General features: G+C 44.8%; 2 protein-coding genes across 2 annotated transcripts; one reads left to right on the forward strand and one right to left on the reverse strand.

Moving 5' to 3' along the window:
* Nucleotides 1-1,074: 1,074 nt before the first annotated feature.
* On the forward strand, nt 1,075-4,178 carry igfbp1a (insulin-like growth factor binding protein 1a). The gene is made up of 4 exons (XM_018760294.2): nt 1,075-1,645; nt 1,902-2,074; nt 2,800-2,928; nt 3,403-4,178. The coding sequence occupies exons 1-4, from the start codon at nt 1,279-1,281 to the stop codon at nt 3,526-3,528; spliced, it is 795 nt and encodes a 264-aa protein (XP_018615810.2). The 5' UTR covers nt 1,075-1,278; the 3' UTR covers nt 3,529-4,178.
* Nucleotides 4,179-5,915: 1,737 nt separating this feature from the next.
* On the reverse strand, nt 5,916-19,474 carry igfbp3 (insulin-like growth factor binding protein 3). Its single transcript, XM_029246421.1, has 4 exons — nt 18,924-19,474; nt 15,114-15,346; nt 13,091-13,210; nt 5,916-7,618 (listed from the first exon to the last, which is right to left on the reverse strand). Exons 1-4 carry the CDS (start codon nt 19,288-19,290, stop codon nt 7,493-7,495), a joined length of 846 nt encoding a protein of 281 aa, XP_029102254.1. The 5' UTR covers nt 19,291-19,474; the 3' UTR covers nt 5,916-7,492.
* Between the last annotated feature and the right edge of the window lie 33,918 nt (nt 19,475-53,392).

Here is a 53,392-nt window from a genome sequence, read left to right on the forward strand (position 1 = left end):
GGGGCAAAATGCAATGTATGTCAAAATGGCTTTAAGGGCGACAGCTCATTCCCCGCCTACTGGTCCCTGGGTCACTGCCAGGCGGGTTGGGCAAGTCTTGGGTCGGATCCACAGAGCTCTTCCCGCTCCGGGGATTTGGACGGATTGGGGCATTTCAATGAGAGGACGTGTCTCTCCCCATGCCAGTGTTTGCACTCAAGAAAAAAGTGTGAGTGACTAACAGCACACCAGGAAATGGGTAATTACAATAGGATTCCTTCAGAACTAATCCCCGGTTGGCTTTAGTCTCCTGAGAAAGGTCACGTAATGTGGGCGTCTGTGCGATGATAAAGTGCCATATGAGGGACCCCTTAGCCCCCCGCCATCCGTGCAGCCGTGCCAACGCCAGGTTCGTTCTCCAACAATGCAAATCTAAGAGGCTTTGAAACTGTAAATCAGTGGTTGCACTATATTAGAAACATACTTAGAGGGTGTACTTTGGTATCTTTAATTGGCTTCACTGAGTCTAAGTGGTTTAAGAAAAAAACTGCAGTGAATAGGGGACATTGTCCCATTATTCCGGGATAGATCATCTATTGTGCACAACCAAACGGCTTCATTTCAGCACCACTAGGCAAGCACTTTATTCCCTTCTCACGTTCATTGTATAAATTGTTGACATTCATACGTGAGCTATACTTACGCTGCTGCTGCAGGAAAATGCTGCACACGACGCACTTGGGCGAACAGGTTATAACAGGTATAAGACACGGTGGAGACGATCATTTCTAAAGCTTATGGGAAAACTGCACTTATTTGTCGCCCCCCCTCGCCTCCCTCCCTCTGTCCCCCCCTCCCGTCCACGCTCTCTCTCTTTCTCTCTCTCTTCCCCTCCCTCTCTTTTTGAGGCGTCTCTCGCCGGTATTGTGTTTCCCCGCCGAGCGCCGTGCGGGTACTGCGCGTTCCAGTGTAAATATTGACGCCTCCCTGCGTGTTTGAATGGGAAGGAGCCCCCCGGAGCGGATCTACGCAAACCAATCAGAGCACGTGGGCTCATTACACCTCTTCTTCTTAAGAGATCATTAATGTCACGGATGCGTCAAACATTAACGTCCCGCGGAGGTCAAGACACCGCATAAATAGGGCGGCGCGGTGGTCGCGCTCCATAGAGACAAACTGAGCGACACACTCTGAGATACACACTGACACACACTTCTCACTTGGTTTCATTTTTAATTTTGATTTTTTTAAAAATATACACATTTTTTTTTTCCTTTTCTCTCTTCTCCATCCGCTGTGATGAGTGGATTATTGCTGAGGTACCCCTGGGTGGGGGTGGCGCTGTGCTCTGCGCTCCTGCCCCCGGCGCTCGCCTCGCCCCTGCTGCCCCAGGAGCCGGTCCGCTGCGCTCCCTGCACGCCGGAGAAGACGCTCGATTGCCCGGCAGTGGCCCCGGGCTGCGCCGAGGTGCTGCGGGAGCCGGGCTGCGGGTGCTGCCTCGCCTGCGCGCTCGCCAAGGGCGACTCGTGCGGGATCTACACGGCGCACTGTGGCTCCGGGTTACGGTGCATGCCGAGACCCGGGGACCCGAGACCCCTGCATTCTCTTACGCGGGGCCAAGGCGTGTGCGTGGAGATCTCCGAGGTGGAGCAAAGCCAGACCCCGGGTACGTGTCATACTGCAGCTCTCTCCTCCCAAGTGAACAAGTCTCAGCAGCATTGAATCTGCACGGATTTTAGGTGCACCTTTAATTGCGTTCAGTCAACTTGTCCGCGCTCTGGACACCGGGTGCGCGCGGCCGGACTGGGGCAGCGATCAAACCTTTTTCTTTTAAAAAATAAAATAAAATAATAAATGCACAGTGGTTTGTTTTCGCATCTGCAGCTCTACTCGAACTGTCCTGTCCGTCCTCCCCACTGCAGATCAGGATGACACGGAGACGGACGCGCGGAACAGCGCGGCCGCGGCGCACGATCACGCGCCGGCCCCGCACTACCCCCCGCACGGCAAGCCGTTCGATCCGCGCGCGGCCGCGGACGCCCAGGAGAGCATGAAAGCCAAGGTCAACGCGATCCGCAAGAAGCTGACAGAGCTGGTGAGCCCACGGCGCGCGACATTTCAGCACCACGGCACGCGCGCGCCCTGTCCGCGCCCCGTCGCTGTGACATTGCGGATCGTTGGAGAACATCATGAGAGCATTAAAAGAACGCGAATGTGTTGCAGCTCCTGTGTGAGTGTTTGAAATTAACCACAAGGGGGAACTCCTGTGCTGCACAGTAGAGTAGACTCAGAAGTGCAGGGAGGTATTTAATTTAATTAGTTCAATATTTAAAAAAAAAAAAAATGTTGTGTGTATGAGCATCACTCAAGATTTCGCTTGACTTTTCATTGTAAAGTGTCACGGGGAAGCAGTACTGTTGAGGCCTGTGTGCAATGAATGTGTGTGTGCTGCTGCCACTGGCATCCTCCCTTGGGTCTGTCCAGATAGTTACCCTGAACCGATGCAGTAAGAATACTCCCCTGCATAAATGGTAAATCAGAGTAAAGTTGCTAACCTGCCTCTCCGAGTTGCTGTCGACACAGGCGTAAGCTCAGTCCAGGTTAACATGTCATCAGGTATGATGCGCTTGATCTCTGCAAGGTAGTTCTTGGCAAACCCCCTTTCATAAGAAACGCGGTAAGGCGGGGTTCGGATACGGTAATCTCAGCAGCTGTCTGGGCAGGCTGCTCAGCCTTGCAGTGTGGACCATCTTGGCTGCATGTACCATCAAGTCCCCCCTGCAATTCAACGCCTGTGTGTGTGTTTGTGTGTGTCGACAGGGTCCTTGCCACATGGAGTTGCACAGGGCCCTTGAGAAGATCGCCAAATCCCAGCAGAACCTGGGTGACAAGCTCACCAAGTTTTACCTGCCCAACTGTGACAAGCATGGCTTCTACAAGGCAAAGCAGGTAGGAATCCCGCCCCGGACCCTGTGACTACTTAGAACAACGGCAGGGAGTAAGTCCCCTGGGCGAGACTCTCTGTTTTCACCTTGGATACCTTGGTCTTGTTTCACTGTGATGTCACTGAGCCTCGCATGAGGCAAGACGGCACATGCGTCTGACTGGCAAGGTGTGCTGCGTGGGCAACAGAACACAGCACACAACTCTGGGGCTGGTGTGGAGGGTGAGGAATGGGACAGGTGAGGGTGGAGGTTGGTTACAGAGGAAACATTGAGGGTGAGATCAGCTCATGTACAGACTGGAGACCATGAATCTAAAGACACCCCTCAGCCGGTCTCACAAATGTAAATTTGGCCAAACTTTGCTAGCCGGACACACGATCACGTACATGGAAGCTTCTGGTCTGCCGAACCTTGTTTGTTTATGGAGAAGAAGGGAGTAAAATAATGGCGATCACCTTTGTTCTTTTCTCCCTTGCAGTGCGAGACATCTCTGGAGGGCCAGAGTGGAAGGTGCTGGTGCGTCTCCTCCTGGAACGGGAAGCGCATCCTTGGCTCCAGTGACCTCCTCGGAGACTCCGAGTGCCAGCAGGAGCTCACTCACTGACAGCACATAGGACCACGCCCCCCCAGTCCTTTTTTGATACCTATTATTTATTTGATGTTTTCTTTTTGATTCAGGTACATTGTCTGTGATTGTTAACTGTGGTCCCCCCCCACCTTCCTGGGTGATAAATCTATTTTTTTTCTCAGAGGTAAATGGGAAAAAATGAATCTGTTTATTTACAATATATCTATTTATTTAAACTTCCTGTATGCATATTGGTATTAAATATTTGTAATTATTGTAAGAATATTTATATAAATATGTTGCCTTATTTTTTGTATTAATGTACATAGGAGTGTGTAAATCTGCATTCTAAGCAACTCCATCACAGGGCTTACCTCACCCAACCTTTTCTCAAGGACTAATGGTATTTGAGTTTGTTCTCGTTTTGAAGGAACAGAGACAGTTATTATAACCTGTTTCACTGAACGGCTGTGTTCTTGTGTGCCGTTTGGAAAATTTACTAAGGGTGTCTTTGGGCTGTTGTTTCTGTCAATTATTTTAACATGTTTTAAATGTGCTTCTCTTGTGAGTCTGGTGCTTTAATAAGCTTTCTGTCTTTTACTACACCTGTGGCATTACAAAAAGTTGTCGGTAATACCAGCTACTTGCGTTACCTTCTGAAAGGGTATTAAACGGGTATGAACCTACCTCTGCTTTGCATTGTGATCCTTTCTTAGTTGTACTTTTGCTCCCTAATGCCCCCAAAGCTCTTTCTGCTTTCAGTGTATTTTGCATCCTGTTGGACCGTTCCACGTGTCTCAATGAAAGAAAGAAGCAACGGTGCTCTCTGTGGAGCCCCTTCATGAACATTGATATCTCTGAAATGTTCCTCTCATTTTCTTACTGATTGCTCTGACCATGTATTCTGTCTAAAGCAACTGTTCTTATGAGGTGTGTGTATACTTTTGTAATTTTCTTTTATGTAAATGTGTATAGTTAAAATGCATATATAAACTAAATAAAACTTATCTTCAATATTGCATTTGAATTTGAGTGTTTCTGCAAAATACTTTCTGGGTAACCTCTTAAAAGGTATCATACTAAATTACAAATCATTCAATACTTTTCAGTTAACAATCAAAAATAAATTAATGGCTGATGGCTTTGTCCAAAGCGACTTACAATGGCAAGGATCAATATAATACATAGCTGCAGTTTTTGAAGTAGATACATAATTATTTGCAATGGCATGGACATACCATCTGACCCTTTTTTAGGCTCTTGTTTGCTTTGGTTGGGAACTGGCATCTGCCAAGACCCCAGTCTGTACCGGCTTCCTCCTCTCCTATATACTTAGCCATCCACACTCACCGTATTTACCAGTTTGCACCAATAAATCACAACTTTTTATTTTGTGGATTTGGTTTTTTTCCCTCAGTTTCACCAGTTCCTTTCATAAAATGTTGTTTCAGATTTCCACCCCAAAACCATTTGGCTTTTTAGTCCCACACAGTGAATTTTAAGTCTTCACTACCTCACTAACTATATACTTCAGTCATTGAATGCAGACCTAGCTATAAACTGCTTCCACTATGTCATTTTATTTCTCTTAATTTTCATCCTGAATTGTTTTTTTTTTTTTTTTTGGGGCTGCATTGTGTATATTAATACAGTTCTCAGTTGGCCCAAAGCTTAAGCGCACCACTGTCAGGTGGGTCAAGCGTTAATCCAGCAGTATCTTGCAAATAATTTTTTTCATACAAACACAACTGCTTGTTAGAACTGGGCATGGATCTAATCAACAAGCTACAACAGTAAATTAAAATAGTGTTTATTTAAAAAAAGACATTAAATACAAATTATATTTCAATAGAATCATTTTCTTTTTCAAAGAAAAGAATAGCTGTGATTTTTTGTCTAGTTTAGTAACAGGAAATCTTTAAGAATCAAATTCCTTAAAATTATACCTTAAAGAAAAACAACACAATTACCCGTGAAAGGAGAAATCCTTACCAGACCAGCAGAAAAAAAGTGACTCGTTATCATTGGTTAGACTCACTGCTACAGTACAGGTAGAGAGTGACCGCACAACAGGATCACGGCTAGCATGTTTTTACAAAGACGGATCTATAGTAACAGAAGAGTGCAAGCTACATTATTGTATAAATGAAAAAAGACCACCTGAATACTGGTGAACTGACTTTTGAACTGTTAACTGCTGAAAAGCAAAAAACAAGACAAATATTATTTAGTGATTATATTCCCAAAATATGGTGTTTTTTCTGTTGTGCAATCTGTAAGTCACTGAATCATTTTTAAGGAAATGTATAGTTTGGATCAGCTTATATATCCTTTTACATAAATATGCTTAAGTACTCTGTGTGTGTGTGTGTGTGTGTGTGTGTGTGTGTGTGTAGATATATATATATATATATATATATATATATAATCCAGACACACAGCTGGCAAAGGAAAAAAAACACTGAGGAGGGTCAGAACCACCAAACAGATATATAATGATGCCCCCCCAAATCAAGTCAACATATTTAACCAGAAAGATAATAGCACCAGCATTTTTTTTCTTTTTTTAGCATAAGCATTTGGCCAATTATGTGCTACTGAGCTACTGGGAAGACGATCCACATTGGCACCTTCCACTTTTCAAGTCTTTACACAGGATGTGATGGAACAGAACTGGACCATGAATTGCTACTGGCAAAGTTCTTTTGTTTCTAGTTTCTTGTTGCTGATGTCACTTTTGACGTTATTTGGTGGATCCCTGACTTTGTTTCCTTAGCATGATGTGTTGGAATTGGATGTCTGAAGCACCTTGGGAAATGGATCAATTTGGAGCATCGTTTGTGAATTGTACCCTGTTGCCTCTCCCTTGGAATTTGCTGGGGACGAGGGTGGAGTAGGGGCTGGGTTTCCTGGGGAGGATGGGGCAGTTTGGCTGCAACAAAGACTCATAGAAGAGAGGCCTGACTGGAAGAGAGGCAGTGCAGTCCCTACCCAGCTGGTCAGACCACCCACATCACACATACACACACATTCCTATACACACTTGTGGCTGCAGGATCAGACATTGGCTGTATCAGCAAACAGGAGCCAAAGAAACTTTGCAGTTGGGCACACTGACTGGTGAAAGCCAAGCGGGTGCAGGAGAACAGACAGAGATAAGGCACAGTTTGGGAGAAACTCCTCTCTCACCTCAGCTGCAAGGAGCTGCAGAAAGTTTTTTTATTGATGAGAAAGTGCTGTCATTAACAGGCATGTGGGGTGAGCATGCAAGGCCCATTGACCACATATAATGTGTGTCTGTGTGTGTACGGGTGAGCGAATGCGGAAATGTGAAGTCATTCATGTGTGTTTGGGCTTGTGTGCTAATGTGTATGCTGCGTGTGACAGAGTACTCAGCATGAAATACCACCGCTGTGAGGAGACAAGGTGGGGTGGCAGCCGGGTGGGGAGGGGCTCCTTCATCTCCTTTAAAACCCTGAGCAAAGATGGACAGCAGGACAGGGGGCACCTCCGACCCAGAAACCTCTCCGGTCTTGTCCGTTAACAGACGTGCACACATCAGGGCAATCGCTGGCAGAAAGCCATCTGCATCAGCATGGATTTTCATGCCAGACGTTAGAGCTGGGTTGGCTTCATGAAGTTCTTAGTGAGTGGAAAACCCCTCTTAGCTTTACAGAAGTGCCTCCTCTCTCTAAAAAAAAAAAATAGTGCACATTGCATATTTACTTAAACATATATATTTCTCTCTCTCTCACACTTTATCACACAGATTTTTAAGGACTCGATGCTCCCTATGCACACTATAGAAAGCTGTAAGAAGTGAAATGTCATGGCCCAGCTGTAGTCTCCAGTCCTTGCAGGCTCCCCGCTCTCCTCCCTTGGGGTCACATGATTGCCGTGCCAGGCCAGCTCCTTCAAAGTCTTTGTACAGTTCTTGTGCGCACGACGCCCTTGGAGCAGAGTGGGCTCTCTCTCTTCTCTCTCTGTCCCTCCCTCACCCTCACTTGCTCTCCAGGTTGTAGCACTGCGCCTCGCCTTTCTCCTTCCCGTCATAGCCAGGTAGGGGCTGCCCATACTTGTCCACGCACCAGCAGTACCCTCTCTTCCTGCCCTTGGATGGACGACACTGAATAGAGAAGGAAATGGAGGAGAGGCATGCTTTAATATGAATTGCAGAGATAATTTCAGAACACAGAAAGGTAACTGGTATCAGAAGAGGAGCGATCCACAGCACTTTGAGCCGAGTTCTGGTTTCAATGCAGGGGCCAGCAAAAGCAAGAGACAGGACACTCCCCAGTCTCAGTCTCAAACATGGAGAGCAGAGTTAACTCTGGGGAGCTTTACAAATCTCTCCCTTTGGATGTGCTTCAAAAACTTGAGCAAAGTTAAACATGACGTTCGCTGGCAAGAACACCGTCCTGTAATCCATATGATGTCCAGATGGGAGACATTGCCGCTCCGTTAAACCCAACACGGGAATAAAACAAAAAGGACAAGTTTCCCTTGAATCATCTAATTTGCATTGTTTAATTATTATAATGTAATTCTCTTAGTGACTTATGCCATTCTTTTTTAGCCACGTACGCAGCCTAGTCGCTTCAGATGAAAAGCAGAACTTCTTTCTCAGGTATTCAGATGCAAGTGTTCTGCTCCCAAATGTTGTTATAGTGGCCTTAGTCCATATAGAATGGTACAAAACTCACTGACTTGCATCTACAATGTCCTTTCACCAGAGGTTGGGGATCCTCAAAGTAGATATTTTCCCATCTTCTACAACAAATACAAATGCAGACAAGAAACAAGTCTTACTCACGTCCTATCACCCCCAAAAGCACAACCCCCGTTATATTGTCCTTGCTAGATCAACACACTAGCAAGTTGTTCACCAGGTGGACTGTTACAACTTTAATGGGATCAGAAAAAAAATTAGAGCGGTTTCTCTTTCTGGGTCGGTGGGGCCATGTCATTTGAGGAACAACTCATTTTTCAAAAGGCAAAAAAAGTGTAAAGGCAAACAAAAATGTGCTAAAATAACTGCCCAGACCAATTTGAGGACCGCTGAGACCACAGGTCTATTCTGGGCATTTGGCAGGCAGTCAAAAATGATCTGTTCCTGATTATGCAGTACAGAACCAAATTATGGGTACGTCTACGGTAAGCAGCTTGACTGTGGGGTGGCATCTTATTGCCCTTCTTCCTCAAACCCATTTCCTCCTCAAAACATGTGTCTACTGCGTGCTTTGTTGTCTAGAGGTCATGCAGCTAGATTTGCATCTAAAGGTTGACGCTCCTTGAGCCAGGGAGCCATACTTAACCCAAACAGCTTCTATAAGTTTCCAAGTATGGAAGTGCTTTTGTGGCAGATCTAAAATTTCAGATTGTACTGATGTCTTTGTTTGATTGCCATTGTCATGATTTTTGGTGCAAATGCTAGAACATTAATGGTGTGCAGGCCACTGGCGAAAGGTATGCGCAAGGGTGTGGTTGTACATTCTGCATTAGGAATAGAGTAGGGGCTCAACTGAAGGAAAAGTGGGATGGTGTGAACAGTCAGTACAAGACAAAAATTGTTTTGTGGGGCTTTTAAAGCTTCTGAATAATGCCATCTTAGCCTAGTTAATGCAGCAATATAGGGTTTGCTGGAAAACTCCCTTTCAGTATCTTCACTTAAAACACAAATCTGCATAACTGTGAGTTAAGTCATCGGAAACAAATGACTCTATGAAGCAATTTCTATACTATACTTTGCATTGCAGCATCCTCTACCTTGCCTATATAGTAGCCTCCATTCCTGACCCCACATTTAAAGATGCCTGTATCTGTGGCCAGGGTCTATTTTGGACCCATCGGACCAGATAATTTTGTGGAGGATCGCTAAACATTGTGTTCTGATGAGGGTTTAGGCGTGATGAGGGATGTGGTGGGAGGGGCTAATACAGTTAAGTGTGTGACTGTGCACATTTTCCGTGGCCCCCACCTCCGGCACTTCTGAGAGCCTAGACAGATGCCTTTCCGGACGTGTGTGCATTCAGGCAGCTCTGGCTATTCGTCACCCACCTCAGTGCACTAGGCACTGAGCCTAGTGTACTGTTCCACGGTCAAAATCCCAGAGAACCTTTAAAGCTACTATGGGTGTGGTATGAACAACCCACCCCCCACCCCAAGCCTGCCTTGCAGCATTTTTGTAATATTTATTTACTTGTTTTTTTACAAATTTTATTTGTTCCTTTTCAAGTGCAAAAGATTAATACCCATTCAGTATCTTGAAATTTACATTTCTTAAATATTTATTCTGGTTTGTATAACATGTTTTGGTCCAAAGAACATGTTAAAAGTGCTTTCATTTCTTTGCAACACTTCAGTAAAAACCCCTAACAAGATGGAGTTATAGCTTTGCGGCCACCGTGCTATAATTCAGATCTCGACAGGGCACATTTCATTTATGGTATAGAGACATAATATGCACATTTATAGCTAATATGAAGAATGTTTGGCTGCATGGGCATTAAAAAGAAATCATAAAAACCACAAAGTAAATACAAGGTCATAAAATGATCTACACAGGCTGAGGGATTTCTGCCCCCTCCTTCTTCTAGCCGGAGGATATTGCTTTTCTAAATAACTGCAGCTAGAAAAAATAGATAGTAAGAGTTGCACCGGTTTAAAAATGATTGCAGGTCAACAAGAAAACGTACATTAAACATTGACTGCGATGTAATATAAATATTACTTTGGTAGTTTGACGGCACAGGAAAATAGCTGTATATAAATATATAAAATCACTGACTGAGGCTTCGAGTTAGCCATTTATTATAAACCAATTGTGGGCACCATGCGATCTCAAAATGCCTTTGGATTTATTTTTGTAGGGCTTCTCGAATGAGTCAGGCAATTATGGGGAGCACTCTTTGGGGGGTAGGGGAGGGGGGTTGTGTGTGGCGGGTGGCCACCTTCACGGCCGTCCTCGAGGGCACTGCACTAGGTGGTCACTCCAACACCCCACCTCCCCTTTGCCCACCCGGCATCTCGAGACGATGGTCCACACGCACTATGATTAGCAACCCGAAGTCCATGGGCCAGAAATTCCTCTGCTCACACTCACTGCTTTCATGGAAAATTTCAAGCGATCCTCAAAACTCCGCCCCCATATACACACAAACACACATGCACATCCCACACCTCTCCAAAGACACACAGACATGCTCACACAACCTTGCACACACTGAAACACAAACAGGAGAGCTGTTAAAACCAGGCTTACATGCTATCCACTGAGCTCATCCTCACAAAGCGCCCATTTCCGTCCTTTCTTGGACCCCATGTCATACAATAGCATTAATCTTGGAATAAAATCTTGGGAACCTTGGGAGTCGGCAGGCAGCCAACTGAGGAGGGCTTGCACTGCCCACAAACACTGTGCCAGTTCATATAATTACAACTATATTTAGCGCTTGCTGCAAGCTGGGCAGGTATGGTTGCTCTAGTTATGGCTTTCACAGAGCTTGACTCAGATTTCAAAACTTATTTCTGGCGAGAAAGGAGCCTCCGGTCCAGTGGCCCGCTTGGTTCTGTGCGAACAGCCTTTTTTTTCTTTTTTTTTTTTTTTTTAAGGATCCCCAGGCCTGCACTCCTTTTTGGAATGTCTGTGTCCCGTTACCTTCAACACTGACATTAAAACACAAATATGCACATCATATTTCTATGACGAGGGGGGCGCGGTGGCGCAGTGGGTTGGACCGCAGTCCTGCTCTCTGGTGGGTCTGGGGTTCGAATCCCGCTTGGGGTGCCTTGCGACGGACTGGTGTCCCGTCCTGGGTGTGTCCCCTCCCCCTCCAGCCTTGTGCCCTGTGTTGCCGGGTTAGGCTCCGGTTCCCCGTGACCCTGTATAGGACAAGCGGTTCTGAAGATGTGTGTGTGTGTGTATTTCTATGACTTCATACACACAGAATACGTGTAAAATGTGTATCTAACACAAGCATCTAATTACAGCATTAAACTGACCCAGTTCTCTGAAAGCAAGTCCATTTTTTGAGAGCACGAAGGCCCTCCTGGCTAGTTGCCACAGTGTTTTATTCAATTTTACAGCCTTACATGGGCACTGCTGAGTGACCTGAGCTTGGAGTAGTTACTCTGAAACCCAGGCTGCCACATGGAAGCAAGATTTCACTGGATCTCCTCTCAGGAATCAGCAAGTTTCTGCCCAATACTGTCCTCTTTCACTACCATCCTGACCTCCTTTTCAAGGACCAAGGAATGTCAGTAACAGACCTCAAATGTTCCATTCACTGAAATAATGAACACTCATTATACTTATTAACTCAAAGAGAAGATGACAAAAAAAACTTTTGATAGAATTAGTTCACCTGTCACCTATCAAGCTGCAACATATTCATTTCTTTAAACTGCAGCATGAGCCAATGTGAGCATGGGTCAGCAGACAGCTGCCTCCTTGACAGAACCTTGTTGCCTCCATGTTAGTGACCACATTGTTATGAAGACTGTCGCAATGTTTGATTATGGCAGTAAAATTACAACACTCTCTGGGGCTAACTATCACTAAAAAGATTCCAAAGCCCTATCAAAGTTCAGCAGGCAAAATCAACACTACAGTTTAAAAAAAAACACCTTTTCTGTTGTGGGTATATTCTTCCTTTCTTAGAATCAGAGAGAGGGGTTGTTGCATGACTCGCCACTTCTGAGAATTAGTCCAGTGCCTTCTGTGACTCATCTTTTTCTGAGAAAATTAGCACTGGGTGGTGCTCAGAAATGAGGCACCGTTAGCGGCCGGATCGAGCAACAGCGTTCAGCACCTCGGACAGCTCTCGGCAGACAGGTGCTGCGTCCCATGTGGTCTACTAGGTGGAAGCATGTCCTGCTCAGTGGTAGACCTATTCCTCACCATTGCTAGGCTAAGGAGCTGTTCTGTGCCACGCCCAACACAGTCAGCCAGCGTGCCCACAATATGACTCATACCACCTTCAGTACCTCGGACAGCAACCATGCCACAAGTGCCCCTTGATTTACACTGAAACACATGCATGCATGACTCCTTTTCCTGCCATATTTTCAGTTTTGTTTCAATAAATATATCCCATTGACAAATTTTGGGAGAAACCCAGCACAGAGTGCCCTGTTCTAAACCAGAAGCATTGTACATTGCCCATCTAATTATTCTTTTCTGATGATGACTTAGAAGTTTTCCCCCTTCAGAGCAGCCTGTAAAATCTCACTTCAGCCAGACTTGAGAATTTGGTAGTCCAGTACCCACAAGTTTTTATTTATCTCCATGGATGGGTATATGGAAACATTTCTATCAAATAAAAATGAGGGGGAGAGAGGGGGAATCATTTGTCAGGCAGACAAAAACTCCAGAAAAACCCACCTCTCTTATGTGGCTCATTGCGAGTGGAGAAATGTCCACCAGGCAGAAAACCCAACTGTCAAGTAGCCAGCTCCCTTAATGTCTTTACTGTCGCCAAGTAAGCAGGTACCCTCGACAGACCCCCTCCAGTAGTTCCCCCTATTCCCTGGTTCCAGCTTCCAAGACCAATGACTCTGCTCTGCCACTGCACAGGAAATCGGGTAGGCACGTGCTTACCTGCTTCTTCTTGTAGAAACCTTTCTTGTCACAGTTTGGTATGCGGAAACCCTTTGGGTTGAGAACGTTGGTAATTTTAAGGCTGTTCAGAATGCTCTCCATTTCCCTCCGGCAGGGGCCCTTCAAAACAGACAGGAGACCAACATTATTGCCAAACCAAATACATCTCACAATGAAAGGTTTTAACTATCCTGTTTGACTGCAGAAGTCTCTCTCTTTTTATAGACAGAAGCTGTTCTGTTTCCAGGAACCAGGTTCAGCCAGCAGAGAGAGGGGCCATGTTTGAGTCACACCACCACTAACATCATCACCCCCCTGCCGAATCAACCCACATTATCTGTCCTTGAGTGACTCACAGATTCCAGCCATCATTTCATTACTCGCCCACCGGTTAAACAATGTTGTAACTCCTAGGGATAAACACAAAGGGGCGTTTTGCCCAGAACTTTGATTGAAGTTGTGGTCCAGGGCATTATTCCAGTCCCAGCAGAGGTGGGAATGGAACAAGGGCCCAACTTCTGGCCCCTGTGGCCTTGTATGTTCGTTAAAAAGCTTACATTTACATTCTGCTAAATAAATAAATGTATATGTAAATGTAAAAAGCTACAATTTGGGGAGAGTGGGCTCCTCCATAGAAGCTAGGTCCCTCCGCTCAACAACTAAACCTGTGGGTCTGAAACCAACCATGGAATTTACAAGGGGGCTCTAAACGACTGAACGTCATCAGCGGTATACAAATTGTGCACAGCTTATCGGGAAACACCATGACTCAGCAGGCTGCATTGGTAGATTGGTACTCAAGCAATCTTGCTGGCACCATGTAGAGCAGATATATGCCGAGCCAGGGACCCCCGAGGGCCTCACCCTGGCCCTGCATTGGGGGAACATTCCAGCCTGTCGCTGGCAATCAGTCAGTGTGATAACACCCCCCCGCCCAACTCTGTGGTATATGCAGTCATGTGCATGGGGGAAGTGAGAAAGGCAAAGTGTGTGTGTGTCGACTGAGTTACGAGCCACCAAGCAGGACACTGTTTACACAGAGCAGTGATGTGGATTTCATTACCAAAAATAGGGCCTTTCCCATAATTCATGTGCATGGGAATATCCTTCCCCACTTCCACAACACTGTCACATCAAAAGGCCTGGGACAACTTTTATATGTCAGAGACAACATGTGTTTTGCTTCAAGTGAGGTTACGATGAACAAGATAACCCTTCAATAAACCGAGTGTTTCAGGCAGAGGTATCAAAAACAGAGTGTGAAGAGGCGCAGGGCATTTGAAGTGCTTGCTGTGGCTCAGAGCTGCACAAAATCAACGAATAGTTCCAAACACAGGGAATCTTTGGTATACAGGGGGTATGAGGCAGCCTGACAAACTAGAAGTCTATACTTTTTCTGTTGATCTTAAAACTTGACACACTTCCTCATGCTGCACTGGCCGATGTTGTTTTGCAAAAAGCAACTGCCCTGCAGAGACCCAGCTGCCTTACAGAACCTCAGCTTCTTGTAACCCTATAAAAGTCCCATCAACCATCTAAACAACCAGATGCGTGCAGAGGACTATAGAGAGCCAGTTGCCTGTAGCCCTCCATACACGCAGGTACTGCCTGCAGTGCCCCAGCTTCTTGTAGCCTGGTTGAGTTCAACCTTCCTGTACCCCTGTCAAGACCCAGCTCCAGTAAAAGTGATATTCACAGCCCCTGCAATTGCTGATTTATCTAGCCAAGAAGGGAGGTAAGAGGGGAGAGCAAGGGTGGAGTTGGGAACCACACGCCACACAAATCATCACTTGTCTAGTATGTGATGCCTCGCTGTTCAGGAACATGCAGGAAATATAAAGCATGACGAAGATCGCCAAGCAAAAATATCAGGTTTGCCGTAATATAAAAGAAGGCTCTCCATCTGCCATCAGTCAAACTTGATGTCCCTCATGTCTTATGTCATTGGTACACACAATCACAGGCACTGCACTGAAGCTTGAACAATACAGGGGGTGCAATTAGGAAGGGATAAACCACTTACATATTCCGTCTCCCTCTTGGATTCCAAGGAGAAATTATGCACCTCGGCGCTGAGCCCGCCTGAGACGGACTCCATCTTGTAGCTCTGAGATTTCTTGGACTGATCCCGTCGAATGATGTCCCCTTTGGCATGAGGCAGAGGGCCCCTCTGCTCTGGAACCCTGAGGGTGCTCTCCGGCTCCAAGAAATCGGTGCTGTTGGTGTTCCAGTCCTCCTCTGGGTCTTGGATGTTCTCTGCCCAATACATGAAAAGTGGAATTTTACACGTACAGTTTCACCCATGTAAACAATCCTAAATTTAATAGAGTGGTTACAGTTCGGTCACTTTTGCAGGGGTACTCAGGCGGGGCCTTTAGTGGGTCTTGATTTGCAAGCTTCAAGCTATAAATCAAAATCTTTAACCACTTCATAACTTCCATCCTCCATACATATACAGAAAATGTAAGTCTGAATCAGTCAAATACTGTGAATTTTCTACACTTAGTTAAGTTGCCTGAAAAATGTTTGTTATTGAGACTTTTGCAGTCTCACTAAGATCTACATACAGGGCTTGCTTATACTTCTGCCATTAAAAAAAGCCTAGCTGCACTGGAGGCTATTCAAGCCAGAGGGGCAAAGCACTCCAAGTCACCCAGCCAACTAATAAACAGTAACATAGCTATTTGACATCAACAAATGCCCCTTTCCAGAAGGCACCTCTCCAAGTGTACTGAAAGAAATGAGGAAATTTATTTATAGACCTCCGGCAAAGATTCTTGACAAATCGTTAAAGACAGGGAAGGAGACCACCTGACCAAGTAGGTCGCAAATATGGCACTCAAATATAGGGAGAAAGGAGAAATGAGAAATTATACACCTTGCAGCCGTGAAACCCCAACCAGAAGTGCTATACACTCAATTTTCAGCAGTCCAATAGATATTTCAACAGGTGTGTGTGAAGGAAGCACTCAAGATTTCAGAGACCTTCCAGATGAACACCCTGTCATGTCCACCAAAGCAGGAATCATCATTTTGAGTGATAAAACTAGGAATCCTCTTTGCACTTGAGACAAAAAGACAAGCAGCACCACACATGGAACCTTATGCTGCAGAAGAATTTCTGAGTTAAAATTAACCAGTTTTTAGCAACAAAACCCTAATGCTATATTAATACTGCAGAAAGTAAATGAGATATATTAAATCACACAACCATATAAACTGAAGCACAAGTTTTCAATATTCTTAAAAAAAAAAAAAAAAAAAAAAAAATGCACACTCACACTTTAATTGCCATTTGATGGTTTCTTAAACAGACTGCAAAAGCTGCACACAACATGACACGGATCCAGAAAGTACTGCTCTGAAACTGATCTGTTACATAGATTGTTTTGACAGTACTGCGGGAAAACAGTGCGCTGTGCTCAATCTCTCTGTCCTCCACCACGAGATGGATGGCAAGGTGCCATAGCTGACCTGGAGCGCAGTTGTCAGTGTAGCTGAAGGCCCTGCAAAGCCTTTGCAGTTTCTGCTCCCTCTCTGTTCAGCCCCTGAGTACAAGATGGGGAAACTTTGTAAAGTAAGTAGAACCAGATTGCAGACAAACAGCCCACTGGCTGGGAGTGGCAGCCGTGTGGAGCATGTGGGCACTTCTGCTGTCTAACTGGATCAATTAGTAACCATGCAACGCAGCAGCACTCCAGGGTCAAATGGTCTCCTAATGTCACTGTAACCATTGGGACTCCAAATAGAGAAAAACAAAAACAGCACACAAGCCCATGGATTCTGCTTTAAAAATAAACACAAATCTTACAAACAGATAGAGATCCTCTAAAATATATATTTGGATACCTGAACAACATTAATATTTATTCACAATGTAAACTCTGATAGGTCTGCTGCAGAATTTAAAAGGTTTTTAACATCTTACTTCATTTGTTTGTATAATCTTGGCCAAGTAAACAATTTGAGATGCAGCACGCAAGCTCATTAAATAGAAGAGAGTACAGTAAGTATGATGGACCTCAGGACTGCAAACCACTTGGGAGTGCAGTTACATACCCCTAGCAGTGGGGGCATCATTCCACAGCTCCAAATGCAGCCTGAAGCCTGGGGAGTCATCTGTTAACAAGATTATCTCTCAGCTGTGTTACATGTGCATCACCTCAATACATTTACTTTTTAAAATAAATAAATAAATAAATAAATAAATAAATAAAAACAAATTTTCCACAAAAAAGTGAGAAAATGTGCACACTTAAGCACGCACCAGGATCAAAGTACAAATTAGTAAGCCTCTCGAACACCATATTTATGTCAATTCAACAAAATTTTTATAGCAGCCTGTGTAAAAGGACTGTGGAAACACACTGACAGCAGTGCAGGAATGCAGACCAAGGGCTTTGTTGAGGTAGAGGAAGTACTGTCCATGTTGAAAGAAGCCCCGCCATTCCAACTCCATTCACTCCCCACAATCCACCGCAGTGTCTCTGTTACTGTTACCATTACTGCCATTAACCTTTATTTACCAGGTGTCTTTCTCCAAGGTGACTTACAATATTACATGATCACCTTTACGTTGATGTACCCATTTACCATTTATATGGTACAGCTTATATGCTGTTCTTGTTTTATCTACTCAGGGTAAGTACCCTGATCCGTAGTAAGAGCTGGGTTTCGAACCGTGAACCATTAGAGCACAACAGAAGAGTCATAAACCCCACACGACCTGCTGCCCACACTGACTGATAGAATTAAAAACAACTGACAGGTTGACACACCGCACCCTTAAGACCTTAACCATAAACGCCGGTTCTGAAACAAATGTTATTGCCTGATCACATGGACTCGCGCGTCACCGCAAAATCCCCCAGCCCCCCGACTCCTGTTTCCACGGGACACGTGAGCGCGCATCGGGGTCCCTCGTCCCCAACGACCGTCCCTCCTCACTGAATCCAGTGGATCGAACACTTTTTCATAGTTTATTAAGAAACATACAACACAAAACAAACCAGCCTGTGGATATATGCGCTCCTTACAGTACACGTTATCTCCCGTTCGCTAAGTAAAAATAAAAATATTACATTCCTGCTGCGGGTACCGCGCTGTACACCAAAGAACGGCTCCGCGTCAAGACCAAATACATGTGCAAATTATTACTTGCAGAGTGTTTCGTATCTTCCAGCGGGACACACACCCAGCGCGAAGCCTCGGTTCAGCCACACACACACTTTACATCATTCAGCAAAGTGGTTCCCGTAAAAGCTGCCCAAACTTTCACGTGTCAGACTGTTCAGAATGATGCTAAAACTTTTAAAGCCTTTTCGATCTCGGGGTTCGCGGGCGCGCGCTGTGCAGCTCGGATCCTGAGAACAGCGCGGGGAAGTGAGGCCGGCTGCGCGCACTTTCCTCACTCAGGGCGCTCCTCTCCGGCCGGGCGCGCGGGGGGGTGTCGGCTTCTTGCACATATTCTGCCACATGGTTATTAATATGAAGTGCTGGGCCAGCAGGCAGCGTGCTCCTAGGGCTGTCGTCTCGCAACATTAATTTGTGCTTAAAACGCCACTGCTGCCGCAGTACCTTTGATCAAGGACTAGTCTCATTCCTAACAGAATTATTATACTAATGTGTTGATTGTCTAACAAAAAGTCAGTTTGGGCAAAAAATGTGACACGCGGCTGGATCGCGCTTATGGCAGTTCTGTGTGCGGCAGTTGGCGAATTCTCGCCCAGAAGCGTGGGCACGTGCCGCACATCTGGCACGAGACGGAGAGAGACAGACGCGAATCCGCGCGACAGGACGCCAAGGGGCGCGACCCCCGGTTCCCCTTCCTTACCTTGCTTGTGCACGGGCAGCAGGATGCTGCTGAGCTTCTTGGACACGGCGCTAGAGCACACGCCCCGTCCCTCCAGCAGCGCTTGCAGGGGTTTGATCTCGCTCGGCCGGTGTTGGCAGGTGAGTCCCGAGCCGCACCTCCCGGTGTAAACTCCACACGGCTGCCCCTCGGTGAGCGCGCACGTCAGGCAGCAGCCGCAGCCGGGCTCGCGCACCACCTCGGTGCAGTCTTTGGGTAGCGGTCTGCACTGGCTGAGCGCGCCCGCGTCACAGGTTTCGCAGCGGACCACCGGCCCCACAGCTTCGGCCTCTCGGCTGGAGGGGGCGAGCACGGCGGCCAGACAAAGGAGGTAGAGCGTAGATATCATGGTGCCAGGAGGAGCCGGAGAGCGACGGGAGGGTTTGCGGCTCGTCACGTACTCTCAAGTGCACTTCTGCCTGCGCAGTGTGAGCACCGCTCTTCTCCATGTGTATTTGCCCTGGCCCTAACTTCTCGTTATATACAGGCGGAGAAAGACAGGCTCCAAGTCACACCCCCACGTATGAATAATGCAACCGTCGGGCTCGAGCTTCGGGGACCGCGAGCGTCTCGCGGCAGCAGTCGGCGAAACATGGAGGCGCACGTGCGGAACTGCTGCGCGCGGCCGCTTGAACGCCTCAAAGTTTTCGCTACAGGAGGACATTTTCTCCGCTACGTAAATCTAAAAGATATGAAAATTCACAAAAATATGAATACTTGGTGCTTTTTTTAAACTTTTTGTTGTTTGTATCGCAAAGACCGACATTTCCCCTTAAGCGATAAATATGCTTACATTCTTGCAAACAACATATTATACTAATTCAAATTATTTACTTTTCCTTTGTTTGTGCTTTCATGATAAAAACGTTGAAATACAAAATTGCTGCTATTCGGACAGTTCCGAAAAGAAATCTGAGAATCATCAGAATGAAATCCTTTTCCGTCTGGAATATTTACACGCTTCCCATGACGAGAATACATTTGAATGAATAAATTGATTAAAGAAGTGTTTTCCGTTGTGGTGCCACGACAGAAGTTAGAAATGAGTCCGCTTCCAAATAACCCGGTTTTAATAATTATATACACATGAATGGTGGTCCTACAGCATGGGGCTACTTCCATGGTGTGCCTTGTTTGTAACTATAAAAAAGGCTCCCGGCTTGAAATTAGAGTCACTTGGTGGCCACTAGTATTTTGTTTTTTGTTTGTTTTTCAGCTTTTTTTCCCCTCTCTCCTTTAAGCACTCTTTTTTTTTTTTGCTTTAACAGAGAAACATATATCTGACTGTCAATTAGCTACCAGTTTGTTTATTTCAGGCTTCACATGGCAGCTCACAGCAGATGCTTCTTCTCCTTAGCCTTACATTTTCTTGACAAATATTGTGTTGGAGTGGGAAGTAGTTCTGTTTCTGCCCATATGTGGAGGAATGCCAGACAAATGTCTTTCTGTAACCCCAAGGGAAGTAAGGAGAAATCAGGGTTGGAGGTGGTGGGTTTTGTGGCTGTGTGTTTGGGGGGAGGGGAGGGGGAGAAAAGACTCATTTTTTAGGCAGTTATTATTTATTATTTAGTCTGTTGAACTCAGCATTATAAGGGTTCAGAAGTGGCAAGACCTTGGAGAACTACCCCTACCCTCTCCTGCTCCTGCACCTGGTCATATGGTCTGCAGGTGTGTCCAACTGAACATGTGTCATCGATTCAACAACTGTGACAAGTGTCTTGCATTAATGTCAACTTGACCTTGCCTGTTACCTGGTTCTTAGTCACCCTGTCTCTGCCCCACATGCAGACCCCCAAAATCGGATTCTGCGACCTCAGCAGTCCTGTATCCGCAGGTTGCCCCCCCCCCCCCTCCTCCTGCCACAACAAACACTGCTAGGGTATAAATTGGAAAAATAAAGCAGTCAGTATTCACAATTGTACGATTTCTACCAATGTGGCAGAAAAATGTTGAATCTTTGAGATGGAAAACAAACAATAAGTAAGGAAACACCTGAGAATAGCAGGAAAAATTCAGCAGTTCATATTAGTTTTCCTATTACTTGGCATTTTTGTATTCAGACAGGGCCACCATGTTTTGTCTGTATCGGAGTATATTCTTTTTTTTTTCTAAAACAACTTACAGCAGACTGGTTATTCACAGTGCAAATATATCTGGCAGCCTAATCAGGCTTCATTTTCACGTTCCAAGGGGAAAAAAACAATACTTCTTTTTCCACGACCAAATTCATTAATCGGGCAGATGTGTTTATCCAGCTGTGGTCAGATGATAAAAAGTATGGCGAAAAGGGCAAATTATGTGCCAGCTCTGATGACTCTCTGTTCCAGAGGAATCTCTACATTCCGTTCCTCTTCGCTTTTGCGAAGCAGCTGACTCGTGCGCCTGCCCAGTTTGTAAACAGTTTATGAGACACACAGATTCTGCAGTGCGACATCGTGTAAGGGCCATGGAAATTTTGCCAAAACTCCCATAATGCACTTTTTATTGGTGCTTTCTGGAAGGTGTATAGGGCCTGGGGTGCAGAGGAGTTGCCCGAACAGACTGTTGCGCGATGAGCAATCGCAGTAGCATCCTCTCCACAGAGCCCCCTGACTATATGTGGCCAGAAACACTTTGGTTACTACTTTTCGCTACTCACTGCACCACCATGCCACCTTTGGGTAAGACAATCACCCTGCCCCCTAAAAAAAAATGCACATACTACGTACCTTCCTTTACTTGTGTTCTATGACTGCTGTGTACAGTGTAGCTCTGCTGCCTCATAGTGCCTGGGTGGGTTCGATCCATGCTCAGTCTATGTGGACTTTGCATGTTCTCTCTGTGTATGCTTGAGTTTCCTCCCACAGTCCAAAGACACCCTGTTCAGGTGAACTGGTGACTCTAAATTGCCCGTAGTGTGTGAATTGGTAAGTGACTGTGTGTGCATGTGTGGCTACCCTGCAATGGACTTACATCCCATCCAGGGTGTACCCCTCTCGGTCTTGTGCCCAGTGCATCTGGGATGGGTTCCTGTTCATCATGACCCTGCTCAGGATAAAGCAGCTATTGAAACTGGATGGATGAATGGTTGTCTTATCCAGAAAGGTAAAAGACATTTTGGGATATGTTTAAATAATAATACAGTTTTAAATTTTAATGCCAGATTATCACACATTTTATACTGCTCTAATCTGAAAAAACTACAACAATCCCTCTTTCATGTTTAATGAGTCAGTTTGTGTTTAAGATTTGTATATTGTATTTTTCCTTTTTTGAGACACTATCGTGCAGTGCCTAGTGGGTTTGCCAGGCCTTCATAAACACTCTAAAGATAATTGATCATAATAAAATTCCTTTACTTGGTTCCAGCTCTATCTGAAACACTTTGAGATGGAACTCATTTTTCACACTTTTTGATTGCTGAACAGAAATATCCCCCTGAGGCGGTTAAAATGCAATTTGGCAGATGCTGACAGCTTTGCTTATCTGAGGGGAGCATAAATAACTGTCCCACGCAAATTATTCACATGTGTGGCTATATTCATTTTGGTGCCTTAATCTATATGTTGTCTTCACAGTGATTTCTTTTGTTTTGTTATTTATTTCCCAGGAGCATGTCATAAACAAATGTAATTTTGCTTAGATTAAAATTTTTGATGATATTCCAAGTTTCCGTTTATATGCATCTAATTAAAATTTGACCGTAATGATGAAGTAGGCAGAGCACGTTTATTCATACTTTTTTAGCGAAAACAACTTGTGTAGTTACAGTGGTTTTCAGTTTACGCAGTTGGATATTTTGTGGAACAGTTCTGATAAAATACCTTTACCAACTGGTGTACAGTACAATTTGGTGGAGCAGAAAGGAAGCACCTGCATACACTTATCTGTGCCTCCACTGGCATTCTTTGTTCATATGGCCAAGATCATTAACCACCGTTGCTTTAAAGCTGTCCATGATACACAACGCTTCCCTCTTGTGCATTATGGCATTAAGGCTGTCGCCATATTTATAAGCAGAAGCCTTAGAAGATTTAAGGAGTGTCTAAGGGATCTTTGTCACACTGGGTCTGAATTGGCCTGGGGGCTAACCGTTCTGCCATTAGTCCTTCCCCAAAAGCACGTCTCACAGCCATTTGAATGGACCCTAAAGGTATTGCTGTGGGTCATGATTAGAAGACACATTCCTGTGGCACTTTTGTTCTCTCCCTGTTCACTTTCAAAAAAAGAATGTAGAATTTTACTGTATGGTTGTCATGCAACTGGCTTTATTTCCGGCATCAGTTCCAGAAATTTCCAACCTTCGTAACTTAGATAGATCACTAAGACCTTGTAGCTCTTTAAACATAAACTTGTGATGACCTTCCATGCTCCTAGCCATAACTGCATAGGAAAGCTAAATGACTGAGAGTTCTGTTTTTAATTTTGTGTCATGTTTGCCTTTTACTTGTTGCCACAGACGTATCCATTTCTGTAAGTCTAAAGAAAAAGCAAAAGATCATGGGGAATGTTAGAAACAAAATATAAAGCTGGTTTCTCCTCTGTAGAACCATTCATTCTCATTCTGGCTGCCACAATAAGGCAATACAGCTGATAGATATGCTTAGAATGTTAAAGCAAATTTTTTCAATGGCCTTAGTTTTCATAGCAGAGCTGTGATGCTCTCTGAAAGGATTATAGTTCTTAGAAGTTCAGTTCTGTCATGAAATTATAAGACATATTCTGGTTTTCATGTTTTCTCAGAAAGCGTGTTTCAACACTGATTCACTAATTATATTATCTCTCTAAATAATACTGGGGCATGCTAATTCAACCTTCCTGTTTTATTGGCTTAGAACTCACTGTATATACCATTAGAATTCATTAAACGCTACTGAATCCAGATAATCACAGAGCATTTATTGGAATTGCTGCATTTTCAGCATAACTGTACAAAAAAACCTTTTCTTGTTCATTTGAATAATATGATTTTTTTACAGAAAGTGATATCTGCTTTCAATAAATTGATGCAGTGTGTTCATACTCTTGGACTTCTTTTATTGCACAACACTGTTACCAAACATCTGTTAGAAAGTTCTGTGAAACCATCAAACAAGCTTTAAACTGACCGAAGCCATTTTTGAATGCCTTTAGCAGAGTTTTCTGCACAATACGTTTTTAGAGTCTTTAAATATAATGAACTAACTTACAGAATTGCCCACTTGTTCAAACTGGTTCTTTCCAGAGAAAGAAGGAAGGCAGGAGGTTGGTTGGAGAAACAGAAAGGTTCAGGGAGTGAGAAAAGTAAGAAGACGAAACAAAAAAGGGGACTGAAAAGAGGAAAGAAGCAAGGATAAGCAAACATAAAAAGGTAATGTGAAAAAAGTCAAGAGGTGAACAAGCTGTGAGGCTGGGGTTTGCAATGTTTGAGCTCCACTTCTGGATGACTAGGCAGGGAAATAAGTCCAGGCAGAGCACAATGTTGCACGAAGTCTTGACTTGGTGCCAATAAAGGGAAGCCAATAAATCAGAGATGTTGTTGAACAATGTGGCGCTGTTGGAGAAATTGATGGTCCTTATGAAGGAAATGAGAAAAACCCATGTAAAAACACCTGTAACGTTTGTCTATATGAAGGCCCTTCCCTCTTGGAGACAACCCGTGTTGGTTTTCACATAATTGCCCCTCTGGTAACGCCCCGTCTACATCACACTCAAGTGTTAGCAGAGGGCTTCCAGGTCACGATGGATCCTGTTCAAGAACACTTCTCCCCAACCAATCTTTTACTGCCAGCTGCTTGGAATCGGCACAAGGGGAACTGTCCCAATGTTATGGAAGGTGGGGGTTCTTCCGTGACTTGCCATGACAGAACTTCATCAGCGCCACATGTTTAAAGAACAGATGTTACACAGCAGCGATGGAAGTCAGACGGAAGAGCCAAGTTCTCAGCTTGTTGCATCTGTGCTGACTTTTCAAGATTCTGAGAGGGAGAGGCAGAGAAAATGAAAACAGCAGTAGAGGGAGGGAACTAAAAGTCCAATGAAATGTACAGTAAATGTCTGTAAAAGACAAAGGAAAGGATCATGGGATTTTCAGAGTTCCCGTGTGCATGCTTGCGCATGCACCCCGCAGCGAGGGCAGTGGTTGATTAGATCAAAACCCCCCACCTGACCTCTAGTAAAGTTTAATCACGACAGACAGTCTGACAGACCATTCTGCTTGTCGGGGGCCAATTCCTTCAAGAGCTGAATCTGCACAGAAGCTCCTCAAAAAAAGCCAAAACAGGAGGGCAGGGAGTGAGGCAGGGCAAATGCAGAAGGTTCACCTTTAAATGCATCATTTGTCTGCCATTTAAAAACTGAAATCTAAACAACACGATGTCATGTGAAACTCGGGTTCTGTTTTTTACAGATGAGCAAGCAGCCCACTTCATGCAGACCTCTTGCTGTCCATAGTTTTCAATTGTTTTCAAACTGAATGAAGAGAGATATTCTGGTGCTCACATAGGTGGCATCAGCACCTCGTGGCCTCCACTCCCCATCCCGGTCAAGAGTCTCTTAGGGGTTCTCACTGAAAGCCCATTTAGCAGTGTTTTACACAGTGTACTCTCTGTCAGTCTGGAGGTTTACTTTACAGCCACCCCTGGGCATGGCTGTTTGGCTCAGCAGGGGTGACACGCCGGCGTCTCCGACCTCTCTCCCTGGCCGCGGGGGCCTGGAAATGGCCTGCCGTGTAAACATGCCACCCCCACGCATGCCCGCTGTTCTGATCCCTGGGGTTGTTATGCCCCTGGAAAATCCCCACCCTAAGTACGCTGTCTTGTCCCTAGACAGAGGATGCGCCGCTTGCAGTCCAACGGCGCATTAATGCGATGTGACTAATGCACAGTCCCACCACAAACGACAGACCACGCTACTGACAACCTGTTGTTCTCTGCAGTGGGGGGGGGCACCTCATTGGTGGGGGCGTGGTTGGAGATGAGCACATGATGAGTTCGAGGCAGGTATTATCAGCTGCTGGCAGTGCACAAAGCCAGAGATGATGACACGTTGTTTCGGAGACAGGCCTATATACCTGCACAACAGCCCGCCAAATTATATCGCTCACACCAGCATTTCATATCTCCGGGGTTAGAGGAACCTGATGCTGCAGTGCAAGGCTAGTGCAGCGACACTAAGAAAATACATTGCCATGTGCAATTATGCGCCAGGCACAAGCGGCCAGCGTGACTCCTGTCTTTATCCTCTCTAGGAGCAATCCTGCGCAGGGCTGTCTTGTAGCTGCAAGCCATCCGCTGTCTCTCGTAAAACAGAACCTTAGGCGCTCCCTCTGTATGACGAGGATGTTTCAGGAATTCTCCTAAAAACCTGCATATTTTCTGGACAGCGAGGTGGATTGATGAAGTTGGAATGCAGCAGGCAGTGGTGTTGTACCCTAAGGAATGCACCCCCACGAAGCTAACGGCTCAGTGAAAGGAAGTGTGAAGAATTCACCCTTTTCATACACGCTGAATATCGTATGTGTTATTATCCATCTCCCACAAGAGCCGAACAGTGGCCAGATGACCTCAACAACTTATGAAGTTCTAACTCAAAAATATTTGGAAAGTATTTAACATAATAAAGAAAAACACACAGGCTCATTTTCTTGGACAGCCACAACAGTTTCTAATTATATCCATGGTCCTGAATAAAAATCTTTTACAGCCAGTTCGACTCTTGGATGCCATTCCTTTTCCGACGGAGGGTAGGGATGGGAATCCATTTTTTCCCCTGAAGACAATAAAATGTTAATTGCTTTTACAAGTTGCCATTATTCATTATGTATCGTTAAACCCACTCCCCGAGCAAACAAACATTTTTCTTGCAGTGATTTATTGAATAGGGTGCCTAGGCAAAAAAGGAATAAGGCAGCACTGCATGTTTGTCATTCATGCTACAATAACAGCCACTCTGACACAAACATGCTGTTTCCTAGAAATTCCGTGTCTGGTGGTTTTTAGCCTTAGTTGTTAAGTAGGGAAACTGGGCCTCAAGGCCATTCCCTTCTAACAAACCCCAACATATCAGGTCCCAGAGACCACCCGTGGAACATTGCCCACTGTCATAAAAGCCAGCTGAAGGGCACATTGCTGAGAGCCACAGCGAGACGGTTTGCATCCAGAAGGTCACAACTGTGAGGTAAACCCAGTGGGAATTGGCAGTCTGATGTTGTGCTAAGACTCTGCCATGGTTATGAAACGGTTGCTCAGGTGGTTCATCAAACCTGGCTGTGACTCTTGGCTATGATTTGATTGTGCCTGGCCATGACTCACACATCAGGTCCGGCTGCGATTTGTAAGATGGTTATGTGTGACTTGCAGCGGGCCCACCTTTGGCTTGCATTAGAAAAACTGTTAGTTGGCATCAGGTCCGGACACAGCCATGACTATTATCAGAGCAATTATTGACAGACATCACAATGACATTCGTTCTAAAGTGTCAACCCTTTATTGGCTACCAGGGTGTCCTTCTGTGACCTCCAAGACACAAGATTTTACCCCCCTGCCTGAGGGAGAAGGCCATGGCTTTTGGGGGCATGTGGTGAGGTTGAGGTTGTCCCAGCATGGTGCATGTGGCTCTGTACCATTGTGCTGTCATGTGGCCTGTAATCTGGCACATTCTGCAGTTTTGGTGGCAAACTAAAAGGAAATTCTGAGGAAAGTTTCCACGTGCACCATCTCCCAATCTCCCACAGGGTTGTATCACAAACAGACTGTAATCTCGTAAATCCTGTGTATCCAAACAAACTGTAATCTCTCAAATGCCATGTATCCTAACAAACCATAATCTCTTACACATTACAGATTCAAACAACCTAGATTCAGACCTGTGACAAAATCACACACACCACAATGTATGTGCACGCATGCAAGATGTATTCTCATATCAAATGTATACTAAAACAATGTTATACATTCATTTTTTTTACAGAGCAACACAAAGGCACACAAGGCACTGAACAAGAGCATAAGACAAATAGATAGTTGGTTATATGTTAAATTGCTACAATAACCATGCAGGAGAAGTGGGGAGGCTGGTGGTATACAGGTGGTCCCCGACTTAGGATGAGGTTACGTTCCGCAAAACCCATTGTAAATCGAAAATATCGTAAGTCGGAAATGCATTTCGTACACCTACTCTACTGAACATCATAGCCTAGCATACGTGCAATGGCCATTACAGGCTTGCCGCCTTCATGCTGGGCAATTATCTTGAGTTTCTCCTCAAGAGTAATTGTCTTCCTCTTCTTCTTCCCACCAGTAGCAGGAGACACAGATGGGTGTTTCTGTGACATGATGGATGCACAAAATACAACGTAGATACAGGTGGGTAGCGATCGCGTGGCAGACTGGGAGGTGCGGATTGCTGTCACTGCCCAGCATCGCGAGAGAGTATCGCACCGCATATTGCTTGTCAAGAAAAAAAAGAAAATTCAAAATGTGAAGTATGGTTTCTACTGAGGGGGTGCGGTGGCGCTGTGGGTTGGACCACAGTCCTCCTCTCCGGTGGGTCTGGGGTTCGAATCCCGCTTGGGGTGCCTTGCGACGGACTGGCGTCCCGTCCTGGGTGTGTCCCCTCCCCCTCTGGCCTTACGCCCTGTGTTACCGGGTTGGCTCCGGTTCCCCGTGACCCCGAATGGGACAAGCGGTTCTGAAAATGTGTGTGTGTGTGTGTGTGTGGTTTCTACTGAATGTGTAGCCAAAAAAAATTAGTAATAGTGCATGCTGGTCTGGGGGTGCGGTGGCGCAGTGGGTTGAACCGCAGTCCTGCTCTCCGGTGGGTCTGGGGTTTGAGTCCCGCTTGGGGTGCCTTGCGACGGACTGGCGTCCTGTCCTGGGTGTGTCTCCTCCCCCTCCGGCCTTACGCCCTGTGTTACCGGGTAGGCTCCGGTTCCCTGTGACCCTGTATGGGACAAGCGGTTCTGAAAATGTGTGTGTGTGTGTGCATGCTGGTCTCATAGTGAGTGCATAAGATTCATCATTAATTCATTTTTCAGTTTCACCCCATTTTTCACATTTTAAAATGTTTCCTTGGTCAGTGTATAAATTTCAATGTGACTTATGAAATTTAATATTCTCTTTATTGGCACACAATGCACTAAAGTGTTTATTACCTTTTATCTTACTGTCTTCACAGTTTATCCATAGTCTACCTTGGGTGCAGGTCTGGGAAGAATATTCCATGGATTACAGCTCACCATTGTAAAGTCGAAAAATCCTAAATTGAGGAGCATCTATAGTAGGGAGAGCTGCTTCCTTAGGACCCAAAGGTGACTGGTTTGATTCCCACCTCCAACTTTAATACCCTTGAACAAGGTACTAACTCTAAAATTGCTACAGTAAAAATTACCCAGCTGTATAAATGGGTAAATAATTGTAAGTCTCTTAACAATGTAAGTCACTTTGGGGAAAAGTGTCAGTTAAATGAATAAATGAAAATGTAAGCATACTGGCCACAGAGGAAAGGAACAAAAACTCCCAACTGAAAGGCAAGGGAGGGGAAAAATCCTCTGGAGGTCCAAGTGCCAGTGGCTGCTCATCCCTCCTGGGCATTCTAGATCAAAAAAGACTACTGGTCAATTTACAGCTATTAACATTGTAGCCGAGTGTTAGTATCACAAAGGTACATCTCATCCACCATGGCAAGCAGTCATCAGCTTCTTTCAACATGGGGTGCTGGTATCATGGCCTGCCTCCTCAGGTCTCATCATGGGATAACAAGAAAGAAATGGTTAGTAATTGATGACATAATGAGATCTGAGAGTTTTATACAAAGAAAAAAACCCAGCAAACAGGAATTACATTGGTGATTGATATGCCAGAGTGAACATATAAGTCTTAAGCCTGGATTTAAAGGCTGAGACAGATGGGACATTCCTGACAATAATTGGCAGAGTATTCCAAAGTTTAGGTGCTCTGTAGCTGAAAGCACACCCTCCTACTGAAGGCTTATTGATCACAGGTATGTTAAGGTAACCCACATCCAATGAACAAAAACAATGCCTTGGAGTATAAAAATTATTCATTTCACAAAGTTAACCCAGAACAATACCATTTACTGCTTTATAGGTCAAAAGTAAGATTTTATAATCAACTCTAAACTATACAGCAATTTATGTACAAGTGTTGTATGGTCATACTTCCCAGTTCTTGTAACAATTCCAGCAGCAGCATTCCGTGCTAACGATAACCTGGATATAGTCTGGTATGGACAGGACCTTAACATGTTTTCCAAAAACCACAGCCCGTGTTACCTCCTATGAAATCATTAGCTTTCTGAATTAAACCCTGGATCCTTAACCAAATTCTCTGGGCCCTTATGAGAGACTTCCATAGTGGACATAAGAACATAGCCTCAAAAGGCTCCAATACAGAGACTAAAGAATCAGGAGCACCAGCCAAATGTATGATAAAACAAGTTTGGGAAACTGTTACTGTACTTTGAGGGGAAGCTGGTTGCTAGACACGGGTCTTCGCTGGGCACTACCAGGCAACAGGCACTCCTCAGCTTGGAGTGTGAATTAGAGAACCATATAAGAACTACAAGGGGGGTGCGGTGGTGCAGTGGGTTGGCCTGGGTTCTGCTCTATGGTGGGTTTGGAGTTCAAGTCCCGCTTGGGGTGCCTTGCAACGGACTGGCATCCCGTCCTGGGTATGTCATCCCCCCCCCCCAGCCTTACACCCTGTGTTGCAGGGTTAGGCTCCAGCTCCCCGCAACCCCATATGGGACAAGCAGTTCAGACTGTGTGTGTGTGTGTGTGTGTGTGTGTGTGTGTGTATGAGAACTGCCCCCTGCTTCCTATGGCCTATGCAAAGACATAGGAGAGAGTCATGTATATCTGAAATTGGATGACACTAAAGCTAATTTGAAACTGAAACAGTAGGATGGGTGGCAAATGTGGAAATATCTGTAAGGGCACCTACATGATACAGTTGCTGGCACTCTTGAAAAAGAATATTAGAACTGCATCAAGAAGTGATAAACTGAATAAAAATTGTTTGTCTCAATGGAACATTTAGCCTTATTCTGCAAATATCCATAAGGACTTTATTACCTTCAGTACCAACTTGCAAAAAACTTTGTCCCAATGAAGTATGTAGGCCATTTATAAAGCTTCCCTTGTCATTTTATTTAATATTATTTCTCAAACAAAATTTCTCTATTACACGAGTGGAGAGTGATGTTCCCACTGTATTTGTATGCTGTCATATGTAAATAAAGCTCTTTCTATTCATAGACAGATGAAAGTTCTAGTAGCTGTGCTATTGTCATCAAATCCTCCCTATTTTCGGTTTAAGCGATTTCTAAACACATCTTTTTACGCTGGTTTATATGTACATTCAGGATAAATGGATCCAGCAGAATCTGTGCTAATTATGCTAGAGAACAGCAAAGGCCCACAAAGTATAGAGTTGGTAGGCCTGACAGAGCCAAAGAAAGAGGAACGGAAAACTGTCATTTCAAAAAAAGACTGAAGTTCAAATATAAAAAGTCGGTTATCGAGCTCTGAGCAAAGTGCCCATAGCTTCCACAGCCACGATCCAGAGCTGACAATTTTAGCTATCCAGAGAAAATGGTGTTACCCTTTGCTCACTTTCCAATGCATTACCACAAGTGTCATTCAGTAATTAAACAGTTTCTTTGCTCATCTTTATGGTCCTTGCTTCCACACATGGCATTTTGGCTTTTCTAATGTTAAGAGAGAGCTCATGAATCCTAGTTTTAATCAGTTTTTGTACATGCATTTTTCATTTCATTTTAGCACCTTAGCTCTTGATTGACCAAATTATTATCTTAATAAAAATAATTAAGCTTTTTCTCTATACACTGAATTCTAAGCCAGTTGAATCATACATCATGTTGATGTAATGTACTCATTGTATTTTTTTTGTGAGATGAAAAGTGTCTGGTAAATGAGTAAATGTAAATGTAAGTGTATGATCGATGGCTGGGAAAACCTGCATACACTACAGTTTGCTGGAACTAGGGTTTGACCCCTAACTTTGGGCAATCCTTGCTTAATAATAAGGTTCTAGACATAAATATAAATTATTGTCACCCTTTAGACAGCACTGGATACTTCGGCTGCCCAAATGGGACAAAATGGCCATTTAAACGCAGGTCTTTGTAGCGGCACCATCTGAACCCGAGAAAAAATGTGCACAACACACTGAGGTAAACACTGCTTACTTTCTGCTTTCTGCTTAGTGGTGATGACTGTTCTGAATGTTTGATTTAAAGAGGCAGATTAAATACAATGCGTCTCTCAGCCAGCGTGGTTTGAGGTTTGAGATATAGCTGCTTTGTTGGCAGAAGCATCCTACTGAGTCATCAACATTTCAATATGCCAGTAGACGCTGCATTTATGCTTAACCCTAATATCATGGGTTGTGAAGCGTTGTGAAGAGAATTTTTACGAGACAGCGGTTTCAGTGACAAGCAAAGATTATTCAGATAAGCATTCTCAAAGCATTCCACACTTTACTAGAAAGCCCAGTCTGCCCACTTGCTCTGTATTAGCATTTCTTATGAACTTTGAGGTCAGAAGGTGGGAAATTAACAGAATAACCAAATTTTGACTCAGTGAGAGAAATCATTTTAATTGAAATACATACCTCTATATTTTAAAACTTGTGTAATTTTTACAGACTGTTCAGTTTGTGGCGAGACTATAATCCTAGATGTTGAGTGGGATTCCTTCTATTCTCCTACTGTCTCATGCTGTAGGCATCAAAGTTCAGACACCGGGGATTTCATTTGTGTCTGAAAGCCCGAAAAGTTTCAGACGCAAAAGAACTCTCGTTTCAGAATCCCACCTGCTGCTGAAGTGCCCTTGATCGAGGTTCTTACCCTGAACTGATACATGCCTGAAACATTACTTCAGCAAGATTTTCTAATGCCATCTGTTTCCATGCGATTGTCTATTCATTGAAATTTTGGCACAATTTTTCTGACTGCTGATCTGGAGACTGAATTCCAAAAATGAAAAGCTATGGGCTACTTATGTGACACAGAAGGCATTTACATCCATGAAGTATGTCTGGCAACACTGGTGAGAGGTTCCAAAGACTTAATAGAGATGAATGAATAACCAATCTGTAACCTAGCTGCTGCAAACTCAGAGCATCCACAAGTCAGAAGAAGGCTGCCATTGTCATTGCGTAGAGTGTGCAGTTGGACAAAGGCCAGTTGATAAATTATGTTAACGCAATACTGGCACCCTCACTGCTGGTCTGTTGCGAGTCCTGTCAGACCTGATATTCTTGAGGGGGGTGGTGTGGAGGGTTGAAACTTCTGGTCTTTGTTCTGCCTAGCTCAGTTCAGTTGTTTCAGCCTAAATCCCACTTCCTACGGTTACTTAGCAAATGTAGAAAAATTATATACCTTTGTGACATCATCAGAATACATTTATTGCCACTGGTTCTGGCCTGGCTCTTTTGATAGGCATTCAAATAAAAAAAAAAAAATGGGTGCATTGTTGTTTCTCCACCAGATAGAAATTCATCATGCTTTAAACTGTCTTGCAGATGAGATGCAATTTAATTTTTTTTCCTCAGTGATGTGACTTTAAACTGATATGTCATTGTTACACCATCAGTGCAAATAGTTTTCTCAGCTGCACATTTCCAATGTTTTGGAAGCAATTAATGACATCTGATGCACATGATCAATCACTGGCTTAAGTCATGCCAAAAAAATAGCAATAATTATATTGTTTTTAACATCCTGGCACAATTGCACATGGTTCCATCTTGGTTCATGGGTGGTCTTGGCCTGGGTCGAAATGTACAATGGTTAATGCTCCCTTCTTGGCGTCCTAAGGCAGTCTGCTAGTCTGCCACACACAATGAAAACCTAAATGTATCCTTTCTTAACTGAAAATCATCATTGTCACTCTGGAGAAGGGCGCCCGCTAACTAATGACAATAATAGTCAGCTGATAAATCTTTTGTCCCAATAGAGAAATGTTATCTTACGAGAGCAGCATTACCGTGGGAGACTATACACTCCTGGGAGGAAGAATGGTTCTTTTACAAGTGACTTCTTTGGCGTTACAGAAGGCATCTTGTCTAGGCTAAAAACAATAGGAACAAAAGAGCAGCAGTATAAAACAGCAAATAACTGTGGCAGAAACCGTATCTTTGTCTGACCTGGAACATGTGTGCTCCTTCTTGTCACGTTTTCAGACAAACTCTTGGTACACTTTTTCTATTAGTCCATAGACCATGTGAACAATAACTTGATTAATTTCTTAAAATAAGCTCCACCAATAAAGCTTTCCTCTGAGCAAAAATAAAGATTATGTTCATCGTGTTCATTGTACAAAGTATGAGTGCTAGTTGTGGACAGTTACGAAGCTATGGTGACCCATGGTGAAACAAAGGCGCTGGACAGTTTTTTAAAAAACACTTTGATAAGTAATAAGCAATACAAAATGGTCCTTTAACCATAAAGCAGAAACATCAAGAAATCACTGCCTCAATGCTGTAGTCTCAGGTCAAAAAAGCCCTCCAAATATTCATTACCAGCTATCTCTTACCACTCTCTGACTTTCCTCCTATGTAAAATATCTGATCTTCATTCATTGAGAAAAAATGTGGAAGTAGAATATTAACAATAACAGCTTTATGCCCACAGTACTGTGCCAAAGTTTTAGGCCCTTGGGAAAAAAAGCTGGAAAGTGAAAATGCTTCCAAAAATAATGCTTCTAATTAATAAACTTCCTACAAAGCTTAATAATCATCCATCATCAACAGCCGCTTGTTCCGAGCGGGGTCATGGAGGGCATAGCCGGGTCCTGCTCTATTGCGGGTCTGGCGGTCGAGTCCTGCTCGGGGTGCCTTGCAACGGACTGGCGTCCCGCCCTGGATGCGTCCCCTCCCCCTCCAGCCTTGCACCCTGTGTTTCTGGGTTAGGCTCTGGTTCGCCGTGACCCCGCTCGGGACAAACGGTCTCAGACAGTGTGTGTGTGTACTTTCTTTCTTTAACGACATACAAAGCCCTTACTGTAATACTGTAACTTTTTGCAAAAGGAATGCTTGGAAATCTAAAATATGCTCTTTCCCATTGACACTAATGCAGAAGACATTAAATAACCATCTAAAACAAATATTTTGTGAAACATCTAAGTGCCTAAGACTTTTGCACAGTACTGTTTCCTGTGATCTGATTATGTGGATTTTCAAAGTTGTACTATGAAAGACTTTAACACACATTTAAATAACAGTCTGTAGTTCAAGAGACCAATTGTTAAGTTTAAACTGTTCTTATAAAACTGCAAAATATATCTTTTCAACACTTAACTGGTAGGGAAACAATAGTGTTTGTGACACTGAACTCAGATGTTTTCTGCTTGTGATTTTTTGCACTTAAATGAGATTTTCAGGTGTGCAGTCCTTCATGGTGGAATCTTTTTTTCAATCAGTTGTGCTGAAACAGTTGCATGTCATTTCTGAATCCAGTCTGCAAGCGCAGACGTCTAGTTCTTCACAGGTCTGTACCTTGACCAGACTCTTTCAGCTACAATAAACCAAACCAAAGCACAAGTAAACCATAGACTACAGTCTATCTCCACCTTTCAAACATAATTCGTTCCTGAAAATCCTTTGTTAAGGTAAGTTCTCCTAGCTCAAAACATAATTACATTAGTTTCAATGGTAAAAAACTGAATGTGTTCCTGAGCGGGGGTGCGGTGGCGCAGTGGGTTGGACCGCAGTCCTGCTGTCCGGTGGGTCTGGGGTTCAAGTCCCGCTTGGGGTGCCTTGCGACGGACTGGCGTCCCGTCCTGGGTGTGTTCCCTCCCCCTCTGGCCTTACGCCCCTGTGTTCCCGGGTAGGCTCCGTGACCCCGTATGGGACAAGCGGTTCTGAAAATGTGTGTGTGTTCCTGAGCCCCAAAAATGACATTCATTTACACTAAAATATCAAGAAATCCCAATAAAATGCATATAATTTACCTGACACTTCTCTCCAAAGTGACTTACAATTATTTACCCATTTAGACAGCTGGGTAACTTTACTGGAACAATTTCGGGTAAGTATGTTGCTCAAAGACAGTACAGCTTGAGGCAGGAATCAAACCTGCAGACTTTGAGTCTAAAGGCAACAGCTCTACCCAATGCGCTGCCAGCTATCTTCTTATTGTTTTAATATTTCTCATTAGTTATCATAACACAGTGTAACAAGGTCGTATCCCTTTGTTATTTACTCTGTAATATTGTATAGTAGTCCACCTTTGCTCATCCATCTCTGTTGTTACTGTTATATATTTTACACTTGGCAAAGTGTGGGTTTTGTCTGGGTGCCCTGATTTCTCCCACAGTCCAAAGATATATGTTTCAATGGATTGGTGACTCTAAATTATCCGTAGCCTGTAAATGTCCTTGTGTTATACTGGTCTCCTGCTTACCAGACATAAAGCCAAAAATTGTACCTAACCCTGTCACTGTATAAGCCATATGAGAATGTTAAAATAAACTTGTGCTTACAGAAAAATTAATAAAACATGTAACAGTACACATGTTTAGGAAGCACAATGGCCCAGCAAGCAGTGCTCCTCCCTCATAGCATGTGGGTTGTGTGGAAGAATGTAGGTTTGATCCCTGTTCAGTCTATCTGGAGTTTGCATGTTGTCTGCGTGGGTTTTCTCCCACTGTCTACAAATATACTTTTCAAGTGGATAAGTGATATTAAATTGCCCATAGTGTGTGAATGGGTATATGTGTGTGACTATCCAGTGATGGACTGACATCCTGTCCAGGGTGTACCCCCCTCAACCTTGTGCCCACTGCGTCAGGGATAGACACTGTTTCACTGTTTTACCCTTCTCAGGACAAGGGGTAATTGAAATTCAACTGATGGACTAAACATGTTTATAAAATATATTGTAGTAACCTATAAAAATATAAAAAGTGGACTGTAAAAACTATATACACAGAAAAAAGATACACGTAAATTTCTGCTCCAAATTTCTTCACGTCTGCAACTATGTCTCCCTAATGTAATGTACAAATTGTATTTTCTATGAGATGTGCGTCACTTTGGAGAAAAGCGTCTGCTAAATAAATAATTCTAAATGTAAATGAGAAAAATAGAATTGTGGACAAGTTACCTTAAACAATTATTTGTACACTACGTCAAAATATAATACAGAGTGCATAACCTACAGTAAAATATAATGCAATGGATAAGTGCTGAATTACTTTCAAAAACTCTGTTCCTGAAAGTACCTTTTGTGGTGTTTTAGTTGTGGTCAGGTTGTTGTAAAGGGATACAATGGGAGTGCCAGCAACATGTCAGTTTTTTTCCCATAAAATATAATAGTACATCTTTGTTAATTCAGTGTTGTTCACTTAATGTTCTCTTTTCAAGGAATGAATGAAGGTCATTCCAGGGAAACCTGTTATCTGTGAAGCCATAACAGGCAGATTATTTTCACAGATTAAATGGCAGTGCTCTCTTGTGTAAAATTAATTGTCCATAAATTTATTTTTGTGTTATTTTGTATAAAGGATTCTTTTGCAAAATTAATGAAAATATCTTCCGCTTGTAATACCTGATACATCTGTCTGTGGCTAAAGGTGCACTCATAACATAGCTGCAGTAAAAAAAAAAAAAAATCCTCTTGAAGCATGCCTTACTAGAGGTATTTCAAAATTTTTCTACATATTTTCCAGTATTCAAACGAGTAATTTTAGGTACTGATGTTTTTTTTTTTGGCAATGATAAAATCTCTGGCCATAACTTACATTAACTGGAAAGTAAACCTGGCATTAAGTCATATACATCCTTGGTAGACTCAGATTTTTATTTTGGTGCATTCAAAGTCTGTATCCATATCTTGGAAAGGTGCAAAGTTCATGAGTCACTTTTAGAAATGGAGTACTACAGACAAAACTGCAGTCCAAAGAGTAAGTACAGCGGTGCTTGAGAGTTTGTAAACCCTTTAGAATTTTTTGTTTCTGCATAAATATGACATAAAAATTGATCCAATTTTCATGCAAGTCCTAAAACTAGATAAAGAGAACCCACTTAAACAAATGAGACAAAAAACATCATATTTGTTCATTTATTTATTGAGGATAATGATCCAATGTTACATAACTGTATGTGGCAAAAGTATCTAAACCACTAGGATTATCAGTTCATTTGAAGTAGAAATTAGTCAGGTGTTTCAATCAATGTGCTGACAATCAGGTGTGAGTGGGGGAGGCCCTGCCTTATTTAAAGAACAGAAATCTGGGGCTTCACTATCAAAGTCTGATCTTTACAACAGAGGTTTGCGGAAGTGTGTCATGACTTGAACAAAGGAGATTTCAGAGGACCTCAGAAAAAAAAGTTGTTGATGCTCACCAAGCTAGAAAAGGTTAAAAAACCATTTCTAAAGAATTTGGACCCCAGCAGTCCACTGTCATGCAGGTCATATACAAATGGAGGAAATTCAACACCGTGGTCACTCTCCCCAGAAGTGGTCGACTAACAACGATTACACCAAGAGCAAGACATGTAATAGTTCGGGAGGTCACAGAGAAACCCAGATTAATGTGTAGAGAATTAAAGACCTCTCTTGCATTGGCTAATGTCAAGTGTTCATGAGTCCACCATCAGGAGAACACTAAACAGCAATGATGTGCATGGCAGGGTTGCAAGGAGAAAGCTGCTACTCTCCAAAAAGAATATTGCTGCCCATCTACAGTTTGCTAAAGACCACATGGATATGCCATGGCTATTGGTAGAATGTTCTGTGGACAACTGAGACCAAAATAGAACTTTTTGGATTTAATGAGAATCGTTAGCATAAGAACCATTTCCCATCTGTGAAAAACGGTGGTGGCAGTATCATGGTTTGGGAATGCTTTGTTGCCTCTCTACCAGGACAACTTTCCATCATTGATGAAACTATGAATTCTTTATTTTACTAGCAAATTCTACAGGAAAATGTCAGGGTATCCATCTATGAACTGAAACTGAAGAGAAAGTGGGTCATGCAGCAAGACAACCCTAAACACACAACTCATTCTACCAAAGAATGGTTAAAGTAGAAGAAAGTTAATATTTTTGCAATGGCCGAGTCAAAGTCCTGACTTTAATCCTATAGAAATGTTGTGGAAGAACCTGACGTGGGCAATTCTTCTGTAGAATCCCACCAACATCCCTGAGCTGAAGCTGCTCTGTAAAGAGTAATTGGTCAAAATTCGCGTACTTTTGCCATCCATAAATATACAACATTGGATCATTTTCCTCAATAAATAAATTAAGAAGTCTAATGTTTTTCTCTCATTTGTTTAGTTAGATTCTATGTATCTAGTTTTAGGACTTGGGTGAAAAATCTGATCATGTTTTAAGTGATATTTATGCATAAATGAAGAAAATTCTAAAGGGTTCATAAACTTTCAAGCACCACTATATACTCTCTGAACTGAAACAGTGGGACTCATATAGCTATTTATAACTCACAGTAAAAATATACTGTATAGTATGTCCTTTGAGAAAAGGGAATATGTACAAGATGTTCACTTCCATTCTGGGAAATATTCTTTTTATATATAAAATCATACCTACACATATCTCTTATTTTACTAAGGTTATTCATTATCAGAAATACTTTTGTAGTGTGAACATTTGGGAAAAAAAAAAAATCCTATTTGTTAAATTGAGAAAATCCCTATTTTTTCTCCAAAAAAAACCAAAATGTTTGAACAGTTGCTCCAAGTCCAAAAGCTAAAATAATGGCACATTTTATTGAATGTGAATTACTCAGGAAGATGCCAAACTTATCATGAAGTAGTGAAAGCGATGCCTGGAATGTTAGTTGTCCACTGAAGATGAAGAGGAAAGGGAGGCAAAGTAAGCCATTCTTGGATGAGTAACTTCAATTTCTGTCATTCTAGTGACTGGATAATGAGTTGGCATGTGTTAAAAAGTACAGATTTGTTTGTTTTATTTAAAAAAATATATATGTTTTGTACTAGGGGATGACGATGTACATTCCAAGAAATTTCCCCTTTACCTGAATTTACATTTGGGGGGGGGTTTAAATGACTATAATTTTTATGGAAAAAGAAAAATACAGGTATACCCCAGTATATGGACTCACAGAATATCAGCCCTAGAAAAGCTGTATCCAAGTTCCAACTGACTGCTCCCCGTATGTGCTTTTTTCTGGTGTTTCAGGCAGATTTTTTCCAAAGGATTTAGAAGTCATGGGCCAGTCAGGCACAGAATTTTCAGCAGTATGTGATAATCTCCTCTTAATTTTGTATTGTTTTTCAAGTTGTTTTGTTACAATTTTCAGAATTTTTTCTTTCCCTTTTATATTTTTTTGTTAACGTTCCCATACATTTATAACTATGCCTGTAGAGGCACTGTGCAACAGGTAGTGCAGTGGTTAGACCCACAGTGTTGTCTTTGCAGGACATGGATTCAAACCTCACCTCCTGCTGTATTACTCTTGAGCAACGTCCTAACTCTAAAAATTACCCAGCTACATAACTGGTGAAAACATTGTAAGTCACTTTGAAGAAAAGGGTCAGATAATTAAGTAAATGTTATTCATGTTTTATCCTGCTATAGTACCCTTGAAAAGGGTACCCAATCCTGAACTGCTCCAGTAAAAATTATGATAAATTATTATGTAATTTTCCCCTTCCATTATATTGCGTGTCTATTTGTATGGCTACCAGATGACAGTAACATGTTTGTTACATAAACATCTACTTATTACATAACTAAAGATGTGTCCTAGTGTGGTAGGAGGGAGATCCTATTTCCACCTTATGAACACAAGAAAGTGGTGTTTTGTCCAAAAAACAGATATCATATATGTGCATTTGTCTTGAAATTTTTTACAAGAAATCACTGAGTCACCACTATGATGGTTTTAGGGCCTCGTAACTTCTAGAACATGAGATTTAGCCCAATTTTGCTCTCTGGCAAAGATAATTTCTAAGTACTGCTTGTTGCTTCTTCCGTATCCAGTAACTATATATAATTTTAGAATTATCTTTTGATTATTAGAGCGTATGGAACCTTTCACATCAACAGATATTAGATGAGCATCTGTGGAAGACAGATCTAAGAGTGGACGTAGGGAACACCAAAGATAAACCGGGGGAGGGGGGGCAACGGGATGTACATCTTTAACGGTCACCTTCATCAGAATGCGCGAAGGGTTGACACGTCTTCAAGTGCCGCAAAGGAAAAACCGAAGGGCATTCAAAAAAGCCAAAGAATTCACAGTGAATGCCAGAGCCCCTGGAAGGGGAAGCACAGTTTCATCAAGTGGAAGCCAACCACTCACGTCTGCCAAGGAGTTAACCCTGGAATAGGTTCTAGGAAGGGGGCTGGAAATCACATGATGACAACACTGTAAAAGTCAATACCATTTTAAGTGTGGCCTCCTGCCTGTCTCATAAACTTTGGATTATTCTGGGAAACAGAAACACCGGCCTTGGCAAAAAAAGGCCTAACCCCCTTTTTAAATTTGTTTTCAGAATCACAGAAAAGACGTGTAACATGCTACATTAACTCAGTAGAATGGGCCAACAAAGAGATCTGTCCCCCATTCACGCTGACGGGTTCTCATGCGCCCAGATGAGCCTCCACCGTGCCAGGGACTGAGTGCCCCGCGTTCCTCACGCCGGCTCGTAACCCAAGCCCTGGGAAAGTCAAGGCTTTAATTAGAACAGTTGTAGAACAAATCAGGGGAAAGGGACACCAGCAAGCCGCAGTCAACACCGGCATGAGTGATTGCAGATGGTAGAGGAAAAAAGCAGGCCAAAGGCAAGGCCCAGTCTTGAAACTACTGTTCAGGCCTCCAACAAACAATGAACAAGTCTCAACAAAATGGCATCAGGTTGGCAGAAGATGGATAAATGTATAGTTTTGGTGTATCTTCTCTGTTTCCTTCTCTTCTTTCTTTCTCTTTCTCCCTGTCTCTCTCTCGGTCTCTGTTGCTCTCTCTCAGAAGTGCCAGCAGTCTATGTATAGAAGATACTGTATACTGCCTGCATGGATAAAAGAGATATCTCACTGCTGCAAAAGAATCTGTAGACCTTGGGTTATGCTGTCAAAAGAGAGTTATAAGAGTCTTTGGCAAACCTTGGTCGTCAGCTGATTTGCACCCCGAAAGGATTTGATGTTCTGCACCGTCTATTTTAAATGGGCCACCACCTTGGACCTGGATTTCCCATTTATTTGTTCTGCTTTTACTCTTTCTTAAATTGGAAGACTCTGTACGGCAGTTGTATTTGAGTGGCACTTCTTACCCCAGCAAACATTCTATGGTACTTATAAAGGTAGGATGACGGCAAATGAGATGAGTTTGATTCATACTGACCACTTGCATGGTTTTCTTGGTAAGAGACCAGACAAACCAGACAAACTCCAGGCTGGTGACCTTAACTGTTCTTTCCGACATTTGTGGTTCACGTGGGCTTGTAAAAGGAATCAAGGGCCACATGTATGCCTGTGCATTTATAGTAGAAAGACCAACAGTTACTAGTACTGGAACAGTGTACCAAGTCCACAAATTGTGGAATAACAGGTTAGCACTTGAATATAAATAGATTGTCTGGAAACCTTCACACTATCAAAAGAGAAGAAGGAAGTGCGAATTAGAAAACCCATCAGAGAAGTTTAACTACGAGCACCATCCTTTTTTTCCATCATCTGTTTGTTTGGGTATCTACTGCTAGTGAGACAGGACCCAGCTGGGACCCTTTGGCAAAGGGTACCTGGTTACTTCACCATGCCCATAAGATCTTCTCTGCATGCTTCATCCTGTAGCACTGGTCTTTCAATTAAACATATTTTATAGTGGAAACACTTTGGTTTCCAGAGATTCAACACACACCCCCCTTGCCTCCATCAGGGACTCTTCCATTTTACAACACTTTAGCAGGCATTGTGGCAGTTAAGGACGTACATCTATTTCCCATTATTGGTACAGTACCCTCTAGTATGGTATTTACTCAGGACTGTTCCAGTAAAATCACCCCGCTGAATAAATGGGTGAAATGCGGTAAGTTGCTTTGGAGGAAAGTATCAGTGAAGTAACAAATATACCATAAACAACAAAGTTGTGAACAGCTTATTACATCTTCAGTAATGCTGTTGCAAGCAATAAATCATGTCAAAATATAAAATACCAGTACAGAATAGTCATACAAATGCAGTGTAGCATTATAATTTTTGTGCTGCACTATTATTTTCACTTTAATTTCGAAATCTGTTTTCTTTCATGGTGTGGTGGCGCAGCGGGTTTGGTCACTGCCTGCTGCGTTGCGGGTCTGGGGTTCGAGTCCTGCTTGGGACGCCCTGTGATGGACTGGCGTCCCGTCCTGGGTGTTTCCGCCCACCTACAGCCCTGCATCCTGTGTTGCCGGGTTAGGCTCCGGGCCACTGTGACCTCGTTCTGGACAAATGGTTGTTGACGATGGATGGTTGGTTGTTTTCTTTTACTTTTTCTGTTGGCAGCTCCAGAATACTTCCATTTTTGCATGATGGTTATTTAAAAAAAGTAATTTGAATTGAATCACAAGCCAAATGTTCTGTTCATACAACAATTTTTTTATAAATAAAATGCAGTCTTTGACCAACACCCTGACTGCGTCAATAACAGCTACTGGTGCCTTGAGGCATTCATGGTCAGTGTTATTGTGCAGCTGGTACAGAAGTTGCCGTTAGACATTACAACCAAATATCGGGACTCAAAAATAATAAATAAGGTTGACAGGAGGGTTGCCGTAAGTGTCATAAGTCATATGTTGAGGACAACCTGTATTAGTCATGTAGTCCTGCCATAAACTGCATCACTGATGTTGCAATCAACATGTTGAGTATGAGCTCACAAAATACATTTTTACATCATTTTATCCTGTGGAAGAATGTTATATGGAAAATATTGTGGAAATTTTGTTGTTTCCCCCATCGTAGGCCAAAACCAAGACTGGCGACCACTTATACCCTGCAGTTTCACCCTCCTGGCCCTCATTCTGGCATGATCCAAGCATGCCGCTCGTTCTGTGCACACACGTACAGACACACAAGCACATGCCTCCAATTCCTGACGTAGCCTATCCAACCGCAGCCCCATGGCCACCCAGGACCCCTCCTCCTTATAAACACAGACACGCAAACTGCCCCTGCCTTGTGTTGGGGGATGGGGGTGAGAAAATAAAGTTTGCCCTGAGTGCTCTAAGTGCCTGAAACCTTGGGGTCAACAGCTGCTGAAAACCTTTCTATACCTGCATTAGGCATTAGTGAGACTTAATATGAAGGGGGATTTGACTGCCCTCTGAAAAGCCAACCCTTTCCCAAATGTTTTCCACCCCAACCCTGCTCCGTACACTCTCAACGCATTTAAGTGAATGGGTATTGAAAAATAGCACACAACTCCAAAAAGTATATTTCTTTTCGACAGGATTGGATAAAGGGATTGAATTGTCTAAAGGAACTGCCTCACTCACGTCTTGTGAAGTCATATGTAACCCTTACATACATATACAGACACACACACACGCAAGCACACACACGGGTGCGCGCAGACACAAACTGTGCTCCTGCAGGATCAGGCCACAGGTTGCCACAGGACACTGTGTCTGTTCTTCTCCTGCTGGCTCAGCGTTCGACTCCCCATGCACATAAGGGCTGTGGGGCGGGGGGTTCTCCAGGCTGACCCTGGGGCGGCACAGTGGTGGCGCACACCATGAATGAGCGAATTGTTAGCAGGGTTTCCCATCCTGAAACCTAATCTTGTCCCCCTGCTTGCCAGCTGATCCCCTCCACAATAAAACAAATGTTGCTGAAATCAGTGAGTTTCCACTCACTCTCACGTTGCCCTCCCACACCCCCCACCCCCAACAGCAGCAGACGCACACGGAGGAGCTGACTGCCCCCAATGCACCGGTTGACTCTTTCAATGGGGGCTGAAACTAAGATCTTAATGGCCTGATGTCATACTTGTGATAAGTCACAGAGGGCTCCTCTGAAGGCGTGGAGGAAGTGGAGCAAAAGCGATAAGGAAGTTATGAATAAATGGGTGCCTTTCAGGCCCTGGGTGCATCCGCTGCTACAAAATGGGTCACTTGTCGTTTGCAGCGTAATCAAAAAGCCTGAATTCAGCTCAAAGCCTTGGCCTGCCTCAAATGAAGCTTGTGAGGGCAGAAGACAGGGAGGTGCTGGTAGGTGTACAGGAGGATGGACTGTTCTCCCCGCTTGCACTATTTTGGAATAGATTTGCAGTGATTTGAATATTAAAACACAGAACTTGTTACCCAAAGACAAGACTGTGAAAGGAGACGGATATTGGCTGCCGTCCCATTTGTCAGCACTCGGAGCTGGCAGAGAGCCGCCTTGGTGGCTCGGTGAATAAATGCAATACGCTTCGTGACTTTGTGAAGCGAGATAACTTCTGACCTTTATGTGTGTGGAGGCACAGGGGGCACAATACTGCTGCCCCCCCCCCCCCCCCCCCAGAAGGTCCTTCTTTGGTGCCAGAGACAGCATCACAATGCATTTGCCACTGAATGACATGACATTATTTACAAAAGCGGCAGGTGTGTTCCTCCAGCCTGGCTCCACGAAGCCTATTGTGGCTCTCATTTGCGGCCAATTCCAAAGAAATGACATTTGATTTAGATTTCCCCAAGAAACCAATTAGTGACAATATAAGTAGGTTAGACGCCCCCATTGAGCAGGAGCGCTGTTGAGCACAATGCCGTGAGTATTGTAAGCTGACAATTAGTGACAACAGAGCAGTCTAAAGTGTCACTGGGAGAGCTGGGATCCTACTCAAGGGTGCTTTTGTTCGCCGTCGGCAAGGGGGCTTGCTCCCAGGTGCTGGGTTACGGCACGTCATGGCCCGTGGCGCCCTGCTGCATCAGGGCACCGTGCCAGGTGGGACGTCAGGCACCTGTGGGCACATTCTAAGGCGGACGCAGGTGAGCATTTGAGCCCCTCCTCAGCAACCTTGCAGGTGCCCTTATTTGAGAAGGAGTGAGGGTGCTCTTGGACCAAGCTGATTTGTAGTTAAAGCATGGATGGGGCCCATTGTGTCACCAGCAGGTAAGGACTGCAAGGTCAGAGGTCGAGGGCTCGTCCCCCAGCACTTTTCTGGTACGCTTGTGGAAAGAACTCATGCTCGTGCTCCAAAAATAATGGCTATGTTTGTAAAATAAATATTTTACCTAATTTATTATTCTCGCAAACACGAACACCAGCAAAGTGTAAAATAGTGTATGGTGCTGTGGAAAAAGTTTTTGCCCCCTTTCTGACACCTTCCATTTATAGGGTTTTTTGCCACAAATTTCATTTGTTCTTTTTGTCAGTTCTGGCAGTATATGGTTGAAGCTTCAGGGAGAGAAAAATGACATCGGTATTGTTTTTTTGTCATTTCCTTGTTGTGGAAGGTAACAAACTGTTCAGTCATACATGCAAAATAGTAATTGCCCCTTCAAAGTGAAAACTGGTTTTGCTGCCTTTCGCTGCAATAACTGCTTTCTAAATACTTTTTCTAGCTGTTGGCCAGGGTCTCTCATTTCTGAGGAGGAATTTTGACTCACCTCTCCATGAAAAACTGCTCAGCCAAATTTGCAGGTTTTCAAGCATGAGCAACTTTTTTTTTCAGGTCTTGCCACAACATCTCAATCAAATTTCAGTATAATATAGTATTTACATTTACATTCAGTCATTCAGCAAACAGGGGGGCACAGGGGTACGCAGTGGTTCAGTGGTGCAGTGGGTTTGACCAGGTCCTGTTCTCTGGTGGGTCTGGGGTTTGAGTCCTGCTTGGGGTGCCTTGCGATGGACTGGTGTCCCATCCTGGGTGTGTCCCCTCCCCCCCAACCTTATGCCCCGTGCTGCTGGGTTAGGCTCTGGCTCCCAGTGACCCCACATGGGACAAGCGGTTTCAGATGATGTGTGTGTTCAGCAAACACTTTTCCCCAAAAGCAACTTACAACTCAGTTCACTGTGCCAACAGATGAAGACACACAATTGTCAAAATACAATCAGTCTCTTACCACCATTTAACCAGTATACATTACAGGAGTAGCTGCACATAGAATTTGTACAGCAGAAATTTTAAACAGATGATGTTGTGCAGGATTATGGAGCAGATAGGATCTTAGAAGAGAAATAAGTCTGAAAGAGGAGTGTTCTGAGGCTCTTCTTGAAAACTGAGAGGAATTCAGCAGTTCTGAATGACAGAGGGAGATCGTTCCACCACATCGGAGCCAGAAGCAAGAACCTACAGCCTTTTGGTTTTGGACTTCTTGTGCATGGGATCACAAGTGGCCGGAGCATTATAATATAATGTGATTGTGGGTGTGGCCGTAAAATACAGGGAAAAATTTAAGATGTTGTGCTTGGTTAGTTATTAGTGGCAGATGCTATGAACTGAATGCATGTAAGAGCAGTAATAAAGCAAGAGAAGAACAAGACCAGGCTGGTGGAGCACAGCGAGCTAGTTTGACATCTGCACGTCATTTGATTGCTGCAACCTCAATGTTTATACAGTTTAAACAGAGTCTCCATAAGGAATTATTTAACCAGGTGCCCCTGGTTAAGATCGTTTTCCACAGCCCAAGTGTGAGATGACATTTCCTTACACTTTGTGCCTTTGTGTTATGGGACGGCAACCTCTGGTAACGATCTCTCTTCTAACTGGGAGATTTCCTTACACTTTGCCAGTTGCGGGTCGTCTTTCTCCAGCATTTAGCGCTGTGTGTCAGGTGATGAATAGTCGCTGGCTGCACTCACTCCTCCCAGTGTCTCTCTGATGGCCTCGAGCCAGAAAAATCCTGAACGAAACGTTGCTTTCTTTCAAAGCCGTCAGGACTTTCACACTTCAGAAGTGTTAAAATTTGACTTTTTTCAGGATATACGTTAGGTGGCACAGTGGTGTGGACTTTGAGCATTGGCGCTGCGCAACACCTGGGCTGTTCTTTCAGGTTTCGCTTTAAATCCGGCTCAGTCTGTGTGGAGCTTGCACATTCTCCCCCGTGTTCGCGTGGGCTTCCTCTGGGTGCTCCTGTTTCCTCCCACAACCCAAAGATGTGTTTCGCGTGAAATGGCGACTGTAAGTTGCTCGTAGTGCGTGAAAGTACGAGTGAATGAGTGTGTGTGATTGTCCTGTGATGGACTGGAGCATTGTCCAGGGTGTGTCCTGCTTTGCACCCTACATTTCCAGGATAGACTCCAGACCACTGGAACAAGCAGTTATTGATAGTGTGTGTGTGTGAGCAAGGGTGCGGATGTTCGTCTGCATGATCTTGCAAATGATTGTGTGCTTGTAAGTTTTTTTCTGTGGAATTTCACCTGAGATGTCATGTGGCTGAAGTCCAGTCAGCACAGGACAAAAGGCTGGATCAGCAGCTGGTCAGTAGCTCCAGTGCAGGCCTGATTTCGTGGATGGTCTGAGCAGTGCATTCATTCATATACGTACCCACACCGGGCACAGGTACCACACATGGGAGGTCCCCAAGGGGCGAGCTGCTCCCCATGTCTGGGGGCAGCTTAACACTGGAGAGCATTGTGTGCTGACCCCTAATGACACCCTCTATTTTTATGCCCTCTTCGACCTCCCTTTCGGGAGCAACCCACTCCATGCTGTTAATTGGTTCATTCATTTTTTACCCCGCTGTGGCCCGGCATCGGTCCTCCGCGCTGCTTCTCCGCTGCTCCCCTTGGCAGCAAGGCGGAATCTGGGTCATAATGCTTATAAGCTTTTGCGGATGATTCTAGAGTGTTTTAAGGATCCCGTTTAAACGTTACATTTTCACTGTCAAGCTGGACAGAATGCATAAGACTCAAAGGGGCAGGCTGCATCTCTGGCTTGAAAAGGACCGGTGGAAAGTTTCTCGCGGTTTTCTTATGACAAAATGATTTTCCGACATTCGCTTTTGTCTGATTCATAACTACCGCCGGCTATGAAACGGCTACGAAACAAAACCTGCCGGAACTACCCGAAGCTGATCTAGCATTTTTTGAAGAGCGAAAATGTGACCGATGCGTCCTTTGGAAACGGTCACGTTCTGGAAATTTCCACCGGAGAAAAAAGGTGCCCTATTCAGTCGTCACATCCTGGCCCTGCGCACTGCAGCTCCTGACAGCTGCTCCCAGGTTGCCTCCTTCTGATTGGCTCAGGGTGAGTGGAGAGTTCGTTGCCCTGGGAGTGCACCCGTGAAAAGGCCGCCCGGATTTCCCACCAGTACGTCACTCCCCAATAAAAGGAGGGGAGACAAGGAAATGAACGCGCGTGAAAATCGGGCCGCAGGACCACAAACGGCGGATTGTCCCGGAGCTCCAGCACTCGAATTCGAACCGAGCCCTCGCGTGACACTCTGCCGTGGTGGAGTGGAAGGGGTTGGGGGGCCTGCGTTTCCGGCCAGCGATGCCAAAAAGGGAGGGGAACTGAATCAGCAGATGTAGGATGGGTCCTTTAATTAGTGATGTCATACCCCCCCCATCCCCGCCTGCAGCCCACTCTGTGCCCAAACCCTCATTAACTTTTCCGAAAATGCTGATGTAATGAAAGTTAATCTCTTCACCCCGGCTCTCTGGGACCTCAACACAGCTCCTCTCCTTTCAGAGGGCTACAGAGACAGACCGTGGGGTCTTTGTGTTGCCCATTAGCGCTGCTCCGCCCACCGGCCAACTCTATAAAAACTTTACTGACAGGTTCATTAAATCTGCCGGTGATATCCCGGCAGTTGGCTATTGTGTGCGATTTCGTGCTTCGACCAGACGGGTAACAGAAGAGGGGGATGCAGTACCAGCGGGGGGAGGAGGGGAAGGGGTGCACCAAGCACAGCAGGTGCCCGAGAGCGTGGACACCTGCTTTTTTGGGGTCACTAAAGAGTTTTGCTGTGGCTACTCATTCTGTGCGTGCGTGTGTGTGTGTGTGTGTGTGTGTGTGTGTGTGTGCGTGCGTGTGCGTGTGTGTCTCGGCATGAGACAAGAGAGCCACTTTCATTACCCAGATAACGCGCCAAGGAGCGCTGAGGTCACATTCGGCAGGGTGGGGGCGTTGAAGAGGAGGCAGTGAAGGAAAGAAATCCCATTGCGGCACCGTGGCCGCAAAGTCCAACTCAGAAAATGCAAACGCAGGAAGAGTGAAGACAAACGGGTTCGGAATAAAACAGAATAAGAACCTCCAGCCAGGGGCTCTATTACACATTTTGCATATGAATGACACAGTAGAAAGAGAATATGAAAAAGCCTGAGCCTGGCTTGGTGTTCCGTCCCACGTGGCGAGTGCCTCGATCGCGCTGAGCTCCGAACCCAGTTCAGCCGCGCAAGAAAACCGCGCCTCGGTCCACACCTGAAGGCCCTTCTGGAAATATTTGGATGACTGATGTGTTTACAGGGGAGGGCGCGGGGGCGCAGTGGCGCAGTGGGTTGGTCCGGGTCCTGCTCTCCAATGGGTCTGGGGTTCTAGTCCCACTTGGGGTGCCTTGCGATGGACTGGTGTCCCATCCTGGGTGTGTCCCCTCCTCCTCCAGCCTTATGCCCTGTGTTGCCGGGTTAAGCTCCGGTTCCCCATAACCCCACATGGGACAAGCGGTTCAGAAAATGTGTGTGAGATGTGTTTACATGTCTTCCACCTGAAAAATTGGCTTTTTAAAAAAAAATTACTACACAGCACAGCAAAAAACTAAATGCAAAAAGTCGGTCACATACAAAAGTTTCATCTCATAATCCGTCTTCTTTCATTTCCATCTTTTAGCAAACATTCAGTATATTTATTCAGAATAAAATGGACATTTCATTCGCATGGCAGTTCAGAATAATCGTGGGATGTCTGGACAACCTTCTGGAACTTATTAGAAAATGGTCCCTGATCACAGGAACCTTGTAAAATACTGTGACAAATAACGGGCACATATTCACAGTCTCTCAGCGTGTCTTCCTGTGACCCGGTGCCATCCATAAAACTAATACACTTTTCTTCTTTTTAAACTGTGCCTTGACGTTTGCACACCCTCTGCTTTGTTCCAGGCATCTGTGACGTGCCGCTGCCCACGTAGCCCCGCTGTGCCGCAGTTCACAGTTCAAAGTTCACGCTTAGGGCAGCGGCACCATGCTGAAACGCGGGGACGAGGACGCCCTCTGCCACGCACGCGGTCTCAGCGTCCCGTTTGCGGAGGTGACCCGGCGTGGGAACCGCAGGCGTCCCCGCGATTCGTCGCTGCCCCTGTCTGTCAGAGAGTCGGACCCGCCCCATCTGCGCAACCTCATTGAAACGCCTCTTAATGGGATTCTGTTCTGTTTTTGCTCCCGTCCTTCCGCAGCTATTGAATTTTTATATAGGAAATCCTGTGCCGCACCACCCCGCCACCCCACCCCGCCCCTGCGGTGCCGCGACCACAAAAGAGAGCGCTTTGCAGCAGGCGGGCGCCCGTGCCATTTGTGCGCCGGAACATCGGCGGCCTTAATGAGCCTCGAGAACCGGCTTGTGCTGACTCAAGGTGCAGGACCCTCGGGCTGGGGTCCGTCCAGACCCGATCGGAACGACTGTGTCAACAGGGGAAACGGTGCGGTGCTCCCACGTCCAGGCTGCGGCGGCGCGGGGGCACCGTCTCCATGAAGGGCCTGTCTCATTAGCGCACATTTTCGATGGCGGCCTGACTGGCCGCTCACCCTGGCGGCTCCCTCGCACCTCCAGCCCAGAAAGCCCCTCTGTGGAATTTCCTCATCTCAAGCCGTCGCTAATCCTGCCGCAGAAGTATTGCTTTCATACCGTCCGTGAAACATTTTCCTGTGCGCTCAAAAAAACCTTTCTGGCACATTCTCGGGGTGAGCCAATTGACAGCGTAAATGGGCTTGTTGTTCGAGGGACTCTCGGTGGGCACTAAAAATAGCATATTTACACCAAAAGGGGTGTGCGGGGGGGGGCAAGGACTTTTGAAAGAAGACATTTACATGGAAATAGATGCGTTTGAGATGCCACAAGTCAGTTAGAAGGTGGCGGGGTGAGAAGCAGGTGGTGGGAGGGGGCGCCAGTCGGATGTGGGGCCAAAGCCCGCGCTGTCTCCCGCAGGAAGCAGCCCCCTAATGACATGTGAGAGGAGCTGCCAGTTTCGGAGCGGAGCGACATGAGCGAGCGAGACGCGGAGCGCAGCCTCTCCACACACGTGTGAACGAAGTAATGGGAGACGCACGTGACACGTTTCCCACAAATTTTTCCACGGAGAAGGGACGCGTTTCCACGTGGCTTCTCCAAGTCCCTGTCTTTTCTCTTTCTCCCCCTTTCTACCTTTTCACGTCGCCCTTTGTGCCAAAACTGTGGGAAAGCCCCCCCCCCCCCGCATGAGCTCATCTCTGCCCTTGCGCTGAGGCTCATTGTAAGGCAGCTGCAACAAAGTGGTGTCCCGTGTACCATCCAGTCGTGACCTGCCCTGGTGGGGCCTGCCTCCCGCGTGCCGCTGCTCTCTCCATGAACTCTCCTTGAAATGAGGATTTGCTAAGGAGCAAATAATCTCCCTTAAAAAGTACAGGGCAGAGACACGCTGGGGTGGGATGTAATTCACTCATTATGGGCTGTGTGTGTGTGTGTGTGTGGTTGAGGAGTGGGTTGAATGTACTTAGTGCCCTAAGCCCAGAGCACCCCTCCCATTTACTTTTGTTCACTCCCCCCCCCCACGCACACATATTCTGCTGAAGCCCTGGCTCTACCTTGTCTCCAGCCTCCTTAGTAATCTCACACACTTGTCATTGGAGTGCCGTACAGTGTGCTGCACACACACATCACCCCTCCGGTCAGACAGCAACAAGCCACTGTTGGAGCCCCGAGTGACAAGGCCACGCCCCCAACCCACATCTCTGCCCCCAAGACCCTGTTTCTTGGAGGGGGCGGTGACCTTGTTGCCAGGGCCCGTCCTCTTTGACTTGAGCCAACTTCAGAGGGTCTCGGAGCGTCTCCTCCGCCACGCACCCCCAGCACCCCGCTGGTCACACCCCTTCGGGTCCACCCCCCACCCCGCTGCTCACGTGTTTCAAAAGTAAGCGTGTTAATCAGAGGCAGGCGTGTGCAGACGTGCAAGGAGAGAGAAGGGAGAAGGGAGATGTGCAGGTGTTTCTCCTGTGGTGTGTCTTGCATTTGTGTGTGTGTGTAGGGGGGGTGCATGTTTTTATTGCCTTTTCAGGCAAAGAAAAGGTATTGCTTATTTATTGTATAGTTGACTTTAGTTGACACCACCACAGGAGCAGAAAAATTCTGGTAAATACACCGAAAAGGGTTAACATTTGTTATTTTAATCTTCCATATGTTTCTGTGCACACTGGGGGGAGGTTAGGCCCAGGTGTACAAATGTGTGTGTGTGTGTGTGTGTGTGTGTGTGTGTGTGTGTGTGAGAGAGAGAGAGAGAGATTTGCCCCAGTCGGGGCTGTGCCGCCATCACTGCCTATTTGAATCTTGCAGTGTTGTGTTAACCTTCAGCCCGGAGTTACTGG

Source organism: Scleropages formosus, chromosome 19 (genome assembly GCF_900964775.1).
Source record: "Scleropages formosus chromosome 19, fSclFor1.1, whole genome shotgun sequence".
NCBI lineage: Eukaryota > Metazoa > Chordata > Actinopteri > Osteoglossiformes > Osteoglossidae > Scleropages > Scleropages formosus.

What these genes read in the sequence shown, in the direction of transcription:
- igfbp1a (XM_018760294.2), top strand. Translation starts at nt 1,279, where the DNA reads ATGAGTGGATTATTGCTGAGGTACCCCTGGGTGGGGGTGGCGCTGTGC. An exon ending in GCAAGAAGCTGACAGAGCTG is followed by an intron (nt 2,075 to 2,799) that starts GTGAGCCCACGG and finishes GTGTGTCGACAG; the next exon opens with GGTCCTTGCCACATGGAGTT. An exon ending in GCTTCTACAAGGCAAAGCAG is followed by an intron (nt 2,929 to 3,402) that starts GTAGGAATCCCG and finishes TCTCCCTTGCAG; the next exon opens with TGCGAGACATCTCTGGAGGG.
- igfbp3 (XM_029246421.1), bottom strand. Translation starts at nt 19,290, where the DNA reads ATGATATCTACGCTCTACCTCCTTTGTCTGGCCGCCGTGCTCGCCCCC. An exon ending in GCTGCCCGTGCACAAGCAAG is followed by an intron (nt 15,347 to 18,923) that starts GTAAGGAAGGGG and finishes TGTATTGGGCAG; the next exon opens with AGAACATCCAAGACCCAGAG. An exon ending in CCAAGAGGGAGACGGAATAT is followed by an intron (nt 13,211 to 15,113) that starts GTAAGTGGTTTA and finishes TCTGTTTTGAAG; the next exon opens with GGCCCCTGCCGGAGGGAAAT.